This window comes from Phragmites australis, chromosome 3 (genome assembly GCF_958298935.1).
Source record: "Phragmites australis chromosome 3, lpPhrAust1.1, whole genome shotgun sequence".
Classification (NCBI taxonomy): Eukaryota; Viridiplantae; Streptophyta; class Magnoliopsida; order Poales; family Poaceae; genus Phragmites; species Phragmites australis.
Window position 1 is genome coordinate 1218311 of NC_084923.1, and position 60948 is coordinate 1279258.

The window sequence follows — 60948 nt, forward strand, 5'->3', positions numbered from 1 at the left end:
GAGCGGTTCTATAATTTTCACTAAAATTGACTTGCGAAGTGGTTATCACCAAATTAGAATGAAACTTGAAGATAAATAGAAAAATGTGTTTAAAACTAAGTTTGGCTTGTATGAGTGGTTAGTAATGCCTTTTAGGTTAACTAATACACTTAGCACTTCATGCAATTAATGAATGAAATTTTACATATTTTTATTGGAAGATTTGTGGTGGTATACTTTGATGATATCTTGATTTATAGCAAGTCACATGAGTCACACTTTGATCATCTACATGCTGTTTTTAATATTTTCAGAAATACACGTTTGTTCAGTAATCTTGAAAAGTGCATCTTTTACAATGATCGAGTCTTTTTTTCTCCACAGGAAATAGAAATGGATGAAGCAAAAATTGAAGTCATAAAGAGTTGGCCAACTCCTGAGACTATTACTCAAGTGAAAAGCTTTTATGGTCTTACGAATTTCTATCAGTGTTTTATGCGAGATTTCAGCACCATTGCTGCCCCTGTTGAATGAATTGATGAAAAAAGAGTGGTTTTTAAATGGGACCTGCATAAGAAAAATCATTCAAGTTGTTGAAAGAGAAACTTACTTATGCTCCTTTACTTCAACTCACTGATTTTGGTAAGACCTTTGAGCTAGAGTGTGATGCTAGCGGGATTGAAATTGGAGGTGTGTTAATTTAAAAAGGTAAATCTGTTGTTTATTTCAACGAGAATTGTATGCTTTAATTTGTGTGCTTGAAACTTGGCTACATTATTTATGGTCCAAATAATTTGTTGTACATTCTGATCATAAATCGCTGAAATATATTAGGAGTCAAGCTAAATTGAGTAAATGACATGCTAAATGGGTTGAATTTATTGAATCTTTCCATATGTTATAAATCATAAGAAAGGAAAGGACAATGTGATTGCTGATGCACTTTTTAGATGTTATACCATGTTATCTTAACTTGATCATAAAATTTTTGATTTAGGGACTATTAAGGACTTATATGTTGTTGATTTAGACTTCAAAGAAGTGCTCGAATATTGTAAGGAAGGGAAAATGGAATATGTTATAAATGAAGGATTGCTCTATCGTGCTAACAAGCTATACATTCCCGTTAGCTTCGTTCGTCGTTTGTTGTTATAGGAGACGCGTGAAGGAGGATTGATTGCACATTTTGGAGCAAAGAAGACTGAAGATATGTTTGTTGTTCACTTGTTTTGGCCAAAGATGAGACGTGACGTCGAGCGCTACGTTTTACGTTGTACCACTTACAATAAAACTAAGTCTCGCTTAAAATTCACATGGTCTTTATACGTCTCTTCATGTTCCTAGTGCACAATGTGAGGATATTTTTATGAATTTTATTTTAGGGCTGCCTAGGATAATGAGGGGGAGGGATAGTATATTTGTAGTTGTGGATAGATTTTCTAAAATAACATATTTTATACCTTGTCATAAGAGCGATGATGCTATAAATATAGATGATTTGTTTTATAGAAATCGTTCAACTATACGGAGTGCCTAATACTATCGTCTCGGATCGTGACACAAAGTTTTTTAGTCACTTTTGGAGATCATTTTGGAATAAATTAGAGATGAAGCTGTTATTTTCTACTTCGTGTCATCTTCAGACCGACTGTCAAATAGATGTTATCAATCGTACATTATCGACCATGTTATGGTCTGTTCTAAAGAAAAAATTGAGGATATAGGAAGAGTGTTTACCGCATATTGATTTTGCTTATAATAGGTCGGTATACTCTAACACTAAGGTAAGTTCGTTCCAGATAGTATATGAATTTAATCCCTGTGCTTCTATTGATTTACTATCTTTACATACTTTTAAAATACTTAATTTAGATGTTAAGAAACGTGCTAATTTTTTTAGCAAAGTCAACCGTGTTTTAGCACGGTTGATAACCACAAAGTAATGATTGCGAGGTTTTTTTTTATCTTTTCTAATCAGAGTTTTTAGATCATCAACATCAAAACTCTATTAAATCAACTTATCATATTATTTACGAAAGATCGGACATCCCTGCATCATCGCCACCCTCCTCCCCGGTCAGCCTCTCGCCACAACGTCACACCTCCACAGGCTACCGCCTCCCCATCGCCCCTCTCTGGCCTTGCACCGCCTCCCCACCGCCCCTCCATGGACTCCTCGTCACCACAGCGTGACGAGTATCTTCGACCGACAGACGTCCGATGGGTACAGATACAGATCTCAAATTCTATCTATTTACATCGAAAGTGTTTTTCTCCACCAATCTCAACCCAATCCCATCCGTTGCCATCCTTATATCAAGTGAAACAAATTTTGTTGGCTTCCTTGTAACATGATCTACATGATAAAAGTATTTATACTCATAAAAAAGTTCAAAATTTTCTGTGAGAAATTTTATTTGTTAAACCAAGTTAAATGCATAGTTTACTCTTTGCTAATCCAAAAATCATGAAACTAATTTTGTTAGTCTTCTTACATGATCCTATATCTTTTAAAAATATATGAACTCATGAATTAGTTATTGTAACATGCATGATTGTGTAAATGTGTTGCGACTAGATTAATTCATAACTGGCCCATCACACCTCAAAAATTAGTGAAACCACTTTCATTAGCTTATTTATATTATGATTTACGTAGAAAAAATAATAGTAGACATGAAAAAGTTAATTACAATGTTGTTTCTTAATATATTCACTTTATGCTTGTGAACTTTGTAAAAATCATAGAGAATTTAATAAAACTCTAAATAAAGTGAAATCAATTTAAAGATTCTCTTAAAATACGTTTTATACAAGAAAAATATGTGTTTGCATGTTACATTTTTCCTTAACGTGAGTTAATAATTGAGCCGCACGTTTCAATTTTTTTTTCAAATTTTCTCCCTATAGAATATGATGCAAACGATATTATTTTTGAAAAACAATTTCACAGAAAGTCTTAGAATTGTGTCTAGTTTTTTTTAAGATTTTTTTTGAATTTTTTTTTTGAATTTTTATTTTTTTGAATTTTTTTAATTTAAATTTCGGTTACCGTTCGGTTTCTGAAACCAGACCGGACCGGGAAGGTCGGTAACCGCGACGGTTTTTTAACCCTGCTCCCCATCGCCCCTCTCTGGCCTTGCACCGCCTCCCCACCGCCCCTCCTTGGACTCCTCGTCACCACAGCGTGACGAGTATCTTCGACCGACAAACGTCCGATGGATACAGATACAGATCTCAAATTCTATCTATTTACGTCGAAAGTGTTTTTCTCCACCAATCTCAACCCAATCCCATCCGTTGCCATCCTTATATCCAATTCCACTAACGCTGTGGGCGTGAGGGGCACCGCGGGCCAGCCATCGGCTCATCGCTCGTTCCCCGTCCAACCTGGATCTCCTTCCCCTCGCATACCCGCCTCAACTCGTGCCCGCGCTGCGCCCCGTCTCATGCTCCCCCTCCCCCGCCTTGCCCGCGCCCCCCTCCTCCTCGCCTGTCCCCGCGCGGCCTTCTCCGCCAGGTTCCTGGCTCCCCGCGGCGCCGACGGCGCCGCTTCAGATGCCATCGTTCGCCTCGTCGCGGCGGGCGGCAGCGGGCTCGAGGCCGACCTCGACCGCCTCGACCCCACCCTCTCCCAGGGGCTCGTCACCACCACCCTCCGCGCCCTCACCGACCGCGGCGTCCCCGCGGCCCGCTTTTTCGCCTGGACCTCCCTCCGCGGGGGCTTCACCCCGAGCGCACACGCACACAACCTTCTCGTCGAGAATGCCGGGAAGCTGGCCGACTACCGGACTATGTCGCGCGCCCTTGCGCTCATGTCGGAGCGGAGGGTTCCCTTGACCGATCGTGCGTTCGGCTTCTTGGCGCCTGGGGGGTCATCCCGGAGCAGCTGCGTGGAGGACGCGGCGAGAGCGGTCCTGGCGGCTTTGGACGACGTCGGGGGCCCGTGCCGCTCGTCCGGCGTATTCTCGCTTGTTAAGGCGCTGGCTTCCATCGCCGAGTTCGACGCAGCGGTGTCAGTGATCAAGGAGACGGCGAGGACGGCGCGCTATTACAACGTCCTCGTCGCGGCGAAGTGCAAAGCCGGCAACTTTGTTGGCGCCCGCGAGGTGTTTGACGAAATGAGGAGGTCGGGCTGCGACCCGGACGCCAACACCTGGAATTACCTCCTCGGCTGCCTGCTCAAGAACGGAAGGCTTGCAGAAGCGTGCGGGCTTGTTGAGGCCATGGAGAGGTCTCCCGGTGAAATCCCAAACTCACTTACATACGAGATTCTCACATACCACGCCTGCAAGGCTGGGAAGATGGATTCGGCAATGCAGATTCTTGATCAGATGTTCTCCGCAAATCTAACGCCGAGAATTACCATACACACTGCATTCATCAAGGGGTACTTCTACGCCGGGAGAATAGAAGATGCTTGCAAGTATGTCAGTGACATGAGCACCAAGGACAGGCACTCTGCGAACAGAAACTACAGCCTGCTCGCCAAGCTGCTGCGGAAGTCGGGTAGGGCCATTGATGCAGGCAGGGTTCTATATGAGCTGATGGAGAAGGGCCTGAGGCCTGATCATTCTGCTTATGTTGAAGTGGCCAAAGATCTGCACAAGATGGGAAGGGGGGATCTGACTTCTGAATTGAAGTCGATGTTTCAAAAGTTCAGTGTACAGGCAGATTTTGGGAGATGATTTGTTTTTAATAGGCCATCGAGTCGAGCGAAACTTGTCTGTGCAATGCATTGAAGACTTGTGTGACGATTGATGCCCTCCACTCCTCTCAATCTACCATCTGTGAATCAAATGAATCATTGCTACAAGTTCACCATATCTACCATATGTGGATCAGTCGACATGGCGTTCATGACCAAGTTGAACTTGCTATATGGTTAGAAAGTAGAAATATATGGTGCAGGCCTTTTTTGACATTGCTACATAGGTCCGGTTTGGTACAACTGAAATTTATGGATTTTTTTTTTGAAAAACTGTTTATAGTTTCTGAGAAAAATAGTTAGCTTATAGGTTTAATTTTTAGACTCTCAGCACAACTTTTCAGAAAAGCTGATCTCGGTTAGTTTATCGGCTTTTAGATTATTTAAGCAGAAGTTAGCTTATCAGAAAAACCATAAATCAACAATAAATTTAACGTTTGTTTAACTTATCAACGTTTTAACTTATTAATTTTTCTGAGAAACAGAAGCTGCTGTTGATAAGTAAAACAAACTGGTGACAGCCATCACTACTAACATGCCAGATACTAATCTGACAAGGTGTGTGGCTCCACTGGCCCACTGCACTTGTTCGCTCTGAGCCTTTGAGTGAGTTCAACTAGCGATGATTGAACGATCATGAGAAATGTTGTTTTATCTGCTGACAGTGGTCGTGTGGCAATATTCTGCAAATGACACTGTTTCAGTATAATCTGGTTCTAGGATATGCAAATTCTTTGACACAAAAATCCCACACCCACCCTTGAATCCTTGCTCCCGACGTGTGGGCCACCCTCTCTCTCGTCCTCTAACGATTTCTTCCCTCGCTCGTCTGTGCGTGTTCCGCTCTCGAAAATCTCTCTTCTCCGCGCAACCTGTAACCTCGTGTCGGCTTCCTCACCAGGAGATCATGCATCACCATCTCGCGCACCTCCTCCCACTCCTTCACTCTGCGCTCGCCGAGGCCAGAGTCACTTTGCTGACCTTGCCTACGTCTGCTACACCAAGGGACCCGACATGGGTGGACCACTCCAGGTCATCGTCGCCTCCACCAACCCTAGCTCTGCTCGAGCCCAGGCACCCATCGCGATGGGCTCCTCGCCATAGTCGCCTCCGCCCCTATGATCAGGAGGGCTAGCAACCTCATTGCCCTCATCACGTCGTCGTAATCATCCAGCACCCCGCAGGGCTCCTCGCTCCCTCCGCCCAATTCCTCGCAGTCAGATTTCTCCACCCCGACCTCGCACAAGGTTTCTCCGCCGCTGACATCTCCCTTGTCGTCTTTGTCGCCCAAGAAGCCTATGCCCCCACCCGTGGCGCCAGTGTTCTTCACCCCTCCCCCAGTGCAAGTGCCGCTACCACCGCACGTAGGTGTTCATGGTGTCCGACCTCCACACCGACTACTCGAAGAACATGGAGTGGTGCGGCGGCTACCGACCGAGGTTGGGGCGTGGGGAGGCGAGGGAGGGGTGGATGCGCCCGTCATGGCCGAGGATGTGACGGAGACACGGGACAACGTCGCGTGCGCCATGGAGGTGCTCAGGGAATGGTTAGGGGCCGTCTTCTACATGACGGGGAACCACAACCTCTGTCTTCGCCGTGAGGTCGGCCTCTACATGAGCCTATTCCTCCTCTGTTTCCCACTCCCTTACTTACCTGCCTCTTCCTCTCTGCATTTTGTGCGTTGCAAGCAGGGTGTTTGACGAAATGCATTGGTGTAGTTGTTTAGGCGTATGCTATTTCTTCGTGAGAGTTCTCCTCTTGGAGCCGATGCAGCTATCTATGGACTACCACTAAGTCTGATCAAATGGTGTATTGGAATGTCTACCTAGTTAGTGCTTGCCATTGGGTAGTGAGCTGCTTCGAATGCCTATTTTGATGTAATGGGTTATTGTCGGTGAATCAGGAACCAGGGGTCCCCGAATCCTGAGGTCAGGCCAGCAATCCGTCACGTGGCGCCCTCCCGCAGAGGTTATCTCCGCGAGGTAAGCAAGACTAAGTCCCGGGAGAGGGCGCTCGGGGCCACAGTCAGTGGTCCCCGAGTACCCGGGTTCCCCGATGATCTACGAAGACTAAGGGACTGGGAAGAAAGTGCTCGGGGAGGTGAACAGTGACCCCCGAGCACCCAAGTCCCCCGACGACCAGAAAAACCGAGTGCCCCGAGGACCCAACGAAGGAAGTTCCGGGAGGGAGTGCTCGGGGCTGCGAGCAGCGGCCCCCGAGCACTCGGTTCCCCGAGGATCCGTACAGTCAAGACCGAGAGAGAGTGCTCGGACTGTGAACAGTGGCCCCCGAGCACTCAGTTCCCCGAGGACCAAGAAAGGGCGTTCTCGGGAGAGAGTGCCCGGGGAGGTGAACAGTGACCCCCGAGCACTCGGTTCCCCGACGACCCAGAAAGCCCCTTCGTCAGTGGCCCCCACAGGGGTCCAGCGATGAGGTGTCAGCCAGTAAAAGGCCCGATGTCGCATTTAAGAGCTCGTGTGGCTTGTCACCTCCAACTGCTCCCGCCACACTCGATGTCAGTTCCTGCCATATTATGGCAGAAGGGCGTGGAGACATTTAATGCACTGGTCCCATCCCGCGCTATCCAGCGCACCTCGGGATAGCCTCGCGAGGCCCGAGGCGTTCCGTCTGCCACGCTGCTGTGGCAGGCGAACAAGACAGGGCGGGCACGCTGGGCCGCTCTGTGGCTGCCCGGTGGGCCCTCTCCACGGCGCCCGTTGCCAGCGCCATCATGACGATTGAAGACCGGGCGCGGGGAGCGTTTTCAACCCCGTCACTTCGCGCAAAGGCCATGATGACTCCCTTTCCATTTATAGCGCCTTGGAACTCGTGCCCTCCCATTCGGGGCACGCTAACGTCGGCGGGTATTTAAAGCGACCGGCAGTATGGACAAAGACAGGTCTGAGGTCTGAGAGAGTTAATTGAAAGGGCAACGCTCGAACTCTCAGACAGGCACACACAGAGTCCAACAGAGATCGAAGAACACCTTCGTACGAGCATAGAAACCGAAGAACAAGGAGCCCCAGGCTTTAGGATAGACAGACATTCTTGTAACTAGCACATTCCTGAGAGACATTCTCAGGACATTTATAGCATCCACACAGGAGTAGGGTGTTACGCGCAGTGCGGCCCGAACCTGTCTAAAAATCCCCCAGCGCATTTACTCTTTTCTGCATTAGATCATTCCACCCCACCTGCCATCGCATTTACATCCATTTATTTCTCCAGCAAACTTATTCAGAATCATCCCCCTAGCCGAATCTCTAAAAAGGGGTCCCTCAAGATCTCTGCGATATGAGCTAACCCTCCGACAGTTACCAATTCCTATTTTGATGTAATGGGTTACCAATGCCTATTTTGTTTGTTGTGTTTATAGCAGTCCCTAACTGCATTTCAGGTTTGAATGTAGTAATGTACTGATAATATTGTTCGTGGTCTTCACAGCTTAGTAGTTGTTGGGACTTGGGAGGGTTATCTTTAAATAACTTTGTGCAAATTGTTATCTAACACCTTGCTGCAAAGCATATAACTAAAAAGGATGAAATTAGGGGTGTACTTCTAGATGAACCATGGCTAGATAGTACATTTGTGTTCTTATTTGAGTACAACATTGATCTTATATGCTAATATAAATCATTGGTGGGGCTCTCTTAGTTTCACAATCTCTTTCTTCCATAAGGATTTGCAGGAGAAACTTACTGCATTGCTTTCTTCCATATGGATTCACTGGAGAAATTAACTGCAATGCTTGATGCGTGTAGTGATCTGGGCATGGATACAGGCCCAAGAATGATAGGTGACTTGGGAATCATACCTTTATATTCATGGTATCACAAGATTGTTCAATTTCCTTACTTCACTTTACATTTCCAACCATATTATAGTGCACTATGTTCTTCAGGGTCGTCTTGTTTTCTCATCTTGCTTAATTTCCTTCCAGATCTTTGACAAGGAAAATGATTTTAACATTGTGCGTGTTCCTTCATTAGAGATGATAAGTTGGTCTTTCTGTGATTCACTGTTATAGTGTTCACAAGTAGCATTAATTATAGTGCACTATGTTGCTACTTTTGCTTGCAATGTTATATGAATTTTATTTTAGCAAGAGGCTTGCGTGATTTATTTTGTGAAGTTGGGTATTTCAACATTAGATTTCTAATTATGGGAACTAAACTTACGCAAGCAATATGAGGGCTACAATGCACAATGAGATAAATTGCATTGATACACACACAGTGACACTAATATTTATAAGTGTAGGCATACACTCGCTCTCTCAAGAACAACGAACAAATCCTCCTGATATATGTATACTAATAAGTTAATGGTTTTGTATGATCTATACGAAGGTTGCATGACTTGCTACCGGTTTTAGAATGCAAGTTTGTGGATAGAAATATTGAATTGCTGTAAACCTGAAGCTTCAGAAAGCATTGAAAATGCATGAATGACAACTTCAAAGAAAGCTGGATGCTTGAGGGGATGATAAAATTCTTGATATCTTGGAGGCTGCATCCTTGATTGAAAAGATAACTCATCGCAATGTGTAACTTGCTTAGGGTTAGTATTGGAAAACCGGTTGTGTTGTGTTCTGTTACTTTGTATGTGCTTATAAAAAATATTTCATTCTTGGCTCAATACCTTATGATTCCCTCATTTTGGCTAGCACTGATTTGCTTTATACCTTCAATTGTTATATCCAATTTGCATTGGCAGAACCTGCTACCACTTTTAGAACGCAAGTTTGTGGTTGGAGATGTTGGATTGCTGCAAACCTAAAGCTCCGGATAGCATTGAAAAGGCATGAATGACAACTTCAAAGAAAGCTGGATGTTTGAGATGATAAAATTCATGATCTTTTGGAGGCTGCATCCCTGACTAAAAAGGTAACTCATCGCAATGTGCAACTTGCTTAGGGTTAGTAATGGAAAATCGATTTTGTCGTGTTCTATTACTTTGCATGTGCTTATCAACAATATTTCATTATTTGCTTAATACCTTATGATTCATGCAGTTTAGCTAGCACTGATCTGCTTCGTAGCTAGCACTATCGTAGTCTATTGGTGTCCTTGGTGTCACCGTCTGGTTTGAAGAGGATGCTACGGTGGTGATTGCAAGATGTTCGATAGAAGTTCGTAGTGCCTTACTACCATTAGAGCTGAAAACATTACACTGCATGGCGCCTATAAGGCATCCAATGGATTGACTTGAATAGCACCGATCTAGCTAAGCTTGGGGTCTCAGTCTTTTCTTCTTTTATTTTCGCATGATGTTCTCCGTTTTATGTTATTGTGCTCCAGTTTTGACTATCGATTATGACAATTCTTCAATTTTTATTTAACAAATTTTTGACGCCTATTGTAATGTACGGGCAGAAAACTATTTTTATCTAAAGTGGATGCCAATTAGAATAAATATTTGATTATTTTAATAATTATTCCTCCATTTTTTTGGTAAGAGCAAGGTTGGACTCCTTATGACTATGAGTGATGTGTTGTAGGTTTACATTTACCCCAAATCAGTTTTTGTTCCTCCTTTTCTTTTCTCTTCTACTTAAAAAATTCCTAATCCATGTATCATCAGCCCGCCTCTTTGTCCGCCTATTTCCCTCACGCGCTAATAGGTGGACCCATGGGATCTATCCTTCTCTCGTCCTCCTACCTGCTCGCTCACCCTATTCACTCCCTCTCTCGCCCCTCCCTGTTATGATTCACCATGTGTCTTAGTGATGTACCTAGGATGATGGTGTTCAAGAAGGAATCATCGATGGCTTCTCAGCAGACATAAGCATTGAGCAGCCACGTGAGGTCGCGCTGCTTGTCCTCAACCTATACACTGGCATTCGTTCACTGTCACCTGTTTAATTGTCACAATACATATTATAACATAAAAATATTTAGCTCCTGTTACAGCACACAAGCACGTCACTAGTCTAATAGGAAGAAAATATTTTGCTCGCAACGTGAAGCTCACTGGCAAGTGGCCCAAACAGCTCTCCATTCTCCAGCCCCACTAAGCCCATGCCACGTCATCGATCCGCCCCTCGCCCCTCGAACCAATCCGAACCCTCCAGTCCCAATCCCCACGTTCCCGCGGATCCAACCCCCGTGCCTGCCACGTCACCGATCCGCCGCTCCCGCTCCCACGAAACCCCACCCCTCCATCACCGATCCAACGCTCCAAACTCTACCTGCCACGGATCGCACCATCTCCATCCTCGCCCGCAACTATAAATAATTCCCACACCCCCCTCGCCCTCCTCACCAAAAACTCCCAATCCCCAAATCGCCCACAAGGTCCCAAATCATCAGCAAGGTTTCCTCCGCTTCGAGCTCACCTTAAGGAGCCATGTCGGGCCGCGGCAAGGGAGGCAAGGGGCTGGGCAAGGGCGGCGCGAAGCGCCACCGCAAGGTGCTGCGCGACAACATCCAGGGCATCACGAAGCCGGCGATCCGGAGGCTGGCGCGCAGGGGTGGCGTGAAGCGCATCTCCGGGCTGATCTACGAGGAGACCCGCGGCGTGCTCAAGATCTTCCTCGAGAACGTCATCCGCGACGCCGTCACCTACACGGAGCACGCCCGCCGCAAGACCGTCACCGCCATGGACGTCGTCTACGCGCTCAAGCGCCAGGGCCGCACCCTCTACGGCTTCGGCGGCTGATCCCCTCCCGCGGCGCTTCGGTTTCGAGTCCCGTGGTCGTCGATGGTAGCAATGTTGTTAGGGTTTCGTTCCATCTGATGTCAGTAATGAACTTGTCTGTTCTGTGATCTGAAATGGAATTCGAAGCGTATGAATGAAATGGATCTGTGTTTACTTGGTTAAATAACTTTAATTTTCGTTTGTGTTCCATCGGACATGGGCTGTAGCAAAATTCGTCCCAAAATTATTCTGCTTGCTCCTATTGCACAAGCTGCATAATAATCTGACAAGTAAAGAACTACATATGAAAAAAAAAGGCATCACTGCGAATCTTGCTTAATTATCTTGACCGGGCGCCAAAATTTTCCGTGTTCGTTTCAAAATTCAAAATGGGTCGCTTCGGTTTCGAGCGCGTGAAGTACAACCCCCACCCCCCCCCCCCACCACACACTTTTTGCGGTTAGCGGCTCTGCACGTTGGTGCCTTGGCCGGAAGCCCATCTCGGGAGTCCAAACGCGTCGCAGGTTCCCCGTCGCGGCGGCGACGGAGGCGGCCATCCCAACCAACCTGCCACAGCGATAACGTTGGCCGGCTATCACATCAGCCTCCCGCAAACAAACCGCCGCGCTCCAGCTCGTCCTCCGGCCACCAGACCCGCCCAGCCGCGGCTCGCTGCCTTTTGCTCTCGCGTACACCACTCGGCGCGTCACCACCGCCACACGGGTTGCGCATTTCGAATTCCTCGGACGCGCCGTCAGGCGGGTGGGCGCTGAGCCGCACCAAGTTGAGTGCTCTTCCTCGACACCCCGCCCCGCGCCACGCTCGCATTGTTCGATCGGCTATCCCCCGATCTCCATTCCCACCCGGTCTCCCCGTCCGCTACTGGTTCGCCCCTCTCACCCCCTTCGCATCCCACCCCCCGCTTCCTCCACCGCCTCCCCTACTCGCAGGGCGGCACCATTTCGTAGCCGCCACGAGAGGCTTCTCCGCTGGATTCGTATGCTCGCAGCCGCGCAATCTTCGGGACCAGCCTCACAAGTCTCCTCCTTGACGACCACCTTCCTCCTGCCGCGCGGCACCATCGTCCTCGGCCGGCTCCGGCATCGGGCACGCGCTCTAAGCCCACCGGAGCTGAGGCTACTGGACGCCACCGTGGGGCGCACGGTCCGACTCGGCCTGCTGCGCCTGGTGAGCGTCATGCTCAACGCAGACGCCCGAAAGCAGCGCGCGATCGCCGATCGGACGCACCACGACGGAGCAGTGTAGGATGGCGCAATGCGCCTATCACACTGAACGCATCGTTCATCATGTCTCAGCAAAGGATTTGATGGGCGGGCTTGGATACTGGTATGCTTCTTCCACCCACCACCCCTTAATTTCGTCCACTTGGTGCAAGTATGCAGGCTGTACTGGATATTTTGTTTGATCTGAAAGTATGAAATACTACTGAGGTTATTCTGATTGTGTGGCATTGGGTTGTAACGAGCAGCATCCCACACGACGTTTCTTCCTTTTATCTCGAGTGAACTCTGACGCTTGGGTGGAAAATAGAGGGCATGCAAAGCAAATGATAAGTCTCCTATTTTTTTCATTACAGTCTTATTGCGTTGTTCCACTAAGTATTAGCCTCCGTCAAGCTTCTACCTAGCTGTGGCCAAATAACCTCTGAACTTTAGGACTCTCCAGATTCAGTTCAATGGTTATGCATATAGTACTTCGATGAATCACACAGAATAGGCCAAATTACTAACATAGTTTATGTTGCCATTTTGGTACTGAAATCTCATTGTGGCCGCCGTAGCATCTGTTCATCACGCTTCATATCTGGGGCTTTTTGTTTCAGTTGAGCTTTGGAAGAACTAGCAGATTTTGTTTAGCGTTTCGTAGGAACTACTAAGTCACTATTACGTCTTTTCTCTGTTTTCGTCTCCAGGCTCCATACTATTACTAGTTTGTCTTTCATGTGTATACTGGTGCACATGAACCTGTGGTCAATCTCAGTGGCGGACACAGGAATTTCAGGGAGCCTGAGCTGGGTGCAAGCTAGGCTTTGTCCAAAATTTGATTGGTCCAAATCACGAATTTCCTTATAGCTTATATAGAGGTACAGAAGCGAGTCGGGCCAAAGCTCGGGCGGGTGCGTAGGGTCGCCGGGCCTGGGTCAGCCACTGGGCAATCTTTAGCTGAAAAATAATAGGGACCGTTTTCTTGTGTTTAAAAGGATAATGGATTTTTCTTACTGCAGTTGTGAGTGTATAAATACAATCAGTATGTCTATAGCTTAGTGCTTTATATTTAAAAATTGTCTGTTTTACCTGAAAAGATTTGCAATCAGTCCTTCTGTCCTCATTCGTACTTCCACTTTACTATATTACCATATTTGTAACTCTTCAATATAGTTTTGCTGTGCTTGGCGGTATCAACTATCTGGCATGTATCTCAACTCTTACATTACGAAATGAATATTGTACTTATTGCAAATGGAGAAACAGTTAAATATGTTTAGAACGGATGGAGGGAAAAAAGAAGGGAAGAAGATCTATGAAATCCATCTGGTTACAAGCAACAGCACTTCCATTTTGTGCAGAGTATAGAGTATAGACGAGGCACAGAACAGGTTGATAGGCATCCCTGTGTTGACTGGTGATACAGTTTTTGAGCTGGCCTGGTCACATACTTTTGGCTTTTACTTTAATTGAATCTATTATCATTAATAATTTCTAGCATTGGGTGTGCTCCATACATTATCAGAATGCAACTCTGGTAGTGCGAGCTACTATGGAAGGCTTGATGAACTCTGAGAAATTAAGTATATATGTGCAAAAATTTGCAGCTGACGGCCAGTAAAAATTGTAATGTATCTTAATGGGAGAGCTAGGGCTTCCCATTTGCCCAATCAGTATGTGGTTCCACGTTCGCTCGCAGCATTAGTTTTTTGGTGCAACGTTGACTAACCTCATTTTAGTGGGATAATAGTTGTGGTTCACCCTTGTACAGGATTCAATCCCCTGGCCGTGGAAATTTGCCTGTATATAGCTGAGTGAGAGGTTGTTTATAAGTAAGCGAACACTGAAGGGATATATTGTGCAGTTGTTTCTCAATTGTGCTTTGAAGGTGAAAACCTGCATGATCATGAAAGGATATTGAAAGGGAAATTTTAGCAGCATCATTGTTCCTGAATGTGTAAGAGAACATGTAGAAGCGGATATTCTTGGTGGAAACTTTCACACAACTTAAGTGATATTCACTCCTTATTTCTGAAAGCATAAATACCCTGTTCATAGAACCCTGGATTTTTTCTAAGAAAGGATGGCAGGAGGTCTGCCGATTTTATTAGACTAGGAACAAAAGAAGGTTTACAAAAGAAAAAGCGAGATAACTTAGTGCCAGGAAACTGAAGGACCAGTTCCGGCAGAAGGAAACTAAAAACAACCGCGTTACAGCCAACTAAAGAGAAAACCACTGCTCAGAGCAACAAAGAACTCAAAGTCTGCTCCTAGCCCCTAAAGCCTGCTCAGAGCAATAGAGAACCGAACCACATCTTCCTTAATGGAACCCGCCACCTCAATCGCTGTTTTGCTCGTTGCTCGGAAAACCCTTGCATTCCTCTCTTTCCATATATTCCACCAGAAAACGAGCACAAGACCACTGAACTGGTATCTCAGTAGCTTATCTATCTTTCTCAAAGCCGCACGCCACCAACCATATGGGGATCGAAAATGCTCAAATGGTGGGAGGTTAGAAAGGTGAAGCCAGCCTGACAGATGGTGCCACACCTCGCGTGTGAAAACACAATCCTTGCAGGGGTGCGTTGAAGTTTCATGTTCTTGATCGCATAGAGGACATGATTGGTCATGGGTCCATCCTCGCTTTGCTAGATTGTCCGCAGTTAAAATCTTGTGTTGCAGCATGATCCATGCAAAGGTTTTGCATTTCAGTTGTGCTTTTGCTTTCCAAACAGCAGCCATATCACGTTTCGTTAAAGTCCCCTGGAATTGAATTTTATAGCCATTATTGGCAGTGTACTGACCATTCTCGCTCCATCGCCAGGATATTGAATCCGGTTGATCCTCCACAAGTTGTATATGTGCAATCTGACCCCATAAGGATGCAATCTAAGATAGCTCCTCCTATGTTGAGATTTCCCCGATGTATGAGAGCCACTGATGTCCACGGAGCCCTTGCTTGACCTTAAAGTTTTTTCTCTTTGATTTATGAAAGATCAGAGGCGCAATATTTTTTGGAGCTTGTCCATAAAGCCAGCTTGAATTCCAAAAATCGGCCTTTACACCATTTCCAACTAAAACAATAGTGGACGCATTGAAAAGGGCATGATCCGCCTGATCACACGGTAAAGGGAGGCCCTTCCATGGGCGATCATCGTCCTGCCAATCAAGCCATAACCAACGAACCCTCAAAGCACGAGCAAATTTTTGAAGGTCTAATATTCCTAAACCTCCCCGGTCTTTTGGTTTTGTAACTGTTGGCCAATTCGCTAGGCAATGACCCTCACATACCTTGTCCGGTTCATCACCTCTCCAAAGGAAGCTTCGTCGTATGCAATCGATTTTCTTTTGCAACCATTTCTGTAAAGGCAAGACAGTCAAATGATATGTAGATTGCGAAGATAACACAGACTTGACCAAAGTCTCACGGCCCGCCATTGTGAAATGTCTACCTTGCCATCCTGGCAATTTGCTCCCAATCTTGTCAATAAGAGGTTGTACATCCACTCTTCTTAGCCGTCTAGTGTGGAGAGGCAAACCAAGATATTTGCAAGGGAAGTTACCAACCTTTCCCTGGAAACCAGCTAGAAGCTCCTCTAGATTCAGGTCATTGCATCGGATTGGGAAGATTTCAGTCTTTTGCAAATTTGTTACTAATCCCGAACATTTACCAAAAGTATCTAGAATCCGTCGAAGGACGTTCAGCTCAGATCCGTCCGGTGCAGCGAAGATGGCCGCATCATCCGCATAAAGGGAACATCGAAGATGTGCTGCTCTAGGCAGGATTGGTCTAAGAATGTTCTTGTCCGCTGCAACATAAATGATTCTTTGAAGGGGATCAATTGCAAGCAGGAAAAGCATGGATGAGAGCGGGTCTCCCTGTCTCAAACCTCGGGCATGACATAATTGCGGTCTTGGAGTCCCATTTAGGATAACTCTTGAGGAGGAAGTCGCAAGCAACGCCGAGATCCAATCTCTCCATTTTTGTCCAAAACCCATCGCCTGAAGGACTTCAATCAAGTACGGCCAATTGATTGAGTCAAATGCTTTAGAGATGTCTAATTTGATAAAGAGGGCCAGATGCTTGGTTCTGTGCAGCGCTTGAATAACCCTTTGAACATACAAGAAGTTATCATGTATACATCTCCTCTTTATAAACGCACTTTGACTTATCGGCACCAGCTCATTGAGATGGGGAGATAATCTGTTTGCCAGCAACTTTGTGATTACCCTGGAGAAACTATTGATCAAGCTTATCGGTCTATAATCACCGACGGAGAAGGCTCCATCCTTTTTAGGCAGCAACACAATGTTCGCATCGTTGATTAGATGTAGCTTGTCTGAGCCCAACTTGTGGAAATTATTGAGAGCTTCCATTAAATCACTTTTGATAGTATCCCAGCAGGTTTTGTAGAACAAACCGACGAACCCATCCGGCCCCGGGGCTTTTTCCGAGTGCAAACCTTTTATAACCGAGTATATTTCTTCCTCTTCAAAGGGGGCTTCTAAATCTGACAGATCATGAGATTGGTAATTCAGTGCAACCCAATATAATGCAAGCTCCCTTGTTTTGCTTGTACCCAGATGTTCAACAAAGTGCCTATACAGTAAGGCCTCGTTATGGTTGTGAGAAGTTGCAATCTCATCGACAAAGCTTATAGCTGGGATAAATTTCTTTCTTCTCCTTCCATTTGCTTTGATGTGAAAAAATCTTGTGTTTGCGTCAGATTTCTTGATCATTGTCATGCGCGAGTGGTGTCTATCACGTGCCTTCTCCATTGCGGCGAGTCCTGTTAATTTCTCCTTGAGCCAAGATCTTAAATTTCTTTCATCTTCTAAGAGCACTCGCGACTCCTGTGCAACATCCAGCCTGTGGATAAGTTCACTAGAAATGAGCAGACGCAACTTTAAATCTCCAACGTTTTCCTTCCTCCAGAGCTTAAGAGCTTTTGCAGTACGGTTCAGCTTAACATGCATACGAAGGATGGCGTCGGAGACAAGCACTGGCTGATGCCAAGCCATTGAAACCATCTTTCTGAAGCCCGGCAACCCCACCCAAAAGGATTCCAATCTGAATCCCTCGTACTGATGTAGAAGGGTGTCTCCATTGAGCAATAGCGCACTGTGGTCGGATTCACTAGACGATATAGCCGACAGGTAGGCCCCCGGGAAAATCAAATCCCAATCTATTGAACAAAAGAAACAATCAATTCTTGTCATGGTGGGATTGATCTGATCGTTGCTCCAGGTGAATCTGCGCCCATGAAGTTCAAGCTCCTTGAGATTCATATCATCAAGCGCTTTCCTGAATTTTCTCGTCATACGAAGATTCAAACGGTTATTGCTCTTGTCCTGGGCTTGGTAAATGAGGTTAAAATCTCCATTGATCAGCCACTCAGGCTTCATGAGGGGCATCAGGGAGACAAGCTCCTCCAAGAAAATAGATTTCTCATCATCACTCTGCGGTCCATACACAGAGGTCAAGGACCATGATTTGTTTTCAGCTAACATGGTGATGGTGGCCGAAACAGTGTGCTCAGTGATGAGAGGATCTGATAAAGAAATGAAGGTTTCATTACAGGCCAACAAAATACCTCCACTTGTACCATTGGCAGGAAGGGCGGCATAGAATCTTGTGAAATTCGGTCCTAAGGTCTCTAATACTAAATCAATGGACCACACCTGCAACTTGGTTTCTTGAAGATATATTATGGACGCTCTGGTCGATATCACAAGGTTTTTGATGCTTGCTCTCTTGGCGGGCGAATTAAGCCCCCTGACATTCCAGCACAATATTTGACAATATAGTGGCTGTAAACTACGGATGCATCTTGAGGACGTCATGTATGTCAATATAGTGGCTGTGAACATGAAGTGGAGTTGCATTCCACACTCAACTGCAAGAGGCTGCAAGTATATTTTTCCTTGAGTTAGTTCAAACTTCTGTTCTTTTTTCCAGTAAGGGAATGGAGGCAGCTGATGCAGTTCTATGTTTAAACATAGGTTTTTTTTATTTATTTACCTTTTTGGGCTTGAGTTGCGTTTAGAGGCATTTGTAGCAAATATTGTGCAGTAAATACACAGGTAGAAATTGAGAACGACCTGGGCTAGCTTACTTACCTCTGCTCTATGTAGCAAATTAATTTTAGTAGAATATCCTGAAGACAGTTAAAACAATGTTTCATTGGTTGGAGTTCTGTTTCTGCTTCTAGGATCTGGAAATCCTGGTCAAAATATGTGCAAAATCTCTGCTGATGGCCTCTAATACAAAATTCTCTAATACTTATAAATATCATGAATTCTTCTTAGCATTGCTTTAACATGAGTGGATTCTGAATCAAGCTATGTGCGTGTGAGAGTAAATGACTTGTGTTCACAAGATAAATGAAATGCACACTTCATTCCAGTGTGAACCTTTCTCACTGGATCCCTTGGCCACTCTCTTTGTTACCTTAATTAAACATGCCATTTGTGAAATACAGACGGCAACCCGTACACTTCAGAGTTCTGCCTTAGCTCCCGAAAGAGTTCAAGCTATTTCTTTTGACTCTCTATCCTATTTACCACGGTACCATTCAGTTTTGTAGCACAACTGAAAATGACAGGTCCTTTTTATCTCTTATCATCTTCTTTTCCTTTTCATGGAGCTGGATACTACAATGCTGGTATCATGATGTTGCTTCTGTCAAAAGGAACTGACCATATAGATAGCCGATGTTTTCTAACTAGATGTTGTCACCTGAATGCGTAGTCTAACTTTTTTAATACCATTGTTTCACAAACAAAATATTTTCCACCTTATAAAATAGAGTTCTTTGTTTCATCTTGAAATGTACAATATAGTAAATGTTAGCATGAGTTATTGTTATAACAATACCTGTTGGTGATAACTGATAACCAACTAGATAGCAGGTTTGGAGTATATCAAAAGCTAACAAGATTTCTTGCTTTCTCAATTTGTCATGAGAAAAGTAGGCATGTTAAACATGTGCAAGTTCCATCATTGTATCTTAGAAGTCTGCTTGCAGAATCCAATGAATAAAGAGAGTAGTTCACCTTTGATTTGATGTTGACCTCAGTTTCATAATTGCTTTTTTGCTGCTGAAGATTGCATTTTGTCATGTTTTTCTCATCGTTTGTGTTTGTGTTCTTCTGCTGCAAGCTCCGCAGGCATGGATCTTCTGTGAAGTTATTGCTCACCCAAGTTATTCTTCATTTGTCTTAAACAAGGATGCACTATGAGAATATCGAAGGATCAAGTTTGTCCTTCCCCTTGTGTATGTTCTCGTACTGATGTTAAATTTAGAAGTAAAGTGCTTTCTTTGTAAATGGTATACTTTTATCTTTTAACTGCAGTTGCTAACTTGCTCAACTGAGGATGAAATATATGAATTCAGCAGTTGGTTGTAAGATCAGAAGACAAACATAATCGCAATGACTTGTGATTATGAATACGCCTGTTTCCTGGCAGGCGGTAAGCATTAATCAAGACTAGAAGCTGTTCAAAGTAATTACAGCTGATATCCTGCACAGTAAGCTGTAATAGTTGTATGTAACTAATTCCAAGACACTAGCATGATAGCATGAGTATTATGTACCTAGTCGCAGTGGTAAAGAACCAAGATAGCAGTCCGAGTTTGAACTCTGAAGTGAGCAGCGCACCGTTGCTACTATCTTTTCCTAATGAACCCAAACTTGCAGTTGAGCCTTGGCTGGAGCCTGATAATTCTCTAGTCCTAAGTCAATTTTCATTGTAGGTTTGAATTAAAAATTTGACCATGCTTTATCATGTATCAATGAATTTACAGCATTTTTTCTGCTATGGAGTAGAATTGTCATCCGTTGTTGAGTTCAGTAATTTGTCACATGCCTAATGTCCAACCAGACCCTTACATTTGTTTTTTTTTTGTTTTTTTACTTGGGGAAGACAATATGCTATATATGGTTATATGAAAGGTTAGTTTATAGTGAAGAAAGTGAGCCTCACCTTTGTAGTGTTGACTCCTACACTTTTCGTTTTATTTTTGAGACAATATTCTTTTTGTTCTAGTAAGTGCTCAAGCCATTATCGCTGCTCTCAGGTAGCAACTTCATTCACTCATGCTGAAAAAGTTCAATCTATGGAAATGACATGCATGACAATCACTAAGCCGGCCAATCAGAGTAGTGAACTATTTGAAAGTTTCACATGCGGAGAAGCACCTGTTTCTGCAGGAGCTGCGTCATATAAGAGCCGGTTGTATGGGCTTTGGGCGGTGGTTGGAGACTTTAACATGATCTACAGGTCGTCCGATAAGAACAACGCTAATGTAGACCACACCATGATGGGTCGATTTTGTCTTCTGGATGACATTGAGCTTCGTAAGATTGTGAGAAACTGTCTCAATAATATTCTAATTAATTATTAAGTCGATCATTTGTGTAATTACAACGATTAAACAGAATATCACACTGGTAGTCTCGGCACGTGTTTTGTGCTCAAGATCGGAACATGTGCATTTTCAACGTATACATCACAACAAAGTTTAAAAAAAGATAGAGTAATTAACATTATATTACAAGTCCTTAATCATTCAATCATTTTCATATTTTACAACAAAAGGGATAAACCAGCTGAAGAATTAAAACTTAACAACAACAAAAAGATCGATAGGCTCCACCAAACCTAACCACACGAGTAGATGACTCTACTCTTGCCCGCCGCCAGCACCAGCAGACATGAAGTAGCCAGAAGCTAACCTTTTCTTGCCTGCCGATCTGAAAGGGCAGCGTGAGTATGAAAGTGTCACCTAGAGAGCACCCAAGCTTATAGAGTGTCCCAGCAAGTTTGTGAATGTCATCCTGAAAGTGCATCTAGGCCCCTTGTGGGTTTTAGCTAATTGATGACAAATGATTACGGGACTAATGAGTTTATCGAGTTTATGAACAGGTTTTAGTACCATTGAAAAAGGTTAAAAGAAGTTGACGCTCCTCAAAAAGAAAAGAGAAGCGTCATGAAGAAACTCATATGGTTCAATTTATTTTACTTTTGAATTTGAGTTTAGAAATATCGTACTATAAAGAGGGATGTATTTTGGTAGTCTCGCTAGTGTCTCAGTGCTCAAAGTATCTTGTTAAAACCAATTTTAAGAGACACAATCACTCGCGGACACCGTGAAAAAGGGCAAAGTTGTCTGAGCCCGGAGTCTCCGGGTTAGTCTGAAAACTACGGATTCTATTAAATGTTTCGGAGTCTCCGAGTGAGACTCCGAGAGAAGGTCTCTGTCTGGCTTTAAGTCTGAGCCCGGAGTCTCCAGGTTATCCCGAAGTCTCCGGACTATGTAAGTATTCCAGAGTCTCAGAGTGAGACTCCGAGAGAGAGTCTCTGTCTTGCTTCAAAGCCTGAGCCCGGAGTCTCCGGGTTAGCCCGGATACTCCAGATGCTGTTAGTGTCCCGGAGTCTCCGAGTGAGACTCCGAGAAAGAGTCTCTGTCTGCCGAGGGTGCTAAAGCCGGAGTCTCTGAGTTGGTCCGGAGTCTCCAGGCCCTGATGTTTCCGGACCTTCCGGGCATCCTCCGAACTAGTGTTTTGGCCGATTTTTCTCAAGTGTTACCTGGAGTCTCCGAGTGAACTCGGATACTCTGAGTCAATGTAACGGTTAGTTTTGACAGGTTAGGTGCGTGTGTTTCTGTGCTACCCGGAGTCTTCGGGTGAACCCGGATACTCTAAGTCTGTCTGAAAAGCACAATAACGACTAGTGTTTTAGGGAAGTGTATAAATTCCTCTTCACCCCCTCCATTCAATGTTGCTGAGCTACCTGTGAACTAACTCTCTCAAGAGCATTCAATAGTCCTCCCAAACCCCTCTAGTGCTTGATCTTTGCAAGATTTGAGAGTTAGGGTTTGGGAAGTGAGATTTAGAGCAAGAGAACAACAAGCAAACCTTTGAGCATTTTGAGTTCTTACCAAGCCGCGATTTGCGTTCTTTACTCTTGAAGCTTCGTGCTTCTAGAAGACAAGAGGTCACCCGTAGATCACCCAATATTTGTGGAGTGCCACGGGAAGTTTGTATTACTCGTGAATTGAGTAAGAACCCTATCTCGATCTTTGTGGTCGTTTGGGTGAGGATAGGGTTGAAAAAGATCAGGCTCTTTGTGAGCTCCTCAACGGAGATGTAGGCACCTCTTTGTGAGGTGGTCGAACTTCGGAAACAAATCTTGTCTCCATTTACTTTCTTGCACTTTACTTGCGAGTATTTGAGTGCAGGTTATTGTTGAAAGGAGCATATACATCTTATAGAGACTGTGGTAACTCGTAGACTATATTAGACTTACTTAAATTTTTACTTTGATTTCGAGTTCCTATATAGTCTGGATAATCCGGGTGAACTTGGATAACCCGAAGTATCCGGATTGAGCCAGAGTCTCTGGACACTGTCTGATCCGCAAAGTTTTAATTTTCAAAAACGACTATTCACCGCCTCTCTAGTCGACATCAAATACTTACACATCCTCGCCTCCGTAAGGAAAGAGGAAAGTTGAGTAAGTCCCGAACTCGATCTTTGTGATCGTTTGGTGAGGATAAGGGTTGAAAGAGACCCAGCTCTTTGTGAGCACCTCAACGGAGACGTAGGATCATTGGATTTGAACTTCGGGAAACAAATTCTTGTCTTCTTTTGCTTACTTTGTTGTTCTAGTTGATTTTGGATGATTTGCCTCGATCTACGTGATTGTGTGTCCCTAGTTGCAGGTGTTCTATTGAAAAGCTTCCGTACATCCTTAGGAACTTGTGGTAACCCTAGATTCAACGAGACTTGCTTAGGTTTTTCATAATTTTTCCTTCCCTGTTCCAACCAGACTGTCCGGGTTGAGCCCGAAACCTCCGAATCCTAGAGTCACTGGTTTGACCTAGAGTATCTGAATTCTATAATCTACTGTGAAGTTTTAATTTTTAGAAAATGCCTATTCACCCCCCTTTAGGCGACATCACGTACATTCAGTTGGAGGGGATGCTTCTTCACGACAAGCAGTCCGACCAGTATGTGTGGACGCCATCGGTCTCAGGCACGTTCTTGACAAGGTCTTCTTATCGCCGGTTCTTCATAGGAGCCATTGATTTTGAGCCTTGCAAAATAATTTGGAAGACTTGGGCGTCGTCGTGAGCCAAGGTCTTTATCTGGCTGGCCACACTAAATAGATGCTGGACAACAGATCATCTTACGCGTCGGGGCTTATAACACCCGCCGTGTTGCCTGTTGTGCGACCAAATAGATGAAACGATGGAACACCTTCTTATGGAGTGTGTTTTCGCATGGGAGGTGTGGTTCAAGGCGCTTCAACGGGTCGGTCTACATGCGCTTGCACCGGATGGACTCCAGAACAGCTTTCAGAACCGGTGACGGAAAGCGCAGAGGCGAGCTCCAAATGATATTCGTAAGTGTCTCAATACCTTGGTGATCCTCTTGGCCTAAGCTATTTGGAAGCACCGAAACCGTTGCGTCTTCGATGACGAACGCCCTCAAGTGATGAAGCTTCTACAGGAGATCAACGAGGAGGCTAGGCTCTAAGGGACAGCGGGAGTGAAGGGGCTGCATTCATTATTAGTGTGAGGGTTTCGTCGAGGGTAGATCTTTTTGTGTCAGGCTCGAACGCACTCTAAAACTAACCTAGCCATTGGTACGGCTTTGTAAACTATTGGTTCTGTTTTTTAATACAATGATACACAGTTCTACTGCGCATTCGAAAAAAAAAACATATTGACTGAACTAGACATAGAAACTTTATGACTTCCCAATCAGTCTACTTTACTGGGTACCTAAGCTCCTGTGGTTGTTAATCATCACAGTCAAGAAAATGACACCAACCGAATTTGGAGTTTTGGACTGCTAGAGGAGAAATAGAAACTTTATGACTTCCCAATGGAACAACAAGAACTGTCTACGTGGGAAACATATAAAGTTCATGTCTCCCAGTTATATTATCCGCATCGTGTTGCTTCATAATTTGGTGCAAGGTATTCAGATCTCTTTCCTTGTTTGGGTATTAACAGATTCCTATGGAAGCCAAGATACTTGAACAATGGCCTGCTTTTGGACTTTCAAAAGTGGGGAGGCTAGGGGTGGCCTATCCTTTCGGCTACACTGTTGTTGTTTCTTTTCTTGTGATTCCTCTTGTCCGGTAATCAGAACCGACACTGCATTAATTAAGCTCTGCAACTTTGGTGATTAAATAACTTTTTGTGAAATGCTTTTGGATGTAATATATCTCAGTACATCTTGATTGTAATTATTTCTGTATCCAGGTTGAAGCTTCGCTTGCCGCTTGCAGAGGCCACCATCTATTTATGGACGACAATGTGGGCACTCAAGGTCTGATCCCAACACCACCTTCAAAGTTGTAAGAATTATTCTTTAGCACAATTAGTTTATTGCTGTTCATTCATCTTTTATCGGAACTAGTACTGTGAAACAGCTGTTGCCTGTTGGTCTGAACTCTGAAAACCTCCAGGAAATAGACGAAAATTTTGATCAGTTAGTTCCATTGCTTGAACTATAGCTCGATGTTCAAGACATAAAAGCAAAGTAATAGTTCTATTCAAAATAAAGAAAATAAGACAATGTTTTTTTACTTGGTGTGGAAGACAAACTTTTTATATTGAATTGAACTCATACTGATTACGACCATAATCATTAGTTTGGTCAGAACGTAATTTTTGTCTCTGGCATCATTGTGAAGATACATGAACTGATTTGCTGGGTCCAGGTGGGCTAAATTACCCCTTTTTCTGTCCTTATTCCTTAAAAGCCATGTGAAGTTGTGGAGATCTGGACCTACTTTACTAATCGAGCTGGCTAATAGTACTTTATCGTTTTATTATGTTAACCATTACTAGTGAAGACACTGCACTTCTAAATTTAAAACAAAATTACGTCATGTGTGCTCTCCCTGTTCACTCTAAGCTGTCAGGTCGACCGACTTGTTTCATCTCTGTCACATTGCCTTCTCCGCCCAACTTTTGCATCAGAGTCACAAATCACAAGAACGAGTAGCAATACTCTGAGCCAATAGATTACATATAGTAATTTTGCTTGTTTACTTGGTGTCCCGATCGGTGAAACAAAATCAAGCTCATTGCCATCTGAAAGAACTACCTTTTCACTCATTTATGATGGTATATTTCATTAGGTTCTCCTGTAATTAAGTTACTCTAGTTAGAATTACATGCCACATTCTTTTTTTAGATGAGAACTATATTGCACATAGGCACATCAATCTATATATATATAGGTATTTCTGGTATGTATATGTACATGATACGCTAGAGGTCGGAGGGTGCAGTGCAGAATAGCTTGAGAGGGGATGGTTTTAGAGATACCCGCTGTGTGGGGTGGGGAGAAGCATAAACTCGAAAAGGAGAAAGGAACCTAAAGTTGGGACGGATGGATTGATAAAAAGGAAAAGTGGCCCACAAGCTATGCATCAGCAGCCGCAAGTTGAGGGGGGGCTCTAAGCTAAAGCAGCGCCCGGATCCCAGCTCTTGCACTTGCCATGTAGGCATGCATATCTAGCAGGAGAACGTGTCCAAAGTCAGGCTATCGCAGTACGTTCGGTGGATAACCTACCTTTTCCTTTTGTTAGTTGCTGACTGCTGAGAGATCGTTACCATCATTGGCTAGCTCATTGGATGCTGAGAACGGTTTTTTCGGAGGCTATACAACTCGATCATCGGCCAATGGGTCGTCATCAGGAGAACAGAACCCATCGCATTCAGAACAGAACCCATCGCATTCAGCTCAAGTGTTCTGGTCTGGCTCTGTTTTCCTTTTTGTTTCTTTTGAGCTAAAATGGCTCTTGGTCTTAGGTTCATGCCGTCTTCAGTGAAGGATGGTGGTTCATGGATATATTGTTTTACCGCAGATTTAGTAAAATGAGATAATTTTGGGTCAGATGTGAATGAAATGTTTCTAGTATTAGTGAGACCTTCAGGAGTTATGGCTTGGATATTTGATTGCCCGCTAGGTCTTATAGAAGCCTTTTCAGTCCTTCCCGTGTGAGTTCAATATTTTTTAGGCTGGCTCCTGGGTTTCTGGTGGCGTTGGTTCCGGTGCTTGAATTCGAGTTAGCAACACACAATTACGCGAGTCCTTGGTATGCATGTGAGTTGCAAACCGAGGTGAACATATCTGTTAAAACTTTAATCTCATGGCCATTGCATTTTTGCTAGAGCTGAGCACCTACAGTTATTACACGGGTGTTATTATGGCAGCAGACGAAATTTCAGTTGTGAACCAGCTCCTTGAATTAGTTTGCTGGAAAGTAGATTTCACTGGTGAGCCGACTATTTCTAGTCAGAACTAATTTTTGAGAAGTAGTTTTCACTGGTGAACCAGCTATTTCTGGCCAGAGCCTTTTATGAACGATTCACCTGTCGTAGCTTGACTTCCACGTATCATCCTTACATGCAGTCATATTCGTTCAGAGTACTCTTTGACAAAACACAAAATCCGTACTCATATTCTGCTCGCATTCGTGAGTTCATCTGGAATTAGGAAATCCTGACTTTTCTCTTGATATTGTTTCGGGAGGTGACCAGAATTACTGTCGGCATGCATGCAGGCATCGCGGCGATCAGTGAGTAATTGATTTGGCATTCTCTCTCGAACACCCAGAACAGAAGAACAGGTAAACTTTTAGGCCAACGTTGCCATTCGGTTGAGGGACAGTTAATCAGTCCTGGCAAAGTATTAGTACTATAGTACATGGATTAGCTGCTAATCATGCAGGCACGCGCATCTAGGCAGGCAGGGGGGGCCTGGCAAGATCTACGTGGGGTGGTGGGGGCGTGTGTGAACGTGACGTAAACCGTCAAGCGGAAGGAGTAGTCTCGCGGGAAGAAAAAGCGCGGGAATCGTGTACCAACCTTGGGCCCCTCACCCTTTCCAACGGGAGCTGACTAGGCACTGTCCTGGTGGCCCACAAAGCAGCCAATAGCAACCCTCCGCAGTCTGCAGCTACGCGCCCTGGCTTTGGTTGCCAAATACAAGAGGAGAAGATTGGGATATTTCTATTCACCGATATAAAGTAACTGACACAAGCCACAACAGAAAGCAAAAGCCAAAGGGGGAGAGAGAGAGAGAGAGAGAGAGAGCTTCACGTGAAAGATGAGCAGAATCCTAACATAAAATGGTCGTTCAGACTTTGCTATAAAGCCACAGTCCCTCCCCTCGACCTTTCCCTCCCTCTCTCCTTCCTCTCATGCATCTGCCATTGGCCCATAGCACCAAGGTCTCCTCGTCCTCTTCTTCTCCTCATATCCTCTCTAATGCACCCCTTAGCTACATATGCGACGATCTTGGCTAATTTTCTGCAACTTACATCTTTGTGTTATTTCATGCCTCAGGTTTTGTACATTGTAGCTGATCATTCCTTCATATAGCTAGTTGAGCAAGGTTGGTGTGGCTGTCCACATTTTTGCCTCGGATAGCCTTGCCAGCTGCCTGCCAAGCTCTAACCACACTTTTGCTGCGAGAGTATTGAGAGGAACGGCAGAGAAAACAATGGCGGCCGTCAGTTTGCCTCCTGGTTTCAGGTTCCACCCCACTGATGAGGAACTTATCATCTACTACCTTAAGAGGAAGATCAACGGGCGACAGATAGAGCTCGAAATCATTCCGGAGGTTGATCTCTACAAGTGCGAGCCCTGGGATTTGCCAGGTATATATGCTCGTTTGATCTTCTATTGACCTTGATGTTCGTATTGACTCTTTATGATGAAGATAGCATTATGTGTAGTTCTCATCATGGTTTGCTTGCTATATTGCTAACTTCATTATCAACTTTGAATGAGGAGACACAAGCATTCCTAAGTTATAGTTAGTTATGGAAAACATTCAATTGTCTAAACTGCATGGATTATAATTCTATTGTGAATTACTGTATTTGAATGAGATAGGATTTTAACATCCTACACATTTGTTTTCCTCCATGGAAAGCACATACATATATATAGCTCCAGTATTTGTCTTAGATGCGTACTGTGCAGACTCTAAGCAAACTTATTCAATTTTTATACTATTATACTCTCCCAAGAAACAGCAATGCCTGCTCTTGAGGAAAGAATAACCTCATGTTCCCTTCTTGATGGGCACTTCACACCAGCTCTTGCAAATTGCAACCAAATAGGCTTTATGTATTTGTCTTAGCGTTTTCTTCACAAAAGAAAGATGTGTTTATTTTATTCAGTATTTTGGTAGCATTCCAATTGCTAGTTGATTGAAGCATATTTGGCACTGTTTCTGTCTTACTTTTTCAAAAAAAAAAAAAAAAAAGAGGGAACATGCTTATAAAAACCATGTTCCACCATACAAGCTTTGCGTTAAAACAAGATTAACCATTCATACTCTGAAATTTGTTTTTACTTACAAGCGTTTTATGTGCACGCACCGAAAGGAGGAATATAGATAGATCTTGCTCTTTTTTGTTGAAAGAACCACAAGGCACGACAAAATTCTGCCAAGTGTAAAGGTGATCACGTAGATATATATCTGTGTCCATGCATTGAGCTACTTGAAAGGGAAAAGAAATCCTTTATCCCAGTAACAACAAAGCTAAAGCATATATATATTTTCTGAACCATGTCACAATCACACATAGATTTGAAGAAAGGATATATTCTCTTTAATTATCCACTTGTTTGCTTTCAAGCTTGTCAATTGACTAGAAATTACCCTGTAGCATTGTATGAAATGAGTGCTATAAAAAAATTGAATGAAAAGAGAAAATAAAGATGATTCTTTTATCTTCTTTGAGTGAAAAAAGAAAGCAAGAAATTGATAAAGGGACTTGAGAGATGGACATAAGTCAAGACGATGAACAAAGTGCACAACCTCCAAGATATAAAGTGATCTTGGTCTAATTTCTTTTCAACTATGGTAGTCTATCGTGGTTAATCTTTGAGTTCTACAATTAGCTCTAATAATGATTATCGCATACCTATGCATATAAAATCGTAGCATTTGTACTGTACGTTTTTGTATATATGACATCTCTCTCTTAACTAAATTTTCAGAAAAATCCTTCCTTCCGAGCAAAGACCTTGAATGGTATTTCTTCAGCCCTCGAGACCGTAAGTACCCAAATGGGTCAAGGACAAACCGTGCAACGAAATCTGGATACTGGAAGGCAACTGGGAAGGACAGAAAAGTGAACTCGCATAAGCGTGCAGTTGGTATGAAGAAGACCTTGGTGTACTACCGTGGCCGAGCTCCACATGGTTCTCGAACTGGCTGGGTCATGCATGAATACCGCCTTGATGAGAGGGAATGCGAGACTGACACTGGCTTACAGGTGCTACATAACTACCAATGCGTAAATTCATTTACCTATTATAATTTGGGAAAGCATGAACTACTCATATGTGAGGGTCTGCATGTGTTTTTGACCCCTTATTTTCCTGAAACCCTAAAACCTAGCTATTATATATGAAGCACCACGATATACTGATATAGCTTAGGCCTCCCTGACACGCATGAACTCTTTGCATTTCTGTTCACAGGACGCGTACGCATTGTGCCGAGTGTTCAAGAAGACAGGGCCCGGGCCAAAAATCATAGAGCATTACGGCGTAGTGCGCCACCACGACGAGCAACCTCAGTGGATGGCAAGCAGCAGTGTCGACCGCTCCCCGACGCTGGACCTGTCCTGTGATGTTAGAGGTGATGAGTTTGAGAGCAGCAGTTTCTCGTTCCCGACAGAGGCCCCGATGGACTCCATGCATGGTGGGTTCGGGATGCAGATGAGTGCACCTCACGAGGATGGAAAATGGATGCAATTCCTAAGCGAAGACGCCTTTAACGCCACCAATCCATTCTTCATGAATCCAGCTTCTTCCAAGGTATGTAAAGAGGCAGAAATGCTAGTATTTCAGTAGTAATACGGGCAAGGAATACTGAAGTGCTTACTGGTGCATCATATATATTCGATGCAGGTGAATGTTGAACTGGAGTGCGCAAGGCTGCAGCATAGGCTCTCCTTGCCTCCCCTGGAGGGAGAGGACTTCCCACAGGACGTCAGCCTCGACTCAAAGACGAGCGTACTCCGCTGCAACCCCAACGAGTTTGACATACTTCAAGAGTTCCAGTTCGTCGCGTCAGCTGCGCAGGAGCTAATCAACGGCTCCAGCAGCAGCTACCCTTTAGAAATGTGGCCAGGCGCCGGCACAAGCAGTGCCGGCACGCACTACATCAATGAGCTGTCCTCCCTCGTTGAGCTCGGGGTGAAGGCAAAAGAGGAGGCCGACAATTTCTACCATATGGGCTGCGTTGCTACTTCTGCAGGCTTCGCCTCGAAGTCGGGCCATGTCGATGAACCGGTTAGGTTAATGGTTGAGATCGCTGACATGGAGGAGGAATTCAATGAAGAGAAGAAGCAAGTGGAGAACCTTAGAGGAGTGAGGTTGCACAACAATGACCTTGGAGAGGTAATTAATCGACTTCATGATATATAATTATAGATGTCATGTACACAGTACATAACCTCTCACTTTCGCATTGTTAATTATATATGAGACTGATATTTCCATGTTTCAAATTTTATCGAGCAGATTGTTGTAGAAGGAGATGAAAGCAATCCAACGACGGAATGCATTACACAATATCCCATAACAGACACTGCTGACAATTCAGGTATGTAAATCTTTTGGTGCAACATGCGCTCCACTTGAAGTTATTCAATTCTTAGCTAGGGCATTGTAAATCTGTAACACAGCCCTCCATGCATGCACTAACTCAGAGCTAGATTGCAGGAGAAGCCGGTCACCTGACCGATCTCACTGACGCAGGCGGCCTAGACACTGCCCCCATCTTCTCGCAATCTCAACCTGACGACTTTGCTACTGGCTTCGACGACGCCGACCCTAACGCATCCTTTGACCTATACGAAAAGGTTGACGTCAAGCATGGGCTCTTCGTCTCAAGGGTCGGCGCGGCGAAGACATTCTTCCACCGCGTTGAGTCATTGAAGAAGGTCAGCTTCCACTTGAATCCCGTAGCAAGCGATGTCAGCAAGGCGATCGAGAAGTTGCATTTCCCCATTAGTGTTACGACCAAAGTTAGTGGCAGGGTTTCCATTTTTAGCAAGTTCAAGGCGCTCATCAGGGACAGATTATTCCTGATGAAGCCGTCATCATACCAAAGGTCCTTAGGCCGCAGCAAAGAAACAGCAGCAGCGAGTGAGCTACTGCAGATTGTGTCACTCCTTTTAACACCAAAAGAAGTCACAGGCCCTGCTACTGAGCAAGATTTGGTCAAGAAGAAGGCGAAGAAAGTGATGAAGCCGGGATCCAGTGATAGAAGCAATGTGTGGCTTGTTCCACTCTCCAAGGGGAGCAAAGGCATTTCCAGCATGTTTTTTAGTGGGAAATGGGCATTTCTGACATCTGCATTGGCTATCCGCACTCCAGGGTGCAATCACTGAAAGGTCTTTCTCGTGACTACATGTAAAAATACGGCTGCTATTATGTATGCTAGAAACTCTCGGTATCCGGTGCCTAGTGTAAAAATTATTTGGTGTGAAACTGGATAATGTATTCATTATTTGTTCGTTCATGTACGTATTGACGTGTCTGTAGTCCAACCCTGTTGTATATCAAAATATTTATGAATTGCAAATGCAAATACACATATATCCATACACGATATTTAGCATAATTCTTCATCGTCGGTGTTTGATCCATAATCCTGTACATTTTCAGTGCTATCTATATTTCCAGTTAATCCATTTCTTTTTTTAAGGACCAGTACGTTAATCAATTTCAAGTGTTGTACAACAGGTTCGGGAGTAGTTTACTCTTGGCTGGAAAATCATGAACAGAAATCTTTTGTTGATCCAAAAATCATCTCAAAACTTAGATTCTTGTTACTGGTTATGGTCTTATGGATCAGCTGGATGAAGTACAGTCTGTGCAGCATTGATGCCAACACCCCCTTCTGACCGCAGAAATCATGATGTTCGGATGCCGGCGAGATTGACTGTTCTACTTCAACAAGAATGACAGTGCAGCGCATTAATCAGTGTACAAACCACAGGAGTATAACACAACAATTTGTACTTTCTGTTCATTGTACATGGACAGTCGATTACAGGCAGCATATGGTTGAATTTACAGGAGGTACAAAGCCATGACAAGAAGCGTCTCCTACCAACCTGTTAGGATTCAATATTGTCTGAAAAGCATGTAGCGCATTGGTGCAAGCAGGGTTTGCAGCACCATGTGAATGGATCTTGATCAGTCTACGGCCATGGAATCTGAAGCACCGCCGCTGCCTTCCTCTATGCTCATATTCTGCTCTTCAGCGACAGCTCTCAACTCATCTGCTATACTCTTCTGCTCATCTTCAATCGAAATCTGCAATTCCTCAACCTGTAAAAGGTACAAACATATGAACAGACATTCCCAGATCAATTCACTACTTACCGAAGGCTGACTTAGATTGTGCTATATGAATATCTAAAGAAGTAAAGAGGTTTTCAGCAAGAGAGAAAAGTGCATGAGAATTACGAATTAAGAAACAAAAAGAAATGAACTTTACCCTTCCTACTTAAATAATACAAATGCATGGATGCCAATCCAATGAGAAAGGTACGTAGATAATTAAATGTTCACACAGAATTAGGTGAACACTCATGCAAAACTCAGAAATCAATCATGTAATGCTAATCTGGCTGTTACTTCATAAAAATGTTCTGTATTGTACATAACAGAACCTGGAATTCATAAAACATCATATTTGAAGCCATCGCCTTGAGAACTGAGATAGTATTTCAATTGAGTATTATATTTCTATGTGCCAGTATTACAGTATTACATACATGGAGGGAACACAATCAGAAAGAAAAGAAACATTACACGTAAACTCACCACATGCAGAAGAAGCGCAAACTGCTTCTTCCTTAGTTCCAAAGTCCTTATGCATGCTACATTCTCAGCCTCCAAGTCAGCAATCTCCTTCTCAAGATCTGCAATAAGTTTCTCTGTTTCTGACCGTGGAGGCTGCAAAGAAATCATCTTTCGGATTGCTTCACACTCCTCTTTGTGCTGCCTCTCGATCTTGCTCTGCTCAAGTTGCCTCTTAAGACCCTCAATATCAGTCTGAGCTTGCACGATCTGTCGCTGGATCTCAACTTGCAGCTCATTGAAGCTCTCCTTCTCCCTAATGTTTGCATCAACAACAGCCTTGCTTTTCAGAAGAGGCAACTCAAAGGTGTTAATTTCCTGTAGGAAGGCCTTGTACAGTCTCTCACAGTCACTTATGTTATCTGCATCCTTCTCAATCTCAGTGGCAAAGGACATGAACTTCTTCTGAAGCTTCTTTAGCGGCGGTTCACCCCTGGTAGTTGTCGTCCTAGTCAGAAGCCTGTGTTTAATAATCGCATCATCCTCCTGCGGTCCAAATGCATAATGTGCAGACATTTCTTCACCCCTTCCAGCAACTTTCCTCCCTTTGGTAAGCATTTCAAAATTTGCGGGATCCAATAACTGAAATCAGAACAGTGCTATGACCAGAAAAGCATTTTTTATCTAAAAATCAGCTAATTAGGTTGTTTGATTTCGTGGTAATGCCATAACAAACAATATACAACTGCAAATCTGACAAGCCTATATAGATACATGCATACCCATAAAAATGAGCGTACTGCTAAATTTTCAATCAATAAGCAAACGAGTATTTGGTTATAATTAAATGCTAGGACATTGGGATTCGGAAGGGGAAAATGAGTTAACTATGCTCATATGCTGAGACACGAGTGACCCAATTACAAACAATGAAGAAGTTCCATGGATATCAATGCACACAGTTGAGCCAAGAACCCAGAAATCTTAACAGTAAAACAAGAACTACTTGCCAAATGCAGACCTCTTGCTGTTATCAGTAACCAGCCTTCAGACCAAACGATGACACGACAGCACAAGACGCAAAACCATCCCCATCCTAGAAATCTCCATAAAGACCAGCTGAAATAATACCATGTAAACAATCAAAAAGGAGGAAGCTTTTGCAATTGCAAGTTTGCCACTGCTAAAGTATGCACCTGGTCTAACAGAAGAGTCGCTGCAAAACATCTAACTCGTACTAACCGCACATGAACCAAGCTATGTATCACATTCCGTATTGCATCAATTTCTGTAACAGGCATGTAAAAAACTTGAGCTCAGATATAATTACAGGTCTACAGCTCTGTGCCTATTCTCAATTTAGAGGACATGTAATGACCTATCAATCCAATATATAAGCAACGAACCATTAGAGGAGTTGTAGTGGAATGTACTATGTAGAAATCAATTTGCTACTGGGGAGATCAAACAACAACCAGAAAAAGAAATTCCGAAAAATAACAATTCCTTCCATTAATAGCCCGATCTTGAGGTCAGGACAACTTTTTTTTTTTTTTGGAACGGAATTGGCAGGATTGAGGTCAGGACAACTAATGCTCAGATTTACAAGGTTACACAGCACACACCATACATGCATCCACTCTATCGAGTAAGATCCATCGATTCACCCAAAGGCCAAATCACGAGGAAGAGGAGCTGTCTACCTGGTCCTGGGTCGTAGCTGGGTTGCGGGTGGCCGCCTACTCTAGAGCCCTTCACCCGCAGCCGCTGACCGCCCAACAACTCCTGCTGTGACGGCTGCTCCAGGTCCCTCGCCGCGCCGCCGCCTAGGGTTCGCCTCGTGCCGTCGTGCGGGGGGCCTCCTGGCTCCTACATGTCGCCTCTGAGGACGATTAGCAGGGTGTCACACACCCTTTCCCAGGTCGGCCCACCAAATGAAAACGCGGCCCATCAAACGGCCCCCAAGGCCCAGCTCCTCTGACATGTCGTCATCTCGGCTCGTCGTCACCACCGCTGCACTTCGTTCCGTCTCTCCAGCACCCGCCGCCGCACGCCGCCACCACCAGCCGCACCATCAGACGCCGGCGAGCCCCACCCCACAAAGCAAATGTTCCGATGGTATAATTTAAATGTTCTTAGCACGAAAATCAAATGTTACAGGATCAAAAATCAATCGTTCCAAAGCAAAAATCGATTGTTTCACGGAGCGCGCAGGCGACGAAGGAGCAGAAGTGACCAACAGAAGCGAGAGCGCCTGGGAGCACATCGGTGGCAGAGGCAGCCGGCTGCAAGCGGGAAGAAGAGCGCGCCTAGATTCAAGGACCACGCGAGCGACGGGCGCGGAGGCAGCGACGGCGCGTGGCTGGGCGAGAGCTACGGAAGATCGAAGGCGGGCGGCGGCGACCAGCTGGGAGCGAGAAGAGGAGCGGGAGGAGGGGTGTGCGAGCTTCGGCTCAGGTCGCGTAGGCGACATATAGCACTGGATCCAAATCATTTTAGGGCGTGTTTGGTTGTTCGCACGAGATTTTGTAGAGATGCATCGTATATTTTGGATGAGGGGAAGCAGGCTGAGGGGATCTGTATTCCGGAAAAGAAGTGTGTTTGGTTGGTTAGATAAGCGGATGCAGGTTAATTTTAGTTTGTGTTTGGTAGATTGAATTTGAAGCTGTATGAAGGAGCTCGCTGTCGCTGATGAGTGAACCCAGCTGCATCCGGCGAGCCAGGACGGCAGCTACGGTCGAATCGGACGTACGCGCGGATGCAGCATCCGACCGTATGCCTGCACCCACGCGTGCAAGGCTGCTCTGGTCATTCACCCATCCAAACGTCCGTCTCAATCATCCTATACGTCAAACGTTGCACACGCGGATGCATGCACGCGCGGAAGCACGCATCCAAACACCCCCTTAGGTGACGTTTGGATACATGCAAACGAGGGGAGGGAATGGGATATGATGAGCGGGATAGAATTAAACCCGTATTTGGTTTGAGGGAATGGTAAATGAGATGGGTTTGAAAAACGAATACGAGGGGCTCATATCCTCCTCATTCAAACCTAACGGCCCGATTCGGTCCTTGCTACCGCCTTTCGTCATGACTAGTATCGGTAGCAGCACACCGCCTATCACCGCCAGATGTGAGTCAGAGTCTAGCTAGGAGCTTACCGTCTGTGCCGCTAAATTTGGATCACGGGTCTCGCACCTGTCATATCCCACGGTCGACCTTGCTACGGCTTGCACGCCGACAGCCCCAACACTTAATGCCTACTTCAAGTCGCGCTCAACAACACAACGCTACTTCAGGATGGATAGCGATGTTAGATGTATTATTTTTAAGTCGTATTTCCTGCTTGTCTTCTTCCTAATAGGCAAGCTAGCACAAGGGTATTTTGGTCTTCCACAGTTTCATTCTAAACTCCAAAACCAAGACATCTAAACAAGGGAATGGGTTACAAACACGTTTCCTCATCCCAAACCCGCAAGCTCGTAACCCACATCATTTCCCTATTCCATTCCAATGGTGCATCCAAACACCACTTTACTTCACATGCTCTTATTTGACGTCATTCACTATTATGTAGATACTATAGATAACTCATTGTTGTAAAGATAATGTATCACTAATATTATCCATCTACCTCAGATTTGATAGCTCACAGCGATTTAAAATCACCCACCTCTTATAAAGTCAGATGATCTCATTCCATAGCACTGCAGGTCATGTAGTGCGAGTGAGCAACTAGGCGACGAATGAGAGATGTGCGAGGCAAAAGGTGTCAGGAGCATGGCCCGGGTACTTCAAGTGCTATGACCAAAACGCAACCATCAAGGCGAACTCGCAATACTGACATATAAATTATAATATACCTCATGTTTATAAAATATAATTAACAAACAAAACAAAATGATTAATAAACGAAGCTACTTTTTATGGTTGGAAAAAAAATCGACAGCGTGTGCGCACGTGCGATGCCTGCCAACGCATCCGACCGATCGGACCGCTTCGCATCACAGGAATCCTACCGATTCCGCGCCGTGACAAATAGATCCTCCCTCCTGCCATCACAGCCTCCAATAATCGAGCGACGAGGGCAATGGCCGCTGCGCCCTGTAGCTGCTGCCTGCAGGTGCTGCTTCTCTGGGCGGCGCTGTCGCCGTGGACGCGCACTTCGGTGCCCACGGCCGCGCCGGCAAAGCCCAAGGCCGCAGCGGCGCCGGTTGTGGCCGGGCTGGTGTCCAGGGTGGAGGATGCGAAGATGTTTCAGATACACTACGGCCAGAGCTTCAAGGTCATCAAGAACGCCGGCGACGGCAAGAGCTACCTTCTCATGCAGGTATGCCGCCGTACGAGAGTCGCCGCTTAGCTCAATAAAAAATGGAAACGGAAATGCTTATGCTAAGTCTGTCACCGACCATCCATCAGCACTTTGTACAGTAAGAAATTATAAAACTGAGCAATCTGTTCGTCCAAACACCCCCTTGAAATACATACTGCAAAATTATGAACACGCCAAGCTGTGGTAAATTATTGAAACAAACGCGGAAATAACTTGACTAAACTTTTCGCATATGTTCACTTATCATCAGTTTTATTCCGGTGCACCAAGGTGCATATCAGTACAGAACTTTCTTTAAGAGAAAAAAAGGGGAAACAAGGTTATGAAAGCCCACTATTTTTCTTTGTGCTTTCTTTCCTTGAGTCGAATAAATAGGTCATGACAGCATCAGTCTCTTTCGAAGTATTTCTAGTTCATTTCTTCTTTTTCTATGCATGGCATGCCTAACTGATCGGAATAATATTGTTTGCACCTTTGTCTGCAGTGCCATTCTTCGAGGTGAGCAATGCAGGACACAAGCTGAGAGCATAGTCCAAGGGGTCCTTCTGCCCAAAAAAAAACAAACAAACAAACAAACAAGAGCTCAGATGTACAAATATCAGAATATTCAACGAAACACCATCTTCTATTCTGGACCAAAATAGAGTAGAGTTACTATTCAAAATTGTGTAGCTAGCTGTCACTATTATGCATATACAATGAAACAAAAGCAGCAAAAGAAACAGCAAAAAATAGGAAGACAGATTTCCATAAGCATGTGCTTTATGCTTTTGAAGTTTTATCATATTGAGCTCATGAGTACTTTTGACATGTATGCAGCTACTTGGAGTGCTAGAATGTAATAATAAACCTTGTACTTTTAGATAGCTGATCAGCTCACTGTTTCAACTGATGCACAAAAGACCAATTCTTTCTTTCGGAGAGAAAAGTAACTCACTCTGACACAATTAAAACTCAAAATAAATATAACTGCTTATATCAAAGAAACAATTCTGAGAAACACCAAATGTTCAATTACTTGACAGATTTCTTTTAATGACCCCATACTTGTTTAGCATCTAACTCTAAGCTTGGTTCATGGATATCCCAGACAATGGACGTGGTCATAGATCAGACATATGCCTCGGAACCTGCAGAGTACAAACTATCCACTTTTTTGGAGAATATTAATGTTAGCCAGGACTCTTGTTTTAGTTTTGTAGCAAACCACGGCATATGGAAATTTGACAAAAGATTAGGAGATTCCGGGACACTTGGTAATGGAATTTATCCTCTCTTTTTCTATGCTAAAGAAAATAGATAGGCCTGTTGTTCAATATTATTTTTCTCATTCTTTTTTAATCAGCAAAGTAACCGTGCTCAAACTCCAAAGTCATATCCTTTACCTATGAAATATTCTAATGGATTTTTCATCTCAAAAAGTGGTCTGATGGATTTTTCCCATTTTTCCTAAAAATTGGTACGATGGAACTATCTCCCAGCCCCAGTTGGTTCTTGCAAATCTAATCGAAGTTTTCTTCCCAACGGGGAACTGCACAACAATTTACTTCAGGAATCTTGCAAAGGTGTGGATGGCCTTCTCTCCAGGCCACTCTTTTCCTTTCATTTAATTAACTAATGATATCTCCCAAAAAAAAGGTTGCTGATCAGCGGAATTATAATTACACAGCAAGGAATCACAAAGATTAGCCCTGAAATGTGCACAAGGAGCGTATCCACACCCATGGAGCCTCCAATCCTGCCCTGCCAATGATGAACCCAGATGAACATGAAGACCTTTCAAGCTGCTGTACTTGCAAACAGTGACTACTAGTTGGTGGAAGTATTCTAGGTTACTGATAAATTTACTTGACCAAACGTGCTTGTTACAAAAATTAGATTGTCCGCTTGAGAAAGATATATTGAGTATACAAGTAAATGAATTCTTGATAGCTCCTTTTACAGAGGATGAAGTTCGATGGGCTATTTTCCAAATGGAACATAACAAAGCCCCTGGTCTTGATGGTTTTCCTGTTTAATTTTATCAAGTTTTTGGGGATGTAATCAAGGTTGATTTAATGGCTTTGTTTGCCGATTTTCATCAAGGCTTACTACCACAGTTCAGTCTTAATTTTGGAGTCAGTCTTAATTTCGGAGTAATTACTTTACTTTCAAAGTCGGATACCGCCTCACGAATACAAGAATATCGTCCCATATGCTTGCTTAATGTCAGCTTTAAAATATTTACGAAAGTTAGCACTAACAAGATAAGTGGGGTGGCAGAACATGTGATACGTCCAACACAGACTGCATTCATACCTGGTCGAAATATTATGTAAGAAGTCATAATCCTACACAAGACCATCCATGAGTTGCACAAGAAATATCTAAATAGAGTAATATTAACGATTGACTTCAAGAAGGTCTATGATAAAGTTAAATGACCATTTCTGCAACAGACTCTAAGAATGAAAGGATTTTCAAATAAATTGTGCCAATGGATCCAAAATTTTGTATCTGGCCGTAGTGTAGGTATCGAAGTCAATGATGACATTGGACCTCACTTTCAAACCCACAAAGGTTTACGACAAGGTAACCCCTTTCTCCCATCCTCTTTAATATTGTGGCGGATACATTAGCAATTATGATAGCCAGAGCAAAAGAGGATGGACAGATCACAGAAGTTATACCTCATTTGGTGGATGGCGGGTTGTCAATCCTGCAATATGTGGATGACACTATTATCTTCATGGAACATAACTTGAAGCAAACCCGAAATATGAAGCTCCTGTTATGTGTTTTTGAACAGCTATCCGAACTTAAGATCAACTTTCACAAAAGAAAAGTATTCTATTATGGGGAAGCAAAGGAGCTAGAAGATCAATATACACAATTGTTTGGATGTGATAATGGATCATATCCTTTCAGATATCTTGGCATTCCCATGCACCATCGAAAGTTCCACAATAGTGATTAGAGAAAGGTTGAGGAAAAATTTGAAAAACGTTTAAACAGTTGGAAGGGCAAACACTTGTCAGCAGGAGGTCGATTAGTATTGATTAATTCAGTTCTCTCTAGTCTGTCAATGTTCATGATGTCTTTCTTTGAAATTCCACGAGGTGTACTCAAAAGATTGGATTATTTATAATCCAGGTTTTTTGGCAATATGAAAGTCACAAAAGAAAATATAGACTTGCCAAGTGGAATATATTGTGTCAACCTAGAGATTAAGGAGGGTTGTGAATTCTTGACCTTTCAATCCAAAATAAACACCTAATCAGTAAATGGTTATTTAAGTTATTGAATAAAGATAGGGTATGACAGCAATTGCTTAAAAACAAATACCTTGGGAGTAAAGTCCTCACACAGGTTGAAGGAAAACCTGGAGATTCACATTTCTAGAATGGACTAATGAAAGTCAAACAGGAATTTCTAAAATGGGGGCACATTCAATAAACAGGATAACACCCATATAAAATTTTGGGAAGATAGGTGGCTAGATAATACACCTCTTAGCGAAGAACATCTGTCGCTCTTTAATATAGTGAGACATAGAAGTGCTACGGTGACGGGTGTTATGAGTACTGTACCACTCAATATATCTTTCTACAGCTACGGTGACGGGTGTTATGAGTACTGTACCACTCAATATATCTTTCTACAGACCAATTATTAGAGACAGATTAACAACTTGGCATAATCCAGTGCTCAAGTTAGTTAACATACGAACACAAGAAAGAGATGCTCTTTGAGATGGAAGCTTGATAACAGTTGTCACTTTACGGTCCAGTCCATGTATTGGCAAATGACAAACAGAGATCTTTCATTCTCCAGTAATTTTTTGTGGCGTTTAAAACTTCCCTTGAAGATAAACACCTTCTTTTGGTATGTAGGACGAGGGGTCTTATTGACTAAAGATAATTTAGCAAAACGGAACTAGAATGGGGATCTTAAATGTAGCTTTTGTAATCAAAATGAAAGCATACATCATTTGTTCTTTGATTGTCATTTTGCTAAATCAATTTGGCGTGTCATTAAAATTGCCCTAGGGATTGAAACACCTAGAAACATCAATCATATGCTGGGCGGATGGGTTAAGTGTTGGGCAACTTAATAAGACTAAGATCTTTGTCGGTGTATTATGTTGAGCTATATGGCTATGTCGTAATGATATTACTTTTGAGAAAAAACCAATCACAATATTCATGCAGACACTTTTCAAGGGCACATACTGGCTAAGATATTGGAGTCTGCTGCAGAAGGAGGAGAATAGGGATGTCTTTCACAAGGCGTGCCAGACATTGGAGGCTGTGACTATGGATATATTCGTCGAGAATGAGTGACGCTCTAATAATAGACTTGCTAGTAGCTGATTGATTTGCTATGGAGTTTATGAATTATATTTTTGTCCCATTTTGAATGCTTGCAACATTATTGTAATAAAGAACCAAGCTGTGTGCACCAAACAGTGTAGAGGCTGGAAACATTTTTTTTTCCATTATCTTAAAAAAAATATTGATTTTCCGTCAAAAAAGAGAGCAGCAGTGGTCATTTGATATGTTGATCATTTAATAAGTGATTTCAAATCAATACCAACTTTCCAAGTTAGAGGAATTCAATATACTTATCCAGTAGCCCATCTATTGAAAATGAAACAACTGTTCTCTATGATATCTGCATTTGTATTTGCATTTTGTTGAATGACCTGTCCTAGAAATTTTTACAAGACTGAGGCACTAACTGGTTGTAATGCTCTGCTAATAGTCACAGTATTTAGGTTACAAGCAAACAAAACATAGAAGGCATAAAGGAGAACTGCAGCTCACTAGACTTCACATCATCATAAATAACATTGGCCACTTGGAAGCTACTATCTTGTGTGATACAAATAAGGAACTACAAAATCAGACAGAACTACAAAATAAGAACTCAATTTAGTTAATTTATACTCTCTTCGTTTCACAATATATAAGCCCTATTACTCAGGAATGACTGTTTCAAATTAGGGATAATTCCTCTCATGCCACTGGAAAACGTCCCGATCCCGGAAACTTTGCAGTGGCATGTGAGGAAATATCCCTTCAAATTTTAGGTCCACTGAGGAAAAACAGAGTGTAGCTATTGCTATATTTCCACTCTCTACCCTTACTTCAATGATGTGGACGAGCTGGAGTAGTTGTAGGCTTGTAACATACTATTTAATATACGCATGTGTGGTCATTTCTCATCTACTTGGTCTGTGTGCGCATGACTGTTGTGGACTTCTATGCTGAAACAGAGAGAGTAGTCACAAACAAACCTCACGTTGCCAGGTGAAATGAGTACAATACAGTTTACATCATGCATCATATTACTATGGCTCCAAAGTCATAGTATTCTCATGCCTATAAGCTTATCACAAATAAATTGAGTGGAAATAAGAACAAACATCCAGCTATGCAAGTGTAGGATACTTGCCTATTAAAACTCTTCTTTTCTCACAAAGAGAAGATTCTAGTCCAGGATATCTCTATTCCATGACAAGTATGAGGGGTCTCCAAGAGCCCTGAAAAGAATCAAATGTGATTTGCTTGCTGCCACATTTAGACCTTACAACTTGGTTTTAAAAGGAAACAACAATTAGAACTTACAAACATTTGCACAATGTAGCATGTTCAAGAGGGCATATCATGGTTCATAACTTCATAATCAACAAAAATGTTCCTGATCTATACTCTCTATAACTCAGGTCTCCTACGGTACTAATAGCATACAAGAAGAAAACAAATTCGCTCTTTATAGTATTTTTATCTCAACATTGACTAAATAAAGAACTACTTTAGCTTGATCTAATCAGATAAAAATCATTCAAGTTACAAAATAATAACAGATATTCTTGAGATGCGATAGGGTTAGAAACTTCAAAACATTTCTAAGAGAAAGAAAGGGCGTGTCCAGAATGAAATAGAACCAAGCACATTATGCCAGCAACAACATAATACCTTGGCTTAAACATGTAGAGAACTATGAATCCCACTGCAAGGAAAAGGCACAAGCCACCTATAGTCAGATATGCAACACCAATGAAGTTATTTTTGCCTCCAATCCAAGATGTCGTTGAAAGGACCAACACTTTCGACCCTCCAAAACTATATGTGTTATAGTTGTTCTGTATAACCACTGTTAGTTGATCATTTGCCATAATATCTGCCTCAATTCTGCCGTAAAGCTTTCTGAAAGTTGGGAGGGCAGCAGTTCTCATCCAAACAATGAGATCTTCTTGCTCACTTAACTAAACATTATTAGAAAGAAAAATGGAAAGAAAGTTTTAATTAGACCAAAATCTAGAAGAAAATACATGAAACGGAGGTGGTGAAGATATTCCGTATCGAAGATAGAGAGACTATCTCACATACCGGTATGCTCTCATTTAGCTTAGCACCACCTATAATATTTCCCTTCTGAAAATTACTAGGATAAACATCACTGCCAAATTTATTATTCTTGTCACTCTGCCAAGCTATACCCTTTTTATTCACTTCAATAGCCTTCTTGTTGACCGAAATTGTATACGTATCATTGAACAAACTCCAAGCAATGAGGCCACATGGAATGATTGGAGCACCATCAGCACTATTACCTTCAGGCTCACAATTTTTTGTCAAGCCCGCAGCTTCTTTATACCGCAATTGTTTATCACTGCGACTTTTCACATACCTAGGAAAAGAGTGAAGACAAAATAGAATGGTGTGACTGTCAGCATAGTTTCTACTGGCATGATACCATGATCGAAGTCAATTCAACAGTTCAATGTGCCTGCTAATGCAGTAGATATAAAAGAACATGTGGTATTTAATTGAACAGTATCACATAGAAATGTAAAATATCTAGGGATTATAAGGTCAAACGAATGTTTCCAAATTTCTTTGTAAAGAACTACCGAGAATTGAAAACAGGAAGCAATGAAGTTTTTGAACAAAAACTTGATTCAAGAATATACCGCCTATGGTTTTGATAGAAGTCACCGATCTGGTAGTATACGTAGATTGGGCTCTTCATCTGCTTAGGCACCTAAAAGGCATCCACCAACCAGTTAGTTCATTACAAATCCTGGAGAGATAAAATGATGAAAGACTGTACCTTAACAGCACAAACAATAAATAAGGGCAATCCATCACACTTAATGACTCAAATAAATCACTGTTTTCATGTGATACTCACAGTTAGTGTTCTTGTGCACGTTTTGTCAGTCTTGGAGTTCTGGATGAACCCAACCTTGTCAGTCATGGGAACACAGCTTGTATCGTATCTGTCTATCAGCTCAACAATCTACATTGCAGTCAAGTAACAGTAATAAACGCACCATATAAAATCATAAATACAAAGAATGTGGTGAACACATATCCTGATTTACCTCTTGTGATGCAGAAAGCGATGCGAGACCAATTGGGACAAATAGGATGCCAATTAGTGAGAAGGCAGAAACGACCTATTCATGACAGCATATCATCACATCAAAGGTACTCATAAATCTGGCAAGCACTATAGCAAACATATATTTGAAAATAATAAAAAAATCGGTGAGTGGCCCAGCTAGTTACAATTCCAGGAGTTAGCAGTGGTTTGCATGCTGGAAGCTCCTGTTGTGTAAACTTAGAATCTGCGCATAGGAAGAGCCAGAGTCTTATGTACACATTATGTTGCACTCATCAATTTATTCAAATATGATTTAGTCCAAAAAAATCTTTGGATAACACAGCATGACTTTGTAAGACAACCTGAAATAAACAAGGGTGCAAGGGGAAATACATTTGGGCTTATTAGATTTCCTCGAGTCCCCTTCCACTTCAAAAGGGTCCATCTGATGAGCACCTAAATTGGAGCAACAGACTTAATGATTGTATTCCGAGAAGAAGCAGGTAAAATTACTAACTGGGGATGACTGAAATTCTGCGAGTTAAGGAGCAAAGAATCGTCAGAAACCAAAACTCAAATATTGTAGAGATCAAGTCCTGTTTCTTTCGCTAAGTTGACTAAGTTGAAAGGGGGATTGGGGGTAATCGGGACCCACCAGGTCCTAAATAATTGAAAAAAATGATAGAAAAAGACCGTGGCCATGACTCTTTCTTTCGCCGCTTTATCTGTGTCCTTGTCTAAACAGCGATTACGTGATGATAATGACATCGATAACCCTACCAATTAAGATCACGGGCATGTACGGCAACCGCATGAAGATTGCGACATTTCAACCCAATCGCATACAAGGAACGGAATACTTCGGTCGCATGCGTCGACTAACTGTACAGAGACAACGAAACTGCGGTTAAACACGTCTCCAACAAACTGCGATCAATCTAAGCACGGGGACATGCAAGGGTTGGGCGGAATCAGAGTAACTGCGCACGGATTAGATGCGACGGGATGGATTGAGTATCCGGGAGCTTACCAGGGAGGCCTCCGATTTCCCGTCAAATTGGGATGGGGGAGGAGGAGGTGAGGTCCGTGTGGTTGATTCCGTTGAGCGGTGGAGGAAAGCAGAGAGCGAAGGCGAGAGAACCCGACAAACGATGGGTGCTGCGATGCGAGGATGGAGAAAGAGAGGAGGAACTCGGTGAACCCGACGCGGGGGCTGCGGTGGAATTTTTACATTTTGACATTTTGTAAAAACATATTCTACGAAAATAATGTCTGAAAATATATTATTTTGTATAGTTATATGGTATTTGCCACCGTGATTGAATAGTACAATGGTACGACAATAGATGTTATAAGTAGTTGTTACATATAATCTTCTATATTAAACTTGCAAGATCATATTCGATAGCTACTATAATTTCCTTCGATCATAAGTGTTTGTTGTTTTAATTAAGATTCAATCAAAATTTTAAAATTTTAATTATGAATAGCTATCAAAATATTTAGTTTGAAAATATAAAAACCATACGTGTAGATTTATTTTGAGAAATAATTTCATAATGTTATATTTTTTGTAAAAATTTATGACCGCATGTAGTATTTAACAACAACATCAATACTTATAGCGCCGAAAAAAAACTTCAATTTTTTAACATTGTTTTCTCTTAACACATGTGTAAAAAAAGTTTTTGAAAATAGCTAAAATCTAAAAATCCCACGGGGCTACGGCCCGGCTCTGTTTAGTTTAGCGGGCCGGTCCTGAGACGTGGTCTGGTTTTGATTGAGCTTAAATTAGATTTGTTAACGGCCTCAATTTCAAGGGGACGGCCTATCAGGTGCTCGGCTCGGGTAAGGAGGATGGCCCGCAAACGAGTCAGGGGAGGGCCCAAGGGTTGCAAAGCAATAGGAAACGGAGTTGGTTTAGGCCCATGCAGAGCAGAGACAATTCGTTGCAGCCAGGTCTCTTCGGATTCCTCTCAAAAAAAAGGGTCTCTTCGGATTCTGCGACCACCATTTAACTCTTTCGAATTCTCAAAGCGTCGCCTTGCCTACCTCTCCTGATTCCCGATGCGTCATTTCTTCCGGCAGTTCAGCCTATCGCAGCTGTACACGTAACACATGTTCCTGCGCTGCATTCCATCGTCTCTTGGACTTCATACGAGTCTCCACTGCAACTTCGGCTTTTGCCAAGGACCGGAGCAAGAAAAGCTTACCCATGGCCGGCATCACGATCAAGCTCGCCGTGGACAGGCCGCGGAACCGTGCGCTCTTCGCAGACGCGGGCTCCGACTTCGTCGACGTGCTCTTCAGCCACTCTCCGCCATTGAGTTTTGCGGGGGCCCATCCTCGCCCAGCTGCCTCTCCAGCCTCTGCGAGAGTGTGAGCCACCTCAGGGAAAGTAAAAGGTTGATGCGTGCCACGGCGTGTTTCTCAGCCCTCGACACGTCAAAGAGTTCTCGTATGTATTCCTTCGGTACAGTTTAGCATCAAACTTACCTTTGACAAGCAAGAGAAGAAAGTCATGTATGCTGAATGCAAGCATGAGTTCGTGGACCTACTCTTTACTAATTTACCCAATGAACTGTGTGATCAAGATCATGTGTGGCACTGGCTCATCTCATTTTTGCAGCAACTTCCACAATCTGTGTATCAGTGCCATTGATCTCGACGCTTCTGTCTTCTTAACGGGATGCCAGTACCCCAAAAAGATATGATACTGGTAGATCCTGCTGTACTTATTTGGAAATTTCAATGTGGTTTTGCCTCTGTGGGCCGAATCTTTGCTTTGGTTGGGCCGTATTCTGGCTGGGCCCATGTTGTTGTGCCCTAAAGAGGTTCGGCCGAGCACATGAGGGAAAAATCAGGAAAAAGAAAAAAAAAATCCCCTCCGAGGGAGGCGGCTGTGGCGGCTGGAACCCAATCTCCGCCATTCTCGCTGTGCAGCTCGGCGATGGGTGTTCTGGGCGTTTGCTGGCCGTCTGATGGCGGGGATGGAGAGGGTCTCGCGTAGGGTTCGGAGGCAGTTGCTCTGCGCCGTGAGTTCCTCGCTGCCTTCTTCCCTTTTATCTCCCGAGCCTTGACTGTGCAGAAGTGCAGAGAAAAAAGGCATCTCTCACTTTGATTTTCCCCCTTCTCTTCTCTGTGATTTGTGCTTTGCGGTTGAGAGCCTGGACTCCAATCGTGGCCTTGGCCTAAGCACTTGATGCACGGAGGTCTCTTGTTGGTGCTCGGAGCTGCACTGCCGAGGTTCGCCCGCACTGCAGAGGTGGTGCGGCTGAGGTATTGTATCTTCGTCTTCCTCCATCCGACGATTCAACCGGGTGATTGGATTTCTGGGACTACAGCTCTTGCTGTGCCTTGCCTCACTCTTCAGCCCTTCCTGCATACTCACTGTGAGTCTCTTTGCACTGATCTGATCAGATAGATACTTGATACTGTAGCTCTGTGATGACGAATTCATTGAAATTAAGCTAGAGTTTGAGTACAATAGATGCAACCTGATTCTCTGTATGCAATTTGTTTAAGCAGTGATAAGATCACATGTTCTGAGTAGGGAAGTCTGAACTCTTGTGTGCTGATTTAGAATGAGAATTATGTCACTGCTTATTACATAGTATTCCTGGTTCTGAGTAGCAAGTACTTACGAATTCAGCAAATTTTGGTGTCTTTCAGCACTTAGTTGCCTGGTCTAGAATCCAGTGTATGTTCTGTCCCTGGTGCAGAAAGATTTTAATCCTCTGGGATTAGTTCTGTGAAGGTTCTGAATTGACCATGTTCTGAATTCTAAGTTTCAGTAAATATCCTTTGGAGACCATGTGCTGAATTATGGTTTTCTGTAGAGTTATACTTGCTGTTATATGATACTGGTAGATCCATGCCTTGCCCCATTCAAGATTGGGTCTCCGTGACCAATCTAGACCCCAAGTTTCTCAATGATCTCTTCTCCGAAAAACTTGAGTGCGTCAGCGATCGCGTGTATGTTGTTGAAGATGGCCTACTTATCTCTCAGGCTTCAGCGATGACGGCAACGAAGCTATGGTGTAAGAAAGAACCGGATGTGGTGATGGACATGGATCTTACCATGAACAAACAAGAGGTAAGTAGATGGCTCCTTTACTTTCATGCAGATATCTTGTTTCATTACACTTGTAAAGGCGTTTCCAACGATTGTTCTGATCGATGCCTCGCAGGCTGTTGCGCTGGTGAGAGCGGTGGTTACTTCAAAGACCGCACTGAGGAATGTGTTCAAGAGCTGGATGGAGGAAGCATGCAAAGTCTCCTGATCGCTCTTGCGTATGCAAATCTTTATTAAGTTTCTCAGTAGTGGCCAATGGGACTATAAGCCTATGAAGCTGCTAGTCTCCGTCTAAGTTTTTAGCTGATTTCGTACTTCCTTTCTGCATTAGTTGCGCTAGCAACTCGAAATTACTAGGTTTATGCGGACGGGCAGCCCTGTGGTTAGGCTACAAGGTGGGAGCCTGACCGGCGGGGTTCTATTTTCCCGTTGCGCATCAGCTCCTGTTCTCCTGAAAGATCGCTTAGATGGGTTGTGCCGTTCAAAAAAAAAAATCGATGTTTCAGTATCAGCAAATCTCTTAGCATTAAATCAAGAGCAATATCTTCAAAGACACAGAGATACTCGTTATAGTTCTCATTATAAATCTCTTAAAAAATTTGTTGACCTATTCCCAACAATTTTCAAAGTGTTAAAATTTATGGAGAAAAAAGATATGGATGGAAAAAATAGGGAACAAGCATGTGATCGTCAAGTGTATTTTCAGTCTTTTATATTTGTCTTTTATTTGCATCTTATGTTGACTATTTTAATGATCACAAATACCTTATTAATTGCATTGCAACAAAAAGATCAAGATGTTGTTAATGTTAGTAATTGTATGAAAGCAACTAGAAGCCATTTGGATGAACTTAGAATAGATGGATGGGAGAAAATCCTAAGTGAAGTGTATGCATTTTGTGGCAAACATGATATTTTCAAGTTAGAAATGAGTGAGGCATATATTAATCCAAGCCAAGGCAAAAAAACTGAAACTACCAACAAACATCATTTTAAAGTTGATTGCTTTAATGATGTTCTTAATTGGCTATTTCAAGAACTTGATAGTCGCTTCAACAACATAACCTCTCAACTGCTTATTTGCTCAGTTGCTTTCAATCCAAAAGATTCATTTCATGATTTCAATGTGGAGAATTTAATAAGGCTAGCTAAATTATATCCCAATAATTTTGATTCTAAGGAATTGAGTGAACTTAACCATCTTCTTTCTCTTTACATTGCTAACATGCGGAAAGATGATAGATTCTTCAACATACAAACTATTGCTGAGCTTTCACAAAAGATGATAGAGATAAGAAAACACATTTATTATTCTTTGGTTTATCGACTTTTGAAACTAGTACTTGTATTGCTTGTTGTCACTGCTATAGATGAGAGATGTTTTTCGAATATGAAAACTATGAAAATATATTTACGCAATTGTATTGGTGATGAATATATGAGTAATAGCCTCATTTGCTATGTGTAGAAACAAGAAATGCAGAAAATTACAAATGATGTAGTGGTTCATTGCTTAAAGGCTGTGAAAGAAAGTAAATACTATAAGGTAATACATTACTTTTATTTGATAAGCATTATTTTAACAAATGTTATGAGATCCTTCATTTTGGTAAGCATTTCTATCGTTAATTTTTTATTATTGCACATTATGTTAAGTTTTTATTGTCATATGTATATGTTAAAATGTGCACTATAATCTTTAAAGCTCTAGCTTTGCCCACCAAGCTAAAGAGATCCATTTCCAGCATGACCCGAAACCGATCCTGACTCAACCAAAACAACGAGATTGACTAGACCTCGACCTGGCTATAAACTCGTATATAAATATTATTAAAATAATGAGGCAGCCATGCAAATACCTTTTGCTAATCTTATTCGGGCTCCACAGACTATCAGCAATCCGTGACCTCCAACCGCATTGAACCGACCTGAATTGATTTTCTCAGCTTCGTTGCTTGGTTCATCTGCTCCTTGCACGATAGCCCAGTTCCTCTGAATATGTTCTTGCTCGTCGTAACATCAGCAATAGCTAAGTTTCCGCCTTCCCTCGTCTTGTCATGCTCCACGACAAAAGAAAATGCACCGAGCTGTACCGAAAACACAGTTGAAGCCTTGCAAGAATTTTCAGCAAAGAAGTTTGAAGGATTGATGGTCTCAACCTTGAGCCATTGCGGCTTCTAGCCCCCAAGCTCCTTTGAAGATTTCTCAACTTCTGCTTCTGCTTCCTGCCCCTTGTTAGCGGTACTGGCATCCTTTTGCCGGAGATGACCGCAGACGTGGCACTGCCCACCCCTATTGAAGAACATCAGATGAATGTGCTCGTCTCTCTTGATGCCAAGAGCGTCGAGGGTGCAGCTCCCAATTGTCGCCCACGATTATACCCTGGTGGTCGTGTCGGAGCCCTCAGCTTCGATGATGTGGGTCTCGTACTGATCGAGCACATAGTCGAAGTCAATCGCAAACAGATCGATACAGCATCTGCATCCATCAGTGGCATGCGATTCGGTTAACAAATCTACGGAGATGAATAGACAGTGCGCACGTGAATTCATCACTGACGCTGTGACGCATGACAAGAGAAAAGCAAGCAGACAGACAGATCAAATACAATCCACCGAACTAGCTAGAGTAGGCGCAAAATCAGGTGCTGATTCGAATTTAATTATTATCGTGGATGGATCGATCTCATCACGTACCACAAGTGCAACAACGACATGGGCAAGTATCGTTATCGTCGTCTCAAATCTGAAAATTGATTGAGAGCTGCTGGCAACATTGCTGCAGTTAAGCACAAGAATGTGTTTCCAAATCCACAGTTACATGTTTCTTCCATGCTCATATCATACCAAGAATTAATCCTTAAAGATGCTCACTAATTTACAGGGAAAAAAAGCAACGTCATAAACAGAAGAAAACATGGTGGCCGGGGCTAATAAATGGTCGATCTGCACGTCCGCATGCAATGCATGAGAGATGGCTAGGAGGACGGATCAGATCACCGGTCGGCGGCGGCGGCGGGCCGCGGGCGGAGGATGCGGCAACGCTCGGAGACCTTCTGCTGGAGGTAGTAGGGGTGCAGCGGGTGGTCCGGAGCGAGGAACCCCCAGCGGCGCCAGTTGCCCGTGATGGTGAGCAGCCGCAGCAGCAGCTTCTCGGTCAGGTCCCCGTCCCGGTCCCGCGCCACGCACCGCGCCACCCGCTCGATCCGCCGCTTCTCCTCCGCCGACAGCGACGGCGCCGCGCGGTGATCCAACGCCGGCGACGTCTGCATGAATCGGTTGGGCGAGAGGAGATGGAACGGAATGGGAGGAGCGAGTCGTCGGGGTTTGGAGCTGCGCGTGTGCTTGAGATTTTGTAGCCATTTTATAGCGCACGGGGAGGGGAGGGCAGCCTCTAAAAAAAAAAAAAAAGAGGGGAGGACAGGTGGCTCCACTAGAGAACATTCATTTTCATCAAGATTCATGTCGGAGGTACTTAAAAAAATTCTAAAATAGATAAAAAAATTTAATTAATATATAAGTATTAGATGAGAAAATTAGATGATCAAAGTCCGAAAGAGACCGTGCTGCGGGTGTATAAGAATACGGGGAGCTGTATTTCCCTTTAGCCTATGCATGGGATGAAAACGGAACGGGAAAATCCCGTTCTGTCCCGATGTCGTATTCCGTTTTTCTCAGTCTGTTTTCGTTTTTTCCCGTTTCCGTCTATCCTATTTTCGTTTCTGTCTGGCTGAGAAAATGTGAAAGTGAAAACGGCAGGGGATTTTCTCGACTGTTTTCTTCCGTTTTCACCCTTACGCTCACTTATGTCTTTGGTTGAGACTTATCATTTATGTTTATTATATGCTCGAGTATCGAGTTAAGATTTATGTGATTCTTTTTTAGAGGGGTACAAAATATGACGTACATAACCCACTTACATCACACTCACGCCTAACACACGCACACACGTGCATGTCCTAAGTATACACGTTACAGATGTATTCTCGTTAAACAGGCACGTGTGTGCATACCTCTAACTACTCAGGAAAAAACCCCGATGAGACTCGCGGGTCGATCCTAGGGATCGAACCCACGATTGGTCGTCCCTGTCAGTCTGCCACTGGGAGCGAACCAACCGAGCTACTGCTCGGTCCTAAGGTTTATGTTGTTGTATCTTCATATCTTGTATTGTTTGAGTCAAATATTAATAAAAAATGATATGTCATGTGAATCGAAAAATCATATGATATATTTTTTACTTTAATGCGACTTACTGATTGGATTGGTTCATTAAATTTATTAATTCAGTGTTATCTGAAGATAATGTTAAACTTATACATGTTGACATGTCTTGATGGTTCTGTAGGTCAGTGTTTCTATTTTGTGTTTTCGAATCCCGACTGATACCGGTATTTTCCCGATCGGATTGGTTTGTTTTCGACCCTCCGATTATGTCCAATCGTTTTTGTTTTTTCCGGTTCTCGCCTATCTCGTTTTCGTTTCCGTCCGATAGAGAAAATATAAAAATAAAAACGGTTAGAGAGTTTTTCTGACTGTTTTTGTCCGTTTTCATCCCTATGTATGAATAGATAGAGCGGTAGAGGTGTGGGACCATACAGAAGAGAGCGTGCTAATTGTTTTATATTTATTCGTGGGGAGATCGAATGATAGGAGCCGTATGATCTGACATCTGTGGCAGCCGAGATCCACTTGGACACGCGCGTTTGTGTTGGACATGAGCCGTCGCATGCAAAATTTTAGGCTCTGGCTGTGGCCCGTTAGATCAAACGGCCCATACAAATCCACGTCGGTATGCTCGATCGAACTAACGACGGTAGGGGCTGTGCGGTGGTTCGTGGTCGGGCTCGCAGCAGGGAAGCAAATTCTATTAGTTTTTCTCTGTGATAATATATATATTCTCTTATTGTCTCTCCTCTTCAATCTAATCGTTAGATTAGAGGATATGTAATTGAATCAAAATCTCATTGAGATCTTTTATAGAACCGGTCTATAGAATTTACTAGTCTATAGAATTTGTTTCCCGAAGCAAACCAGGTAGGGCGGAGGCTGTGACTGATGCCCGCGGCTCGCCGCCGCCTCCTCTCACTGTAGCTACGCCGCCTTCCCGAACAAGAGTTTGTCGCAGGCAGAAAGGATCGCACTCATAAGTAGCCCAAATCTTTGCCCGGATTCGGAATGGAATGGCGGGGCTGTTTGGATTGAGCTCACGCACGCCCGGCCAATCGCTGACTCGCCCAAGAACTGACGAACGATTTCGCCGTCACGTGGCATGGGCAAACCAAAGTTTTAGATGGCCACGCGTGGGCGCAAAAATGAACGTGCAACTCAACGTTGACTTGGGCAAGCCAATATTTTAACACTCAGCCAAATAGCTGTCCACACCTGTCAATGCCCATGTTTTGGCGGAGCGGCTGCGGGCGTCCAACCAAACATGCCCGCCACAAAGAAGACCGCGGCTGCAGCCTCTTGCCCACGGAGACAGCACAACTTTTGTACTGGGTGTTCATGGCTGGATTTAACTCGTGGTGAAAGCATGTAGTTATGCACGTAGATAAACTCCGCTCTGGGGCATCAAGATGGCAAAAATGGTGACACACTCTGCATTCCCGTGATGAGAAGATGTGCCAATTGCATTACAAGGTTGTCTAATGGACAATTTTTCTACCTTGCCCAAAGATCATGGATCATGTTCTAGGCAGGTGATCAGATCACAGGCACCAGCACCAGCAGGAGAATGAGGAAGGCATATGCCCGGTTTTTCGGATCTGCGCCGCCGCCTCTTCTGTTCTTACTGCTGCTTGGTTCCTCCTTACCTCAGCTGCCACCCTCTTCGCCTCTGCTCTGTGGCTTACTGCCGCCAGCTTGTTAGCGAGCCTGTCCTGCTCGCGCGCCTGTTTCCGTTCTATCTTGGCCTGAATTCAGAGGAAGGTTCCATCAGATACTGCAAACTGAGTTTCTATTCAATTCTCTTGAATCAATGTATCAAGTTCATGAGCTTATGTTCTTTCCTATCCAGAAGAAGACAATGGAAGTGCCAATGATACTGAAATACATTGGGCACTAGGCAGCCTAACTATTCCTTCCAAATACAACATTAAGTAACTGGAGCTGGAGAAATCAGGTATTTCTGTAGCTTCCAATTTATCTAATCACAGAAAAGTCATATTTTGCTTGGAGTGATGATGCTTTCTTGTGCTTTACTAATTATTTAAAACTAGAAAACTGCATACATAGGCTTCAAGTGAAAAGTATCTATGGTTTTCTAGTACTAAATCATGCAATAAGTAGCAGAAAATTAGAAGGTTTACTTCGATCCTCTTCATTTCAGCTTCAATTTTCGCTTTCTGGTGATTTCCCCAAGCTTGGATCTTTACTTCCTCCCTCTGAAACCTACATAAGTTGAAGATTGGATAAACAATGAATTATGAACCTCTATAAATTTGCAATCTTCAATTTCACCTAGCTTGGAATCCATAGAATCTGCAGTTCTAACCACCACTGATGTGAAGACTAATTTTGCTATTATTGTGTTAGTGTACTTTTTCATGCCCTTTGTGGCCAGCATTTCTGTATCGCATGCAAATCTTCTGTGTGTTCTAGAAATAAATGGTACTCTGAAGATGATCAGATTATGGCATTACAATTATTCAGTTAGTGTAGTACCCATCAACATTTAGCACAAGGATCAATATATACCTCGCGTGATACTTTGCCTTCTCTGTCTCCTGCCAATCTGCAGCTTGAATCTCCCTGTCGATATCGACAGACTTATCCGCTGTAGTATTCGTGAAATTTGCAGCAGCTTTCTCTTCCTTGCTTGCCCATGCGGCTATAGTAGTCTTACCTAGCCTTTGGCCAAGATCAATAATTTCCTGTCTGGTATTCATTTGTAGCTCCTCCTCAGACATCTCCTCGTGAGAGTCAATTTTGCTGATACTGAATTCTACAGCACGTTGTGGAGTTGGTATCCGTGAGGAAGTTGGACTAGATGCAATTATAGGAGTCCCAGTCCGAGAAGGCTCCTGGCTGGCGATTGGAGTCATTTCTGTTCCCATGTCTCTCATCGAGACGGACCTAACGACGGGTGCTGCTTCGTCAACTATTGAAGCACTTTGTGCAGGTTTAAATGATCCAGACTGAGTGAGACCTGCAAATAGAGCATAGCGAGAATTTTCATCAAAAGTGCACTGGAATTTACAAATATGCCTATAATATAGAAACACACCGACAAGACTTTACTCTGTAAAATATCTGTAAACTTGACATACTTAAATTGTAGCAGCTAGGAACTAAAATATAGAATGATGCAGTATGCCTGAAATATATCCTGGTCTGAAAGAGCATTTATGCTAGTAGTCATTTTTCCAGAAAATATATAAGTAAAGCATTTAGTTAGTGGGCAGATTTACCTAAATTAACCTATCATATTTATGCATTTATAAAAGTGAAGGGGTGGTAAATGAATTACAGGCTACTTTTTATGAGCCGAAGAGGCAGCCATGATGAAAAGAACAGCTGAACATCGAAGTCAGACTTTTCTGCACAAGCAACTTATGATGTTACACTTTACTCGTCCACAATTCACCCCGCACCAACACTTCAAATTTGCCAACCAAACATTCTAAATAATCCTTAGCTCAGCCTTGCATGCTACATTATAAACAACCACTCTAGTTGAACATCCAAAGTGCAGACACATATAGGCTGAAATCCCAATCACACCAACCTGAAATATGGCTCTCACAAGTCACAAGTAAATAAGGCAACATCTATCACAGCATTATCATTTTTCAGGGCGCAGTCTATCACAACTATATGTTGAAACTTGAAACCATAAATAAATAAATAAAAACTGTAGCATGCCTAAGTTTTTGCTTACCATCTGAATTCTTAATCAAGAATGCAGTGTTGTTGGGCAGCTCAGCGACCACCTTAGCAACGGCGGTTGGGCGGCCTCCATGCTCAGGAAATGCCAATGCCGACTTCCTCGGCGCAATGCCAGTGGCACCCCCTGAGCGGCCAGTACGGTTCGGGCTGGAAATCCACTTCTCGGCGTCGTCCCACTTCGACGGCGTTGGCCGAGAGAACGGTGGCAGCAATGCAGCCACCGGTGCCGACCTCTTCACCGTCGGCGGCCCCGACGAGCTGCTCTCGGAGTCGAAGCTGTCGTCGTCTGGAGCTCGGTTTCTTGATCTGTTGCCACTGTTGCTAGACATCTCGGTAGAGGTGGAGCATTCCAAGCTTCCTGTCGACGCAACCAGTATCAAAGAATCAGTGTTCGGCAAATGGTGGTAGCACCGTGCGACAGTTTGATGATTAATTAGGCAGTGGACTTAAGACTTACTCCGATCGTCAAGCTCGCCGGAGTCGTTGGCCTCCGGTGATGTATCCTTGCTGCTGCGCTGATGTTTTTCTAGCCCCCGGAGCATCGCTCGTAGCTTAGCCGGGGAGAATCCGCCCGACTGGAGCAAAGTGGGAGTAGAAATAATTCAGTAAGGATGCAAGAAGGTTTTAATGTAGCGGACGGAGAATCCAAATGGTGGAATGGAGCAAATGAGGCAAGTTCAGCCAACAATTTGCCAAATTTGAACAGAACAACCCTCGAATCACACCGGAACGGACAAAAAGATCCCAGATTTTTAGTGAAGTGTGCGCCAAAATGGCCGACCCATCCCAATCCCATCTTTACCACCGCCAGCATTGAAAGCTACGGCGCCACCGAAATAACCTTCCCCGAATTCAAGAAGAACAGTGACCGAGAAGCATCAAGTTGCAGGGCAACAGCTGCAACTTTTCAGCGAAATGCGTGTCGAATTTATCCACACAAATACCAAAGCGCCAGTCGAATTCGAAAGAACGGAAGAGAAGAAAAAAAGCACTGCAAGGAATCTGTCGAAACAGCAAAAATCTTGAACTATCATCGAGTTCAGCAACGACAGGCGTGCCTTTTTCTTTACAAGAACTATAATTATTAAAAAATCAAACCTCGAGAAGCAGAAACAGTACGGAAAGGCTCAACCTTTTGTCAAACAACATCACGAATCCAAGACGAGTAAGAAGGCGCGAAACTTAACAAATCCACACGAGATCATCGGTGCCGATGCCAAGCTCACTCAGTCTTGCAAGCACCCAACACGATATCAAAACGAGCACCCAGGCAAGATCCAAGAAATGGGGCACTCAGAAAGCAAATTCAGACGGGGATCGCGGCGAGATGGGGACCTGACGAGGGAACGGCTCGTGGATGCGCTCGTAGTCCATCAATGGCGGGCTCTGAATCGGTGGAGTGGGAGTTGGGGAGGTTGGATGAGGAGGAGGAGAGGAGAAGGCCGCCGAGACAGGGAGCTTAAGTGGAGATTGGGAGGTCGTGGACTTGCGATTTCGTGATGTCTAATTGCATTTTCTAGTATTATAGTGGTAGCGCGCTTAGTGGCGGTGGGATTAATAATGCTCATTTGGAAGATTAGCGGCAGGAGTCTGTGCGTTAGCAATTGCAAGTTGAGACTTGGTTAGATCCTTTCCCATGTTTCGTGAATAATTCTTTGTTTGTTCTAACGTGTTCGGATGGGTGCATAAATTCGGTTCTTTTCACGGATTCAGTAAAATCTAAAATTATTTTCACTGGTTTTATAGAATTCAGTTGTTTATCCAGATTAGAATCAAAGTTTGGATTAGATTTATATAACAAGGAAAATGGTATTCCTTTATACTGCCTAGTGCCCTATTGTACTACTAAACTTTGTACGTAGCTGATCGGCGCCCTGTTGTACTAGTACTAAACTTTGTCAGGTGATCCACTGATCCTCTAAAATTTGCGTCCGCGAGGTCCTGTTTGGAACAAGGAATATATGGAAAGGTGAAAAACGCAATAATATAGAGTAAAAATGAAAAACTACAGGAATCTAAAACACAAGAATAAAAAGTTTGAGTTGTTTGAATCCTAAGATTTTTTTAATTTTCACAAGTAGCATGCTGCTTTCTTTTCTTTCTTCTTCGTACACGCTGCCTCGGGCATACACGAAGGAAAGAAAACCAAAAGATCGGAGTGCATTTTTGGTTTCGCGTGAAATGAGCATCCCACTATAGTAAAACAGAGGAAAACAATCAATACTTTCTGCGCTCCAAACGCTCAGTTAACTTCCTTTCTCCGTTTCTTGATTCTTAAGATTTTCCTTTAAAAATCCTTGGATCCAAACAATGCCTCGATGCGATGTTTTGATGTAGGGAAGCGGAGAGTCCTCTAATGCTGTGTTTATAGATAGCAGTTACTTCTTATTATTATGGTATACAGAGAAAAAGAACTTTATCCAAGATAAAATTAATATAGAGAGAAATCTTGCTTTAAGTAGAGGATAATTTTAGAGGTAGCTTTTAAAAAAGAGAAATAAAAATAGATCTAAACATTATAAGATATGAGAAATTAGTAATAGACTATTTTAAAAATATATTAAGAAAAATAAGAAATAGCAACTAAAGATAACTACAGTAGATACTCTGATGTGATCACTAATCTCGAGCTGTTCACCTTTGCCACTGCACCAAGCAAACGCAGCAGATTACGTGCGCCGCGGTCCGCACGCAGCAGATGATCTGAAGCCCAGCAAGTCGACTTCTCTGCTGCTGTCTGCTGCTACTGGCATTCCTGGTTCGCCAAAATTCGACTCGTTCAAATTTCCTTCTCTTTTGCCGAAACTTACTGCTCCCTCTGTTTTCATTTATTTGACAACTTTGATCATGACACAAAAACCAAAACAATCATTGTTTTTACATGGAGTGATCAAAATACCTCTGATTAAAAAAAAATTGTCAAAAGTTGAAGCTGATGAAAATTATTCGTTCTGTGCTAAAAATAGATCTTGTTGTGGTACTCTGATGCTACGTTAGGCTGTCCTAGAATGTTCTAGTCTTCATCATGAGCCTTCACAAAAAAAATAAAATCTCCTTCTATATCTTTTTTCTTAATCAGTGGCATTAGATTTTTCTATCTATGTACTGTATGGTATAGTAGTTTGGACTCACACAAGTGAATAGAGAAGGATAAAAATAGAAATAAAATCTCATAAAACGTAGACGTGATAAGTATTTGCAAAAAAAAAAAAAAATTGTCAAAGTTGTCTAAATAACGCAAACGGAGGAAGTAGTACTGCTTTTCAAGGCCACTCCTTCATGGACCATGGTGCAGGCTGCAGAAAAAATATTTGTGTTAAAATAAGATCAGAAGAAATTACTTACCCAACCAAATGAGCACAATCTGACTCTGATCATGGGCCAAAGGCTAATCAAACAAATTCCTCGTCCGTTTAACAGAGGAAAACTTGGACAGGTGGGCAAAATATTTGTGTCAGGGTTGGGCAGGTGGTGAACTGACGAAGACGTGACAGGAGGACCAGAGGCACAGTAGTAGTGTATCGGAATCTAGTTTTTTAATTTGAAATTTATAATTATTTTTTAATATCTAAATAGATTTAAATAGAAAAATGTTCAATTAAAATGTTATAGGCATCGTCGATACGTACAATTTTTATATAAAGATTATCTATATTTAAGATTATATAAAAAATTATTAATTTTTATTTAAATATTAACTGCGGGATATATGATATATTGGCACACAAAATGCCAACAGACCCTAGTGCCCACTAATACTTGTTATGTATGTCACGCACTGATATGTATCAATTTCTATCAATATCGGATTTTAGATATTATTTTTATAATTTTCTAATAAAATAATTTATT

At 43.2% G+C, this 60948-nt stretch overlaps 8 protein-coding genes and 1 long non-coding RNA gene across 13 annotated transcripts; 5 read left to right on the forward strand and 4 right to left on the reverse strand.

Moving 5' to 3' along the window:
* The first annotated feature begins 3308 nt into the window (after window positions 1–3308).
* LOC133911428 (pentatricopeptide repeat-containing protein At3g53700, chloroplastic-like) lies at window positions 3309–4678 on the forward strand. Its single transcript, XM_062353667.1, has one exon. The coding sequence runs from the start codon at window positions 3429–3431 to the stop codon at window positions 4665–4667; it is 1239 nt and encodes a 412-aa protein (XP_062209651.1). The 5' UTR covers window positions 3309–3428; the 3' UTR covers window positions 4668–4678.
* A 6276-nt stretch (window positions 4679–10954) lies between these two features.
* LOC133911429 (histone H4) lies at window positions 10955–11519 on the forward strand. The gene has a single exon (XM_062353668.1). It carries the CDS (start codon window positions 11036–11038, stop codon window positions 11345–11347), a length of 312 nt encoding a protein of 103 aa, XP_062209652.1. The 5' UTR covers window positions 10955–11035; the 3' UTR covers window positions 11348–11519.
* Window positions 11520–11796: 277 nt separating this feature from the next.
* Window positions 11797–20394, forward strand: LOC133911430 (uncharacterized). The gene is made up of 3 exons (XR_009908651.1): window positions 11797–12673; window positions 19723–19829; window positions 19909–20394. It is a non-coding gene; the product is annotated as an uncharacterized LOC133911430 (long non-coding RNA).
* A 7374-nt stretch (window positions 20395–27768) lies between these two features.
* On the forward strand, window positions 27769–32188 carry LOC133911431 (NAC domain-containing protein 54-like). Of its 2 annotated transcripts, XM_062353670.1 has the most exons (7): window positions 27769–27814; window positions 27930–28243; window positions 29598–29875; window positions 30084–30422; window positions 30516–31007; window positions 31131–31212; window positions 31332–32188. In XM_062353670.1, the coding sequence occupies exons 2-7, from the start codon at window positions 28087–28089 to the stop codon at window positions 32000–32002; spliced, it is 2019 nt and encodes a 672-aa protein (XP_062209654.1). In that variant the 5' UTR covers window positions 27769–27814; window positions 27930–28086; the 3' UTR covers window positions 32003–32188. The 2 variants fall into 2 exon arrangements, with proteins under 2 accessions (XP_062209654.1, XP_062209655.1); XM_062353671.1 differs by lacking the exon at window positions 27769–27814 and having other exon boundaries at window positions 27821–28243; window positions 31325–31510.
* A 432-nt stretch (window positions 32189–32620) lies between these two features.
* On the reverse strand, window positions 32621–34040 carry LOC133911433 (THO complex subunit 7B-like). The gene is made up of 2 exons (XM_062353674.1): window positions 33447–34040; window positions 32621–32948 (listed from the first exon to the last, which is right to left on the reverse strand). The coding sequence occupies exons 1-2, from the start codon at window positions 34038–34040 to the stop codon at window positions 32814–32816; spliced, it is 729 nt and encodes a 242-aa protein (XP_062209658.1). The 3' UTR covers window positions 32621–32813.
* A 3931-nt stretch (window positions 34041–37971) lies between these two features.
* LOC133911432 (ALA-interacting subunit 1-like) lies at window positions 37972–46303 on the reverse strand. 4 transcript variants are annotated; one of them, XR_009908652.1, is made up of 12 exons: window positions 46163–46303; window positions 45913–46014; window positions 45526–45588; window positions 45318–45376; window positions 45131–45205; window positions 44938–45045; window positions 44717–44787; window positions 44133–44433; window positions 43719–44008; window positions 43195–43282; window positions 40428–40456; window positions 37972–38303 (listed from the first exon to the last, which is right to left on the reverse strand). XR_009908652.1 is itself a non-coding variant. In XM_062353672.1 (11 exons), exons 2-10 carry the CDS (start codon window positions 45944–45946, stop codon window positions 43231–43233), a joined length of 1053 nt encoding a protein of 350 aa, XP_062209656.1. In that variant the 5' UTR covers window positions 45947–46014; window positions 46163–46303; the 3' UTR covers window positions 37972–38303; window positions 43195–43230. The 4 variants fall into 4 exon arrangements, 2 of the variants coding, with proteins under 2 accessions (XP_062209656.1, XP_062209657.1); XR_009908653.1 differs by having other exon boundaries at window positions 40428–40525; XM_062353672.1 differs by lacking the exon at window positions 40428–40456.
* Window positions 46304–48003: 1700 nt separating this feature from the next.
* LOC133911434 (uncharacterized) lies at window positions 48004–49425 on the forward strand. The gene is made up of 2 exons (XM_062353675.1): window positions 48004–49228; window positions 49323–49425. The coding sequence occupies exons 1-2, from the start codon at window positions 49007–49009 to the stop codon at window positions 49413–49415; spliced, it is 315 nt and encodes a 104-aa protein (XP_062209659.1). The 5' UTR covers window positions 48004–49006; the 3' UTR covers window positions 49416–49425.
* A 2777-nt stretch (window positions 49426–52202) lies between these two features.
* LOC133910855 (uncharacterized) lies at window positions 52203–52478 on the reverse strand. Its single transcript, XM_062353094.1, has one exon. It carries the CDS (start codon window positions 52476–52478, stop codon window positions 52203–52205), a length of 276 nt encoding a protein of 91 aa, XP_062209078.1.
* A 2303-nt stretch (window positions 52479–54781) lies between these two features.
* Window positions 54782–58715, reverse strand: LOC133911435 (uncharacterized). Its single transcript, XM_062353676.1, has 6 exons — window positions 58432–58715; window positions 57554–57671; window positions 57089–57454; window positions 55906–56356; window positions 55518–55599; window positions 54782–55121 (listed from the first exon to the last, which is right to left on the reverse strand). Exons 1-6 carry the CDS (start codon window positions 58468–58470, stop codon window positions 54918–54920), a joined length of 1260 nt encoding a protein of 419 aa, XP_062209660.1. The 5' UTR covers window positions 58471–58715; the 3' UTR covers window positions 54782–54917.
* Between the last annotated feature and the right edge of the window lie 2233 nt (window positions 58716–60948).

Coding starts and splice junctions, on each gene's coding strand:
- LOC133911428 (XM_062353667.1), top strand. CDS start 3,429: ATGCTCCCCCTCCCCCGCCTTGCCCGCGCCCCCCTCCTCCTCGCCTGT.
- LOC133911429 (XM_062353668.1), top strand. CDS start 11,036: ATGTCGGGCCGCGGCAAGGGAGGCAAGGGGCTGGGCAAGGGCGGCGCG.
- LOC133911431 (XM_062353670.1), top strand. CDS start 28,087: ATGGCGGCCGTCAGTTTGCCTCCTGGTTTCAGGTTCCACCCCACTGAT. Junction 28,244..29,597: donor CGAGCCCTGGGATTTGCCAG/GTATATATGCTC, acceptor CTAAATTTTCAG/AAAAATCCTTCCTTCCGAGC. Junction 29,876..30,083: donor AGACTGACACTGGCTTACAG/GTGCTACATAAC, acceptor TTCTGTTCACAG/GACGCGTACGCATTGTGCCG.
- LOC133911433 (XM_062353674.1), bottom strand. CDS start 34,040: ATGCTTACCAAAGGGAGGAAAGTTGCTGGAAGGGGTGAAGAAATGTCT. Junction 32,949..33,446: donor TTGCGCTTCTTCTGCATGTG/GTGAGTTTACGT, acceptor TACCTTTTACAG/GTTGAGGAATTGCAGATTTC.
- LOC133911432 (XM_062353672.1), bottom strand. CDS start 45,946: ATGCGGTTGCCGTACATGCCCGTGATCTTAATTG. Junction 44,009..44,132: donor AGCTAAATGAGAGCATACCG/GTATGTGAGATA, acceptor AATAATGTTTAG/TTAAGTGAGCAAGAAGATCT. Junction 43,283..43,718: donor CTCTACATGTTTAAGCCAAG/GTATTATGTTGT, acceptor GATTCTTTTCAG/GGCTCTTGGAGACCCCTCAT.
- LOC133911434 (XM_062353675.1), top strand. CDS start 49,007: ATGCCTTGCCCCATTCAAGATTGGGTCTCCGTGACCAATCTAGACCCC. Junction 49,229..49,322: donor TTACCATGAACAAACAAGAG/GTAAGTAGATGG, acceptor GATGCCTCGCAG/GCTGTTGCGCTGGTGAGAGC.
- LOC133910855 (XM_062353094.1), bottom strand. CDS start 52,478: ATGCAGACGTCGCCGGCGTTGGATCACCGCGCGGCGCCGTCGCTGTCG.
- LOC133911435 (XM_062353676.1), bottom strand. CDS start 58,470: ATGGACTACGAGCGCATCCACGAGCCGTTCCCTCGTCAG. Junction 57,672..58,431: donor ACGAGCCGTTCCCTCGTCAG/GTCCCCATCTCG, acceptor ACTTTGCTCCAG/TCGGGCGGATTCTCCCCGGC. Junction 55,600..55,905: donor AAGGCAAAGTATCACGCGAG/GTATATATTGAT, acceptor CAACTTATGTAG/GTTTCAGAGGGAGGAAGTAA.